Below are 72,089 nucleotides of genomic sequence, written 5' to 3'. Positions count from 1 at the left end.
CTGCCTTTTGCTTGCCACTTTTAGGCAAATGGGTTATTGGTTTATTTCCATGTTAAATGGGCATCAGTCCACCGTCATGTCCCAAGCGGTACCTTTTTGGTCAAAGTTGTAAAGTTGCAGCAGTAGCAATACGCTGATTAGGACACAGGTACGTTTTACTCTGAGGTGGTGTTGTGGTTTCTCATAATAAACACAGCAATTAGGTGAATGCTAGTCTCTCTTAAATATGAAATAATGAGGTTTGAGGAAAAAATGGCTGACTAATTAAACTATATAATCATTATATAGTTTAATTAGTCAGCCATTTTTCTATGGAAGCACTGTCCCAGTGGGCAAGACAGTAACATAATAGTGAAAGCAGGGTTCATCAGGATTAATGCGAGCTGGTGCATTTTTCCTTTGACATTACTCAGTTCTCAATTCTAATTTTAACGTCTCTTGGCTGTGCTGGTACAGTATCTTGTCAACAACTCTTGCATTATAGCCTTTTAAAAGTATAAAAATATATATTTTCACACTCACTAATCACAATCCTGAATTTTGTATTGCCACTGTTTTGCTTCCTCTGTGGTAGCAGAAAGTAATTTCAAGAAGTTCATGCAAAGAGCACAGGCACACAACAGCACCAGTGGTCAAAACCTCTAGCGATTTGAGTTGAGTAGAAACAAAACTTGGGAAGTTAAGTTTTAACAATGAACAATAGAAGCCAGTATCCTGGAAAACATTGGCATTTTCTCCTAATCACAACAAATATGGCTCTGGTTTGGCTGTTTGACAAAAGGAAATATAAGGTTACAAATTGAAGTCTCATTTAACTGCTTAACAGAAACTGTACAGTTTCCTGTAATAAATATGTACAACTCCTCTATTCACTACAGGCCAAACCTGTATTTTGTTTTCAGTGTGCAGCACACACAACACCAGAAGTCGACCAAAACTAACAGATTTATGTTTTGTTTCCAGATTCAAGGAGGGGATCCCACTGGCACTGGCACAGGTAAGATGAGGATTGCACTTATACCACATTTTGATTGCATAACAGCTCTCTGTTGAATAGTTCCTTTTTTGGGAGCTTTGCGTAAATACTGCTTGCAACTTAATATATGTAACTCAAGAGTGTTGCTAAATATACTCTTTCAAGGAGTACCGGAGACACACACACAAGAATATGTGGAAGGAAGAGGTCTGGGTGTGGGTGAATAACCAGCATTTGGTGTTTTATTCCTGTTTTTAAAAGGCAGCTAAGTGTAATTGACTGCTTAGACACATACAGTTAATTTCCTGCCTTCATACAGCTGGTGCTGCCGTGAGAGTTTGCTGCACAAGGTGTCCTTTGTGTCTGTGGGCGTCTCCGAGCACTACACAAAATGCACCCATCACCTCGACAGATTTATGAAGGTGCAGAATTCCTGGCCTGTGGTTAAAATCCTCCTCATCACCTGCACTGAACAATGTTTGCACACAACTCTGTTTCAGACCTTTTAAATGTTTTTGTTTTTTTTATATAGATGACTTCTCCTTTATACCGAACAGCCTGCGATTATACACCTGTGTGTTTTGGCCTGCTGTTTGTTTTAAGATTAAGAGCGTTGAATGAACTTGCTATTCTAGGAAGCTGTAAGGAACGTTTGTCACTCATTTTGTTGTTTCGCTCCACTTTATTTGAAATGCATACAGGGGAAACCATGTGTATTTAAAAAAATAAAAATCCTACACAAACTGCCTGCACATAAATTGGCAAGAGACACATCCTGCAAACTGCTCACTGGAGCATTACCCCAAGTGCAGAAGAGCCTCATTTATCTAGAGATGATGTAAATTAAGGGCTTTTTTAAATCAACATGAGTGAGAAATGCAATATAGTTTATTGTTTTACAGTTTGTTGAGAATTGCAATCCTTTGCCTATTTTTCCTCTCTTGCTCTCCCTTAGTTTATCATTTATTCGTGCAGAGGTAAAATGTCAGCACCTTGATAAATTATGCAAAAATGTCACCAGTGGATGTTGACGGCACAACACCTCTTATAATCTGATTTGTTGTATGTGTGCTACCAATCACGCATACAACAAACACTATTCTGTATATGCAGCTGGCACTGTGCAGGACAGTGAAATACCTCAGGCCAACAGAACCTCTCCTCCTGTCGTGAGCCAATAAGCTCCTGCAGTGCATATTCCTGTATACTCCTCGTGATGATTCTTAATGATGAAGTCAGGCCAAATAATGATTCACAGCTGAAGCCTCTCAACATGGCTCCCCATTCAAGGGCAAACCCGTCTTTTGCTTATGAGAACATAGTGCCTGTCTCTGTTATGGTGCAGTAATATGAATGAATGTTAGAGCTAGTCATGTCCGTTGTTGACATTGCCATTAAGACTGTCAAACACTGCATTGTAGAGCAGAAAACTACTCACGAGATGATCTCCCTTCAGAGTCTTCTTTTGCTTACATACATTAAATACATACATACATTAAATAAACACCGAGCTGTCAGTCAACTGCTGCCTGGGAAAAAAAAGTTTAAACTGTTTTATTTTATAATGTATCAGTCTCATAAAATAAATATATATTATGATACTATGTTTAGGACTGTCCAGGGTATCACCCTATTACAGCTGAGATGGGCACAGCACCCCTGCATATTATCTGTGCCTCGGTAGATAATGGATGGATGGATACTATGTTTATAAAGGTGGACAAAAACTTCACAGGGTGTCTTTTAATGAAGGCATTTAGATGTATCCAGATAATCTACCAGGTCTGTTACATGGAACTGAGAAATTGTTTCATTTGAGGAAAGGAAACGGCATATTTATGGATGTATTATACTATATATTATAATGAAATGTGGGGTGAGTCACCGGGCTTCTGTCTTCTCTTCATTTTGCTTCAAGTGAAACCCACAGATAGTAAAGTTTGTACCCAAGTGTGTTTGGACTCTAGCAGTATGATGCTCAAAATGTCTATATTTCAATCTTTACTTTTCAGAAAGTTTGAAATCAGAGATTTGCAACAAAACTCTGGTAAAAATAGGGAAGTCATTGAACATGTTTGGGAAATCCCATTAAGGTGGACTGTTTTTTTTTCTTTAGTTGATGCAATGTATTTGCAAATGTTTTGTGGCTTGACCCCTGTCTTATACTTTCTTACTTACCTTAACCTCTCCCACTTATCTGTGTCCACTTTTTGCCTGAGAAATTTTAATTTTACTCACGTTTCTCACTTACACTCTCCATTTACAGGAGGGGAATCATGCTGGGGAAAACCTTTCAAGGATGAGTTTCGGCCAAATCTGTCCCACACTGGCCGGGGTGTTCTCAGTATGGCCAACTCTGGTCCAAACACCAACAAGTCCCAGTTGTAAGAATTGCCTTTTAAACATGTTTCTGACAACTTCTGACAACGACTGCTGAACATCTCGGCATCGTTGGCTGACAGCTTACCAGAAATGGTCTGGCTGGCTCACTGAAAACCAGGAAACGTTTGTGTTTTTTTTTTATTGAGTTTCAATCCTTGGATGTCTTTGCACCCATGGATGAATAATACATAAAAAGTTAATGCTGTTTGAATCCATTTATACATGTACGGTTTATTCGTATTTATTTATTTATTTATTTAGTTATTTTATAGAATATAAGTCAATTCCAATTTCCTCTGACTTAGACATAAATACTAAAACTGTCATCAGAGAGTTATTTTTATTATATTTTGTAATAGAATTATCTGTGGTTATTCTAATAGAAAACAACTTTAATAAACAGCAATATATAAAAACAAATGAACGATTAAAAAGTTGACTTTTAGTACTTTTTAAATGTGTTTATGTGTCTAGCAAAACTATTATTTATTCTACTTCTTAACCTACCATATTTTGTTTTACCTAATATTTAAATTTCTTATTCTAATTATGTTTTTTTTCCATTCATTTCTCTTTTTCCCTCTTAGCTTCATCACATTCCGGTCATGTACATACCTTGACAGAAAGCACACAGTATTCGGAAGGTAAACATCTTCACTTTGTTTTAAGTTAACTGTACTTTGTCTTTGTGTCGGTGTTTTATGTTCTTTAGCAGCTGGAGCAGACCACTTTTCTTGTCCTCATGTTATTCTTTAATAAATGTTTTCCGCTTGAGCTGCAGACAGTGCAGTGCAGACACTCATTTATGCGCTTACGCAATTAGTTCCAAGCATGTCATTTGATTAGACATGATGTCAAAGAGCAATAAATCGTTTTCAAATCATAGCGGTTTGAAACAATGCAAGTAGCAAATCATGAAGGCTACAGTTTGGAAAATATGATACGCAACGGTTTATACTTGTTTAAAAAAAACATGCATACTCAAATCAAAACAGAAGTCTTGAGAAATGTCTTTTACTGCCGACCAAGACCAGTGAAAAATGTATAGGCGATTCAAATCTAAACTGTACTCCATGTCTCGGTTTAGAAATATTTGAGAATGCTTTGAATGATTTTCATGTGATTCTTCTCATAGTTATCATTTCTAAAGCATTGCTATAACCTTTTAAATACATCCAGCTCCTTTCCTGACTAGCTGCTGGACATTACTCAACATACAGATGTAGATGTAGAATTCACTATGAAGGATTTTTTATCCTCATCCCTGACCCATGTTGTCCAGTTCAACACCTGAGACATTGTAGCTGTAAGTCATTTCATGTCCGTGAATTGATATGTTGTTGGGGGGGGGGAAAAAGGTGTGACTTGGGAATTATTCAGACAAGTTGTGTGAGTGTATCCTCTCACTTAGCACATGGTAACTGCCCCAACAGGAGCAGCTGCACAAAGAGTTTGCAGTTTTAAAGAGCCAAGTTGTTACAGTTCTCGGCACCAGGGAGACTCCATAACAGATCACCTCAATGCACTTTGTGTTTTGACAGTCTATATGTTTTCTGCAATTGTTTTCCCTCCTGTGTTCACACCAGGAAGCCAGTGTGCTGAAAACACACTGTAACACTTTGCTTCTAGCTAAATCTCATTGTCCTATCTGCCTGAGGTAAATAGTCAAGTTTGCACAGATCCCTCTTAATGTAAAAGGTAAAGGTTGGTCTGGGGTCATAGCTAATATTGATCAATGAAAGTCAAATAAAAAATCTTAACATAACTTCCCCCTTTTCATTGGAAATGTTTGAAAGGTCTGAGTCATAAACCAACAAAGCTGCATCTGCAGCACTTCTCGGTTCCATCTCATTGTTTTGTTCTCCAACCCACAATTGTACTATTTTGGTTGACACTCACTGCTTTCATAATGCCTTTTTTTTCTTAGTAACAGGTGGCTATTTTCAATAAAGAGCTCTTAAATAAGCTCAGCGTACTTCCTGTTCAGAAGCAAACATGAGCCAAGCAGAGACTGGGGGAACATAGAGGAGCATCCAGTAGCTAAAAATGTTTACTTGGGCTTGTAAAGACTAAAACTGAACTAAAAAGTGTGTGGATATTGGACTTGATGTTTTCACTGGTCTATTTGGAGTCAGCAGCATCACGGCAGTTTTGTGGTGGCAGCACACATGTTCTGACCTGACGTTCACGGTCTCCTCAACATTAGGATAGGAATCACTTATTTTGTTGTTTCCCTGGCTACAGTTGCCTATTCACACAAAGCTGCACATTTTAAAGTTGATGTGAGATCATTAACTCTCACTTTAGCAGCACCGAACCATCTGTATGCAAAAGCCGTCAGAGAACACGGTTACTATCGTGTCAACCAAAACACGACACATTGCATGAAACGATATCAGTTCCTTGAATCCAGAAGAGTCCAGACCTGAGCTCATTAAGCCCATAGTTGTGCGAATCACAGGCTCAGTTACATGGATCAAGCAGTGTGTGACAAATCTGTCAATGTTGTCAAGTTCCAGCTGTTATTTCAGTGCATCTCTATGTTTTAAAATTATGGGTATTTCAATTTGATAGCATCTGTTACTCTGATCATTTTTCAAGTCATAGCCACTGATTGAGAAAACCAATTAAACTAATTAAGCGTTTGTGTTGTAGTCATTTTAAATTGAGTTTACTTGGAAAAGATTAAAGATACTTCATTAGGTTCTGTGAGGGATTTGAAGAGGTTCAGATTTGGTATTTTTTGTATTATGTAAAGTGCTGTAAAACCTCATGCTGCCCTTGTTTTTATAATGTCAAAGTAATGTGGAACCATTGGAGGGAATCAATGTCTCCCTTTTTTAAAAACAGAGATATATACATACAGACTTGTCTTATTACAAAATAATAGATGTTTGTTTGTTTTTTCTAGGGTTGTTGGTGGATTTGAGGCCCTCACAGCCATGGAGAATGTGGAGAGTGATCCCAAATCAGACAAACCAAAGGTAGGAAATAATATTGATAATATTATTATTACTTTTACTTTGTAGTGAAATGTATAACTACTCACTTGGATCAGATAAATACTCAGGATTTTTCCATGAGCCTAGTTGTTTCATTTTACACTGTTGAAATCCAGCAGAAGAAACTAGACTACAACTGTGATATTGGTTTCATGCTGAGGAGAACAAGACTCAGCCACAGTCACACGATGGCATTCTGACACATACTTAGTATTTTGTGTAACCAGTGGGCAGTGTGCTTTTTGTAAACTACCTTTATCTGTTTGACTCTATTTTACAGTCAGAGATAAAGATCCTAAGTACGACGGTGTTTGTGGACCCGTATGAAGAGGCTGATGCTCAGGTTTGTACCTTTGTCTGATCTACTGATTTCATGACATTTGACAGTTTTTCATACAGAAATCCATCCAAAATCTTCTATAGTTAATTAGTGTTTAAATAATCTGTCCCCAGAATCCGTCTTCAGATTTATCCAAGTGATAGTGCAAGTCAGCACGGTGAATGGTAACTGTAAAGTACCGCATTGGCTTTTGCTGTAGCCTGACAGAAATCAAATCAATTTCAGCTATTAAATCCTTTACCCTGGAAGTTAATGTTGGCTTAAATCAAATCAGTTATACCCACTCCAGCTAAAAGTATTTTTTGTTATTGTCTCATATGCATATGTGCTTTATTTATTTGACTTTTTGCATCGTCATTTATTTTTCAGTTTTTATGTTTGTACATATAAAAGCTGAACTACGGACTAGAGTTGCAAATTGCCAACAGCTTTAAACCTTTTGGAGCCATGTTAAACTGCATTGTCCCTGTCAAATAAATGAAATCCAGACTGGAAGTCCCATCTGCTGAATATGTGTGCACATAACAATGGAGAGTGTAGTGATTTGAATATTGACACCTTATTCACTGCTGTGGATTTCCACTCAAGCTCATTATAACTAGAATATTTACTGAGGTGAACCAAAAAGCTTTAAGTCCAGGAGTATTTGTACGTTAGCAGTAGAAGGTGAGCTGTAGGGATGAGTAAATCATGTCAACGGCATGGAGCTGCAACAATTCAGTTCATTATTGAGTCATTTGCCGTTGAGTCTTAACATTATTTTGTTTAATTGTTTTGAATACTTAATTTGAATATTCTAATGATCAAATTAAGAAGTCTGTGTAATGGCTTTTTTCAGGATTTTTGTGTGAACTTAAAATTTTAATTTAACTGTTAAGCCATTTTCACACATAGGAAAATATTCTATGTCTGCACGGTGAGCGTGCTCTCAATATCCTTTAATCTGACACATGCTTTTTGAGGAAGTAGATTTGCAATTGGCTATATTTGCTCACACGCAATAATTAGTGATAATAAATTTGACCTCATCATTATTACACACCAGTAGTGAACACATACAAACTGGGCACAGAAGCCTGGGGGAGCAATGGGGCTTGGGGACATTAGATACTCTAAGAGATGTCCTCAGCCCTTGACCTGTCCCTGGATTCTAACCAGCCACCCCCTTGATTACAAGCCTATATCAACTTCGTCACAGGCTGCCCAGATTTACCGGGTTTTGTGTCTTTCAGATCACAGCAGAACGAGAAAAAGAGGCGCAGAGGCAAGAGGAGGAGAGGCAGCAGGCCAGCGTCACCCTGAAGAAAACCAAGGAGGAGCAGGCACCAAAAACCTTCAAACAGGGTGTAGGGAAATATATCAACCCAGCCACAATGTAAGAACACACACACACACACACACAAAGAAACTGATAACTGCACTCACTTCATCTGTTTTTGAAGTAACTGTGACATTGCTGTGACACATAGTTGGGTCAGACCACAAATTAATAAATGCTTCATATGCTCAAACCTGAAGTTAGAGGTTAGCCCGGTCGCCATCTGCACTTGATTCACACACTCTGATGTAAGAGAGTTTGATAAACAGGGTAGTAATAGATGCTCCATAAAACATAATAGCAATACAGAATGAGTGGGGACATGATGTGCAAAATTGCCAATTATAGAGCAGATTAGCCTTTTCCCACGTGGGGATAATTCAGGTTTATTACCCAGAGCATATTTTTTGCTGAGTGGAGATGCATTTTTATTTTAGTTTGAGTTATTACTGTATAGTTCATTTTAGTTTCCGGTGTATGCGCGTTTCCAACAACATGCATATTGATATTGAAGTAGCAAGCTCACAATGACAAACGCAACCCGAACATCTGGTTTTTGTCATTTTACTCTGTTAAGCTGAGCCTTGCAAAATATTTATTGTTTTGCGTTCAACCAAGTCGAGATAGTTCTGTAAAGTGAAATTAAGTAATTCTGTGACAATCTCACCCATGGCGCAATTATGTACTTAAAATGTGTATTAAGCAATATCTCCTCTAAAGGAGAGCGTTATTAATAAGAAATAAGAAACATTCTAAGGTTAAAATGCATGCATTTTTTTTAATGAATTGAAAGGGCATAATAACTAAGACATATCAAGACTGCTCCTCGGACCTCAGAAAACAGCATTTTATTGGTTAATTATTTTGCAAAATATGTGAGATGAATAGATTTATTACTGACATTGTTTCAGCAATAATTCAAAATAAACTACTAAAGGTTATGCATTCATCCAAAGATGTGAGGATTCTTGTGTTGATTAAAAAAGAGAAAATGTTGAGAGGTTTCGTCAAAAACCTTTTTTCCAAATTCACTTCAAGTAAGAAAAGAAATAAACCTGAGCAGCTGAGACACTCGATGTAATCAAAGGCACAAAAGACACACTTTTCAAAGAAGAAAGTTCAGGCAAAAGACTTAACAAAAAAAATCAGAGAAAAAGATTCTCTACAAAATAAAAGACCCACAGAGCTGAAAGTTTCTGGTTCTCCTTTTGCAGAAAACGTCCTGCTGCTGAAGATGGCAGTGGTCCGTCCACCAGCGGAGCCGTGGCAACCAAGAAGTCCAAGGGCAAAGGCAGCTTCGGAGACTTCAGCTCCTGGTAGCAACAACACTTTCAGCAGTTCTGTGATTGTTTTACTGAGAAACCCCCGTGTGTAAAAATGTATGTCATTAATACATAGGTTATTGTATTGTTTATCATTTCTCAACAGTTTTTGTATCCTGTGAAAATCTTAATTAAAGGTTCTTTTTTTTCCATTGATGGTGTGTTAATTGCATTTCGTCAGTTTGACACGTTGTTTTGTCAATTCGTTATTTGATGAAGCAGTCATTAAGAGCAAGCGCTACACGTTGTACATAGGAATTAATTTTATCTCCATCATTCAAGATATTTTGATCAATATTTGTGATAAAATAGTCTTAAATCTTTATTCCTGGGTAGTTTAATCAATGTTTGTCAGAGGTTGATGATGTAATCACTTTGCGAACATGATAAACACCTGTCATCAGACTAAGGAGAGGGGAGGTGTCAGGATTTGCTTAGGATTTATTTAGTGGTTGAGAATGAGGCCATCGTATCTCTGAGCTGGTTACTTTGGCTCGAGTCCCAGCGCTGAACATTTTTAATGGACGTGCCTCACAGAGCTAGAGTTATAGATTGTTATAAAGTCGAGGTGGCTCGCTCATAAAATATTGATTGCAAGCTAGGTCACTTTTATGTCCACACTGCTAGTCTGGTTATTTTAGGACATAAGCGCAGAATCTCCTCACCCAAGATAAACCCTTCAACAGCTATATTTTTGTTGTTTCTCCCTGTAAATGGTATGTGTGTGTGTGTATGTATATATGCACACACGTATACCATTTACAGGGAGAAACAACAAAAATACATACCCAAGGAGGACTTTACAGAATGCTTTGCTATTACAAAATGCATTTTGTCACATTAATGTTCCAAAATTGTCATTCACAATTGCTGAGGGATTGTTTGCTTTCGGTACGATGGTGTCGTCGACTCTGAAGGAGAGTGTGTATTGTTGTGTGGACCATTGCTCAGTTTTCAACAGCCATTTACCAAGCTGCCGTGATGCTTTAAAAACAAAATGCACTCGCGTCCCTTGTGGCAGTTATTGTTCCCATCAGTTAAGATTTTTTATATGTTATAAAGTTTCCAAAGAAAGTTGAAGGTCTGTGTCTCTGAAAAAAGACCTAAGGTAGACGTGCATCACCTGAACGGCAACACAACCAGAATTTTTTATAACTGGATAACAAAACTGACCTTTACATCCAAACACCTAGGAAGAACAGACAGTGTAGTTACTTAACTGAATCTCAGCTGATTAACACTTGAGGGAAGCGGGGCTGCCGTGGTACAAGGCAGGGTACACCCTCAACAGTTCGCAGTCCATCACAGGGACAACACATGGAGAGACACAACCATTCACTCACAAATTTACACCAACAGTCAATTTAGAGTGTTCATTTTAACTCTATGGGTTTTTGGACTGTGGTAGGAAACTGTAGTGCAGAGAGCAAACCCACATGCACACGGGGAGAACAACTCCAATCAGAAAGTCCCCGAGGTCAGACTGGGTCACAAACCCAACACTGTTTGCTGTGAAGCAACAGTGCACGCCCCTACACTCCCGTGTGGCTCCTGAGCTGATTAAACCTCTCCTAAATTTCCTTCCTGTTTTTGTGGTCATCATTGTTCCACTTTCAACAAAGTCCTAACTGAATAAATAGCTTTTTAATGTTAAGGAAATTAAATCACATACCTCTAAGTTCAGAGCGAAAGTCTCAATTTCACAGACACACAATAAAAAGATGAGAAAATAGAACATTTCTGTGTCCTCAAAGTAGTTGCTAGATCCTACTCGTGTAAAACATTTGATCCACTGTTTCTCACTGTTTTGTTTTTTTCATTTTATGAAAGTCATACACCAAAAACTGTCCAGAGATGGAGTTCATCTCTACAACATCTGTTTACTGTCCCTAACTTTGCACTCTCTTTGAACTAGTGACTCTTGTCTCAAGAAAGTAGTGGAGTCCCAAAGTCGCTGCATTTGTTGCTGGGTGCTGAAGTCATGAAAGGATCCTGAAAAGTGCTGCACCAGTGTCATTGCTGAAGGCTGCTGGGGGGATGTAAGATACATTTTGTGCAAAGTACTTTACAAATGGCAGTGTATAATGGGTAAACTCACACCCACCCAGCTGACTAACTGTGAAACTCACTGAACAGCATGTGCTGCTGTAACTCCTGAGGATCAGACAGATCTAAAATGGCCACAATAAACGTGACGCACATTTGTAAAATCTGTCATTGAGTTACGAGTTAAATCAACAATTCTGCAATTAATGGTTACAAAATTGGAATGTAGTTGTTTGAAGCCATGTTGGATCATTCCTGTTAAGGCCCTAGTTGCTAAGGTGGAATGGTGGGATTGTTAATAGCACCCTTGTGTCACATAACCCATACAACTCATCCACTCAAACCTCATTATTTAACTTTGCTCTTGGCAGCAGTTGCAAAGCTTTAGGTTTTTACTTCAATGGATACACCACCTGTGTGCTCTCAGCGTCTCTGGTGCCTGAGCAAAGTGAAACTGTGTAAATACTAGAGGTCGAAAAATGAAGCCAGTGCTCAAGATATTGACCTGCAGCTTTTCACACATCTAGAGCTAAAAGTTGGATGGGAAAACAATTTGTTTCTCAACTGTCTGGTCAGAGCAGCAGAGGGAAGTTGCTAATCCAATGAATAATTGAGGTCTGTGGTTCTGACAAGAATTGGACGGGTGATTTGAAATTGGAAACCCATTGGTAACTTCAGACAGTAAGTTGCTCACATAACATTCTCAAGTCAAGTCATGGAGTATACCTTCACTGTGTAGTGCAATCCAATACAATATATACTTTCTGTGTGCAACTTTATGCTTTGACTGGTTTTGTGTGTGTGTGTGTGTGTGTCTTAGGTAATTTATATGTTAATTTAATTAATGTGGTGAACTGAGTGGGATTTTTGTCAGTAGACTGTCGAGGCCAATCTTTCCTCACCCGCCATTCTGCAGAGGACAGTGGAACAACGAGGACACCTATATGTGAACACCTGTGTGCAGCCCACACCTTGTGACAGTGTGTACTGTGTTTTCTTAAGGCACTTTTACATCATCAGGTTGACATCTAATATTCACTGGGCATCAGTTTTATCTCATAAAAGGTGACATGCTTCTCATGAAGTCATCACTTCAGTGCCATAAAAAGAAGACTGACCTCAAATCTCTGTGCGTATGTCCATGAATTTGTAATGTAAGTCTTTGCACATGATCATCTATCAACTCAAGTTCTCTTTTTCTATTTCCATGGCCCCTTTTGAAGTCAGCCATTGGGAATATACATCAGTAGAGATGTACTGTATGGCAACACAGAGGGTGAAAGTTGTATTAAGTTACCCAGAGGTCAGTGTCTTCACTTATATATATATACACTTGCGTTTCACTGCCACTGATGCAGGATTATTAAAACAATTTTTCTTATTTTTAGAGCCAGCTGCTTTTAGTCAGTGTCTCAATTGGTCCACTACAATATCTCACAGTCAAGGTTGTTAGACATTTTCAACAGTAAGAGTTTTAACTTTAGTCAAACCCTAGTTTTCATCTCATCTTGTGCTATCATCAGGTAAGGTTACATGATAATAATAATAATCTTTATTTATGTAGCACTTAGAAACATGCTGTCTCTTCTGTCACTTATTATTATTGAGAGAAAAATAGCAGCCAAAGGGAAATGGAAGGTCTACAAGACAATAGTGAGACCTTCTATGATGACTTGGAGACAGTAGCACTGTCTAAAAGACAGGAGGTGTTGGAGCTGAAGATGCTGAGATTTCCATTGTGAGTGACCAGAATGGACGGGTTTAGAAATTAACATATACAAGGGACAGTTCAGGTTGAACGGTTTGGAAATAAACGAAGCGAGTCAAGGTAGAGATGGTTTGGTCAAATGTTGAGGAGGGATAGTGATTAGATTGGACAAAGGATGATGAAGATGGAGCTGGAGGAAAAGAGGAAGACCAACGAGAAGGTTCATGGATGTTGTGAAGGAGGACAGTTGGTGTAACAGAAGAGGAAAGAAGGTAGAGGACACGAAGGAGGCTGACGATGTGCTCTAAAGGGAGAAGCCAAAGATGATGATGATGATGATTATTATTATTGTTGTAATAATAATAATAATAATAATAGTAATTATAATAATTGCGTAATTTTACAAACAAAGTAATTTGTTGCATTGTATTGATGAGACGTTCTAACAACCTTTTGAAAAGACACCAAATTAGTATGAGTGCACTGTGGCTTTGACTTTTAGTAAATAACATCATTTCTCTTCGCAACGTGTTTGGCAGTAAGTGCTCGGCTGTAGTAGAGCTGTTTTCAAGCTGAAACAAACACCCAGCCTTCAGTCTGGCCCTTAAGGGACCTGCAGACAACACCAGTCTCTCTGCTTTCATTTTGTAGGGCCGTCATCTACTTTCTGAGCCGCACCAAGGGCAAAGGATTTATTTGTACATCTGAGCTGTAGCTTTTTAATCTAAAACATTGATGATGCTACACAGGCCAGAGTGAGTTGCTGAAGTGAGCCACAAAAACTCTTCCCTTTTACAAAAGCACATGTACAGTCACTTTTGTGAATTATGTGCTATTGGAAAATATGTCCCAAGTCGTTTGCTGAAGCTTTTAACTAAGTAATCTGATGACAACTCCATTAATTTTGCTCGTATTAAGTCAGGCTACTTGACATAAAAGGATTTGAGCAAATTGAAAAATGCAGATTAGAAATGCAGAAATTACTTGATTTTCTAATGTGTGTATGGCGGAATATCCCACATAATTATGTTTATTTACACATTTTAAAAATTGATCCACTGATGTTCCATTCTTGACAAGGACACATTACCTCTTTTTATTTAGTTACATAACAAAGAACAGAGGATAAAATATACAAATATGGGTGTGTGTTTTTTCTTTTATTTTTTAGAGAAATTAAAAAAATATATATATATCATTATTAAAATTGTTATTATTATTATTAGTGTTCTTATCAAGCCAAGCTTTATCTGCATTTATCTTACGACATCATGTCATCAAGTCATACTATAGCATGTCGTCCAAAATTTGACCAAAAAGTCATACTATAGCATGTCGTCCAGAATTTGACCAAAAAGTCATACTATAGCATGTCGTCCAGAATTTGACAGAAAAGTCATACTAAAGCATGTCGTCCAGAATTTGACCAAAAAGTCATACTATAGCATGTCGTCCAGAATTTGACCAAAAAGTCATACTATAGCATGTCGTCCAGAATTTGACCAAAAAGTCATACTATAGCATGTCGTCCAGAATTTGACCAAAAAGTCATACTATAGCATGTTGTCGAAAATTTGACAGAAAAGTCATACTATAGCATGTCGTCCAAAATTTGACCAAAAGGTCATACTATAGACTGTCGTCCAAAATTTGACAGAAAAGTCATACTATAGCATGTCGTCCAAAATTTGACCAAGAAGTCATGCTATAGCATGTCGTCCAAACTTAGACCAAAAAGTCATACTATAGCATGTCGTCCAAAATTTGACCAAAAAGTCATACTATAGCATGTCGTCCAGAATTTGACCAAAAAGTCATACGATAGCATGTCGTCCAGAATTTGACCAAAAAGTCATACTATAGCATGTCGTCCAAAATTTGACAGAAAAGTCATACTATAGCATGTCGTCCAAAATTTGACCAAAAAGACATACTATAGCTTGTCGTCCAAAATATAACAGAAAAGTCATACTATAGCATGTCGTCCAAAATTTGACAGAAAAGTCATACTATAGCATGTCGTCCAGAATTTGACCAAAAAGTCATACTATAGCATGTCGTCCAGAATTTGACAGAAAAGTCATACTATAGCATGTCATCCAGAATTTGACCAAAAAGACATACTATAGCATGTCGTCCAAAATATGACAGAAAAGTCATACTATAGCATGTCGTCCAAAATTTGACAGAAAAGTCATACTATAGCATGTCGTCCAGAATTTGACCAAAAAGTCATACTATAGCATGTCGTCCAGAATTTGACCAAAAAGTCATACTATAGCATGTCGTCCAGAATTTGACCAAAAAAGTCATACTATAGCATGTCGTCCAGAATTTGACCAAAAAGTCATACTATAGCATGTCGTCCAGAATTTGACCAAAAAGTCATACTATAGCATGTCGTCCAGTATTTGACCAAAAAGTCATACTATAGCATGTCGTCCAAAATGTGACCAAAAAGACATACTATAGCATGTCGTCCAAAATTTGACAGAAAAGTCATACTATAGCATGTCGTCCAGAATTTGACCAAAAAGTCATACTATAGCATGTCGTCCAGAATTTGACCAAAAAGACATACTATAGCATGTCGTCCAAAATATGACAGAAAAGTCATACTATAGCATGTCGTCCAAAATTTGACAAAAAAGTCATACTATAGCATGTCGTCCAGAATTTGACCAAAAAGTCATACTATAGCATGTCGTCCAGAATTTGACCAAAAAGTCATACAATAGCATGTCGTCCAGAATTTGACCAAAAAGACATACTATAGCATGTCGTCCAAAATATGACAGAAAAGTCATACTATAGCATGTCGTCCAAAATATGACAGAAAAGTCATACTATAGCATGTCGTCCAAAATTTGACAGAAAAGTCATACTATAGCATGTCGTCCAAAATTTTACCAAAAAGTCATACTATAGCATGTCGTCCAGAATTTGACCAAAAAGTCATACTATAGCATGTCGTCCAGAATTTTACAGAAAAGTCATACTATAGCATGTCGTCCAGAAATTGGACAAAAAGTCATACTATAGCATGTCGTCTAAAATTTGACCAAAAAGTCATACAATAGCATGTCGTCCAAAATTTGACCAAAAAGTCATACTATAGCATGTCGTCCAGAATTTGACCAAAAAGTCATACTATAGCATGTCGTCCAAAATTTGACAGAAAAGTCATACTATAGCATGTCGTCCAGAATTTGACAGAAAAGTCATACTATAGCATGTCATCCAGAATTTGACCAAAAAGACATACTATAGCATGTCGTCCAAAATATGACAGAAAAGTCATACTATAGCATGTCGTCCAAAATTTGACAGAAAAGTCATACTATAGCATGTCGTCCAGAATTTGACCAAAAAGTCATACTATAGCATGTCGTCCAGAATTTGACCAAAAAGTCATACTATAGCATGTCGTCCAGAATTTGACCAAAAAAGTCATACTATAGCATGTCGTCCAGAATTTGACCAAAAAGTCATACTATAGCATGTCGTCCAGAATTTGACCAAAAAGTCATACTATAGCATGTTGTCGAAAATTTGACAGAAAAGTCATACTATAGCATGTCGTCCAAAATGTGACCAAAAAGACATACTATAGCATGTCGTCCAAAATTTGACAGAAAAGTCATACTATAGCATGTCGTCCAGAATTTGACCAAAAAGTCATACTATAGCATGTCGTCCAGAATTTGACCAAAAAGACATACTATAGCATGTCGTCCAAAATATGACAGAAAAGTCATACTATAGCATGTCGTCCAAAATTTGACAAAAAAGTCATACTATAGCATGTCGTCCAGAATTTGACCAAAAAAGTCATACTATAGCATGTCGTCCAGAATTTGACCAAAAAGTCATACTATAGCATGTCGTCCAGAATTTGACCAAAAAGTCATACTATAGCATGTCGTCCAGTATTTGACCAAAAAGTCATACTATAGCATGTCGTCCAAAATGTGACCAAAAAGACATACTATAGCATGTCGTCCAAAATTTGACAGAAAAGTCATACTATAGCATGTCGTCCAGAATTTGACAGAAAAGTCATACTATAGCATGTCGTCCAGAATTTGACCAAAAAGTCATACTATAGCATGTCGTCCAGAATTTGACCAAAAAGACATACTATAGCATGTCGTCCAAAATATGACAGAAAAGTCATACTATAGCATGTCGTCCAGAATTTGACCAAAAAGTCATACTATAGCATGTCGTCCAGAATTTGACCAAAAAAGTCATACTATAGCATGTCGTCCAGAATTTGACCAAAAAGTCATACTATAGCATGTCGTCCAGAATTTGACCAAAAAGTCATACTATAGCATGTCGTCCAGTATTTGACCAAAAAGTCATACTATAGCATGTCGTCCAAAATGTGACCAAAAAGACATACTATAGCATGTCGTCCAAAATTTGACAGAAAAGTCATACTATAGCATGTCGTCCAGAATTTGACCAAAAAGTCATACTATAGCATGTCGTCCAGAATTTGACCAAAAAGACATACTATAGCATGTCGTCCAAAATATGACAGAAAAGTCATACTATAGCATGTCGTCCAAAATTTGACAAAAAAGTCATACTATAGCATGTCGTCCAGAATTTGACCAAAAAGTCATACTATAGCATGTCGTCCAGAATTTGACCAAAAAGTCATACAATAGCATGTCGTCCAGAATTTGACCAAAAAGACATACTATAGCATGTCGTCCAAAATATGACAGAAAAGTCATACTATAGCATGTCGTCCAAAATATGACAGAAAAGTCATACTATAGCATGTCGTCCAAAATTTGACAGAAAAGTCATACTATAGCATGTCGTCCAAAATTTTACCAAAAAGTCATACTATAGCATGTCGTCCAGAATTTGACCAAAAAGTCATACTATAGCATGTCGTCCAGAATTTTACAGAAAAGTCATACTATAGCATGTCGTCCAGAAATTGGACAAAAAGTCATACTATAGCATGTCGTCTAAAATTTGACCAAAAAGTCATACAATAGCATGTCGTCCAAAATTTGACCAAAAAGTCATACTATAGCATGTCGTCCAGAATTTGACCAAAAAGTCATACTATAGCATGTCGTCCAAAATTTGACAGAAAAGTCATACTATAGCATGTCGTCCAGAATTTGACAGAAAAGTCATACTATAGCATGTCATCCAGAATTTGACCAAAAAGACATACTATAGCATGTCGTCCAAAATATGACAGAAAAGTCATACTATAGCATGTCGTCCAAAATTTGACAGAAAAGTCATACTATAGCATGTCGTCCAGAATTTGACCAAAAAGTCATACTATAGCATGTCGTCCAGAATTTGACCAAAAAGTCATACTATAGCATGTCGTCCAGAATTTGACCAAAAAAGTCATACTATAGCATGTCGTCCAGAATTTGACCAAAAAGTCATACTATAGCATGTCGTCCAGAATTTGACCAAAAAGTCATACTATAGCATGTTGTCGAAAATTTGACAGAAAAGTCATACTATAGCATGTCGTCCAAAATGTGACCAAAAAGACATACTATAGCATGTCGTCCAAAATTTGACAGAAAAGTCATACTATAGCATGTCGTCCAGAATTTGACCAAAAAGTCATACTATAGCATGTCGTCCAGAATTTGACCAAAAAGACATACTATAGCATGTCGTCCAAAATATGACAGAAAAGTCATACTATAGCATGTCGTCCAAAATTTGACAAAAAAGTCATACTATAGCATGTCGTCCAGAATTTGACCAAAAAGTCATACTATAGCATGTCGTCCAGAATTTGACCAAAAAAGTCATACTATAGCATGTCGTCCAGAATTTGACCAAAAAGACATACTATAGCATGTCGTCCAAAATATGACAGAAAAGTCATACTATAGCATGTCGTCCAAAATTTGACAAAAAAGTCATACTATAGCATGTCGTCCAGAATTTGACCAAAAAGTCATACTATAGCATGTCGTCCAGAATTTGACCAAAAAAGTCATACTATAGCATGTCGTCCAGAATTTGACCAAAAAGTCATACTATAGCATGTCGTCCAGAATTTGACCAAAAAGTCATACGATAGCATGTCGTCCAGAATTTGACCAAAAAGTCATACGATAGCATGTCGTCCAGAATTTGACCAAAAAGACATACTATAGCATGTCGTCCAAAATTTGACAAAAAAGTCATACTATAGCATGTCGTCCAGAATTTGACCAAAAAGTCATACTATAGCATGTCGTCCAGAATTTGACCAAAAAAGTCATACTATAGCATGTCGTCCAGAATTTGACCAAAAAGTCATACTATAGCATGTCGTCCAGAATTTGACCAAAAAGTCATACGATAGCATGTCGTCCAGAATTTGACCAAAAAGACATACTATAGCATGTCGTCCAAAATATGACAGAAAAGTCATACTATAGCATGTCGTCCAAAATATGACAGAAAAGTCATACTATAGCATGTCGTCCAAAATTTGACAGAAAAGTCATACTATAGCATGTCGTCCAAAATTTTACCAAAAAGTCATACTATAGCATGTCGTCCAGAATTTGACCAAAAAGTCATACTATAGCATGTCGTCCAGAATTTTACAGAAAAGTCATACTATAGCATGTCGTCCAGAAATTGACCAAAAAGTCATACTATAGCATGTCGTCTAAAATTTGACCAAAAAGTCATACAATAGCATGTCGTCCAAAATTTGACCAAAAAGTCATACTATAGCATGTCGTCCAGAATTTGACCAAAAAGTCATACTATAGCATGTCGTCCAAAATTTGACAGAAAAGTCATACTATAGCATGTCGTCCAGAATTTGACCAAAAAGTCATACTATAGACTGTCTGCGGGCAACTGGTAGCCCGCAGGCAGCCAATACGGTGCCCGCGGGCTACCAGGTGCCCGCGGGCACCACGTTGGTGAACCCTGCTATAGACTGTCATCCAAAATTTGACAGAAAAGTCATACGATAGCATGTCGTCCAAAATTTGACCAAGAAGTCATACTATAGCATGTCGTCCAAACTTAGACCAAAAAGTCATACTATAGCATGTCGTCCAGAATTTGACCAAAAAGTCATACTATAGCATGTCGTCCAAAATTTGACAGAAAAGTCATACTATAGCATGTCGTCCAAAATGTGACCAAAAAGACATACTATAGCTTGTCGTCTAAAATATGACAGAAAAGTCATACTATAGCATGTCGTCCAAAATTTGACAGAAAAGTCATACTATAGCATGTCGTCCAGAATTTGACCAAAAAGACATACTATAGCATGTCGTCCAAAATATGACAGAAAAGTCATACTATAGCATGTCGTCCAAAATTTGACAGAAAAGTCATACTATAGCATGTCGTCCAGAATTTGACCAAAAAGTCATACTATAGCATGTCGTCAAGAATTTGACCAAAAAGTCATACTATAGCATGTCGTCCAGAATTTGACAGAAAAGTCATACTATAGCATGTCGTCCAGAATTTGACCAAAAAGTCATACTATAGTATGTCGTCCAGAATTTGACCAAAAAGTCATACTATAGCATGTCGTCCAGAATATGACAGAAAAGTCATACTATAGCATGTCGTCCAAAATTTGACAGAAATGTCATACTATAGCATGTCCTCCAGAATTTGACCAAAAAGTCATACTATAGACTGTCGTCTAGAATTTGACAGAAAAGTCATACTATAGCATGTCGTCCAGAATTTGACCAAAAAGTCATACTATAGCATGTCGTCCAGAATTTGATCAAAAAGACATACTATAGCATGTCGTCCAAAATATGACAGAAAAGTCATACTATAGCATGTCGTCCAGAATTTGACCAAAAAGTCCTACTATAGCATGTCGTCCAGAATTTGACCAAAAAGTCATACTATAGCATGTCGTCCAGAATTTGACAGAAAAGTCATACTATAGCATGTCGTCCAGTATTTGACCAAAAAGTCATACTATAGCATGTCGTCCAGAATTTGACCAAAAAGTCATACTATAGCATGTCGTTCAAAATATGACAGAAAAGTCATACTATAGCATGTCATCCAATATTTGACCAAAAAGTCATACTGAAGCATGTCGTCCAAAATTTGACCAAAAAGACATACTATAGCATGTCGTCCAAAATTTGACCAAAAGGTCATACTATAGCATGTCATCCAAAATTTGACCAAAAAGTCATACTATAGCATGTCGTCCAGAATTTGACAGAAAAGTCATACTATAGCATGTCGTCCAAAATTTGACCAAAAAGTCATACTATAGCATGTCGTCCAAAACTTGACCAAAAAGTCATACTATAGCATGTCGTCCAAAACTTGACCAAAAAGTCATACTATAGCATGTCGTCCAAAATTTAACGGATAAGTCATACTATAGCATGTCGTCCAAAATTTGACAGAAAAGTCATACTATAGCATGTCGTCCAAAATTTGACCAAAAAGACATATTATAGCATGTCGTCCAAAATTTGACCAAAAGATCATACTATAGCATGTCGTCCAAAATTTGACCAAAAGGTCATACTATAGCATGTCGTCCAAAATTTGACCAAAAAGACATACTATAGCATGTCGTCCAAAATTTGACCAAAAAGTCATACTATAGCATGTCGTCCAAAATTTGACCAAAAAGTCATACTATAGCATGTCGTCCAAAATTTGACCAAAAAGTCATACTATAGCATGTCGTCCAAAATTTGACAAAAAAAGTCATACTATAGCATGTCGTCCAAAATTTCACCAAAAAGTCATACTATATCATGTCGTCCAAAATTTGACCAAAAAGTCATACTATAGCATGACGTCCAGAATTTGACCAAAAAGACATACTATAGCATGTCATCCAAAATTTCACCAAAAAGTCATACTATAGCATGTCGTCCAGAATTTGACCAAAAAGTCATACTATAGCATGTCGTCCAGAATTTGACCAAAAAGTCATACTATAGCATGTTGTCCAAAATTTCACCAAAAAGTCATACTATAGCATGTTGTCCAGAATTTGACCAAAAAGTCATACTATAGCATGTCGTCCAAAATTTGACCAAAAAGTCATACTATAGCATGTCGTCCAAAATTTGACAGAAAAGTCATACTATAGCATGTTGTCCAAAATTTGACAGAAAAGTCATAATAAAGCATGTCGTCCAGAATTTGACCAAAAAGTCATACTATAGTATGTCGTCCAGAATTTGACCAAAAAGACATACTATAGCATGTCGTCCAAAATATGACAGAAAAGTCATACTATAGCATGTCGTCCAAAATTTGACCAAAAAGTCATACTATAGCATGTAGTCCAGTATTTGACCAAAAAGTCATACTATAGCATGTCGTCCAGAATTTGACCAAAAAGTCATACTATAGCATGTCGTCCAAAATATGACAGAAAAGTCATACTATAGCATGTCATCCAATATTTGACCAAAAAGTCATACTATAGCATGTCGTCCAAAATTTGACCAAAAAGACATACTATAGCATGTCGTCCAAAATTTGACCAAAAGGTCATACTATAGCATGTCATCCAAAATTTGACCAAAAAGTCATACTATAGCATGTCGTCCAGAATTTGACAGAAAAGTCATACTATAGCATGTCGTCCAAAATTTGACCAAAAAGTCATACTATAGCATGTCGTCCAAAACTTGACCAAAAAGTCATACTATAGCATGTCGTCCAAAACTTGACCAAAAAGTCATACTATAGCATGTCGTCCAAAATTTAACGGATAAGTCATACTATAGCATGTCGTCCAAAATTTGACCAAAAAGACATATTATAGCATGTCGTCCAAAATTTGACCAAAAGATCATACTATAGCAAGTCGTCCAAAATTTGACCAAAAGGTCATACTAAAGCATGTCGTCCAATATTTGACCAAAAAGTCATACTATAGCATGTCGTCCAAAATTTGACCAAAAAGTCATACTATAGCATGTCGTCCAAAACTTTACCAAAAAGTCATACTATAGCATGTCGTCCAAAATTTGATGGATAAGTCACACTATAGCATGTCGTCCAAAATTTGACAGAAAAGTCATACTATAGCATGTCGTCCAAAATTTGGCCAAAGAGACATACTATAGCATGTCCTCCAAACTTTGACCAAAAAGTCATACTATAGCATGTCGTCCAGAATTTGACAAAAAAGTCAAACTGTAGCATGTCGTCCAAAATTTGACCAAAAAGACATACTATAGCATGTCGTCCAAAATTTGACCAAAAAGTCATACTATAGCATGTCGTCCAAAATTTGACAAAAAAAGTCATACTATAGCATGTCGTCCAAAATTTGACAAAAAAGTCATACTATATCATGTCGTCCAAAATTTGACAAAAAAGTCATACTATAGCATGTCGTCCAACATTTGACAAAAAAGTCATACTATAGCACAGGGGTCACCAACGTGGTGCCCGCGGGCACCTGGTAGCCCGCAGGCAGCCAATACGGTGCCCGCGGGCTCACTTCACTTCACCTCACTTGCCTGTATCCGTATGATCGCTCAGTAAAATATCTTTGATATTGTTTATAAAAACTGGTAATCGTTAGGAGTAAGCACTGGAATGAATGACCAAAAAGTCATACTATAGCAGAATTTCACCAAAAAGTCATACTATAGCATGTCGTCCAGAATTTGACAGAAAAGTCATACTATAGCATGTCGTCCAAAATTTGACCAAAAAGACATACTATAGCATGTCGTCCAAAATTTGACCAAAAAGACATACTATAGCATGTCGTCCAAAATTTGACCAAAAAGTCATACTATAGCATGTCGTCCAAAATTTAACGGATAAGTCATACTATAGCATGTCGTCCAAAATTTGACAGAAAAGTCATACTATAGCATGTCGTCCAAAATTTGACCAAAAAGACATACTATAGCATGTCGTCCAAAATTTGACCAAAAGATCATACTATAGCATGTCGTCCAAAATTTGACCAAAAGGTCATACTATAGCATGTCGTCCAAAATTTGACCAAAAAGTCATACTATAGCATGTCGTCCAAAATTTGACCAAAAAGTCATACTATAGCATGTCGTCCAAAATTTGACCAAAAAGTCATACTATAGCATGTCGTCCAAAATTTGACCAAAAAGTCATACTATAGCATGTCGTCCAAAACTTTACCAAAAAGTCATACTATAGCATGTCGTCCAAAATTTGATGGATAAGTCACACTATAGCATGTCGTCCAAAATTTGACAGAAAAGTCATACTATAGCATGTCGTCCAAAATTTGGCCAAAGAGACATACTATAGCCTGTCCTCCAAACTTTGACCAAAAAGTCATACTATAGCATGTCGTCCAGAATTTGACAAAAAAGTCAAACTGTAGCATGTCGTCCAAAATTTGACCAAAAAGACATACTATAGCATGTCGTCCAAAATTTGACCAAAAAGTCATACTATAGCATGTCGTCCAAAATTTGACAAAAAAGTCATACTATAGCATGTCGTCCAAAATTTGACCAAAAAGTCATACTATATCATGTCGTCCAAAATTTGACCAAAAAGTCATACTATAGCATGTCGTCCAAAATTTCACCAAAAAGTCATACTATAGCATGTCGTCCAGAATTTGACCAAAAAGTCATACTATAGCATGTCGTCCAGAATTTGACCAAAAAGTCATACTATAGCATGTTGTCCAAAATTTCACCAAAAAGTCATACTATAGCATGTTGTCCAGAATTTGACCAAAAAGTCATACTATAGCATGTCGTCCAAAATTTGACCAAAAAGTCATACTATAGCATGTCGTCCAAAATTTGACAGAAAAGTCATACTATAGCATGTTGTCCAAAATTTGACAGAAAAGTCATAATAAAGCATGTCGTCCAGAATTTGACCAAAAAGTCATACTATAGTATGTCGTCCAGAATTTGACCAAAAAGACATACTATAGCATGTCGTCCAAAATATGACAGAAAAGTCATACTATAGCATGTCGTCCAAAATTTGACCAAAAAGTCATACTATAGCATGTAGTCCAGTATTTGACCAAAAAGTCATACTATAGCATGTCGTCCAGAATTTGACCAAAAAGTCATACTATAGCATGTCGTCCAAAATATGACAGAAAAGTCATACTATAGCATGTCATCCAATATTTGACCAAAAAGTCATACTATAGCATGTCGTCCAAAATTTGACCAAAAAGACATACTATAGCATGTCGTCCAAAATTTGACCAAAAGGTCATACTATAGCATGTCATCCAAAATTTGACCAAAAAGTCATACTATAGCATGTCGTCCAGAATTTGACAGAAAAGTCATACTATAGCATGTCGTCCAAAATTTGACCAAAAAGTCATACTATAGCATGTCGTCCAAAACTTGACCAAAAAGTCATACTATAGCATGTCGTCCAAAACTTGACCAAAAAGTCATACTATAGCATGTCGTCCAAAATTTAACGGATAAGTCATACTATAGCATGTCGTCCAAAATTTGACAGAAAAGTCATACTATAGCATGTCGTCCAAAATTTGACCAAAAAGACATATTATAGCATGTCGTCCAAAATTTGACCAAAAGATCATACTATAGCATGTCGTCCAAAATTTGACCAAAAGGTCATACTAAAGCATGTCGTCCAAAATTTGACCAAAAAGTCATACTATAGCATGTCGTCCAAAATTTGACCAAAAAGTCATACTATAGCATGTCGTCCAAAATTTGACCAAAAAGTCATACTATAGCATGTCGTCCAAAACTTTACCAAAAAGTCATACTATAGCATGTCGTCCAAAATTTGATGGATAAGTCACACTATAGCATGTCGTCCAAAATTTGACAGAAAAGTCATACTATAGCATGTCGTCCAAAATTTGGCCAAAGAGACATACTATAGCATGTCCTCCAAACTTTGACCAAAAAGTCATACTATAGCATGTCGTCCAGAATTTGACAAAAAAGTCAAACTGTAGCATGTCGTCCAAAATTTGACCAAAAAGACATACTATAGCATGTCGTCCAAAATTTGACCAAAAAGTCATACTATAGCATGTCGTCCAGAATTTGACAAAAAAGTCAAACTGTAGCATGTCGTCCAAAATTTGACCAAAAAGACATACTATAGCATGTCGTCCAAAATTTGACCAAAAAGTCATACTATAGCATGTCGTCCAAAATTTGACAAAAAAGTCATACTATAGCATGTCGTCCAAAATTTGACCAAAAAGTCATACTATATCATGTCGTCCAAAATTTGACCAAAAAGTCATACTATAGCATGTCGTCCAAAATTTCACCAAAAAGTCATACTATAGCATGTCGTCCAGAATTTGACCAAAAAGTCATACTATAGCATGTCGTCCAGAATTTGACCAAAAAGTCATACTATAGCATGTTGTCCAAAATTTCACCAAAAAGTCATACTATAGCATGTTGTCCAGAATTTGACCAAAAAGTCATACTATAGCATGTCGTCCAAAATTTGACCAAAAAGTCATACTATAGCATGTCGTCCAAAATTTGACAGAAAAGTCATACTATAGCATGTTGTCCAAAATTTGACAGAAAAGTCATAATAAAGCATGTCGTCCAGAATTTGACCAAAAAGTCATACTATAGTATGTCGTCCAGAATTTGACCAAAAAGACATACTATAGCATGTCGTCCAAAATATGACAGAAAAGTCATACTATAGCATGTCGTCCAAAATTTGACCAAAAAGTCATACTATAGCATGTAGTACAGTATTTGACCAAAAAGTCATACTATAGCATGTCGTCCAGAATTTGACCAAAAAGTCATACTATAGCATGTCGTCCAAAATATGACAGAAAAGTCATACTATAGCATGTCATCCAATATTTGACCAAAAAGTCATACTATAGCATGTCGTCCAAAATTTGACCAAAAAGACATACTATAGCATGTCGTCCAAAATTTGACCAAAAGGTCATACTATAGCATGTCATCCAAAATTTGACCAAAAAGTCATACTATAGCATGTCGTCCAGAATTTGACAGAAAAGTCATACTATAGCATGTCGTCCAAAATTTGACCAAAAAGTCATACTATAGCATGTCGTCCAAAACTTGACCAAAAAGTCATACTATAGCATGTCGTCCAAAACTTGACCAAAAAGTCATACTATAGCATGTCGTCCAAAATTTAACGGATAAGTCATACTATAGCATGTCGTCCAAAATTTGACAGAAAAGTCATACTATAGCATGTCGTCCAAAATTTGACCAAAAAGACATATTATAGCATGTCGTCCAAAATTTGACCAAAAGATCATACTATAGCATGTCGTCCAAAATTTGACCAAAAGGTCATACTAAAGCATGTCGTCCAAAATTTGACCAAAAAGTCATACTATAGCATGTCGTCCAAAATTTGACCAAAAAGTCATACTATAGCATGTCGTCCAAAATTTGACCAAAAAGTCATACTATAGCATGTCGTCCAAAACTTTACCAAAAAGTCATACTATAGCATGTCGTCCAAAATTTGATGGATAAGTCACACTATAGCATGTCGTCCAAAATTTGACAGAAAAGTCATACTATAGCATGTCGTCCAAAATTTGGCCAAAGAGACATACTATAGCATGTCCTCCAAACTTTGACCAAAAAGTCATACTATAGCATGTCGTCCAGAATTTGACAAAAAAGTCAAACTGTAGCATGTCGTCCGAAATTTGACCAAAAAGACATACTATAGCATGTCGTCCAAAATTTGACCAAAAAGTCATACTATAGCATGTCGTCCAAAATTTGACAAAAAAAGTCATACTATAGCATGTCGTCCAAAATTTGACAAAAAAGTCATACTATATCATGTCGTCCAAAATTTGACCAAAAAGTCATACTATAGCATGTCGTCCAAAATTTGACAAAAAAAGTCATACTATAGCATGTCGTCCAAAATTTGACAAAAAAGTCATACTATATCATGTCGTCCAAAATTTGACAAAAAAGTCATACTATAGCATGTCGTCCAACATTTGACAAAAAAGTCATACTATAGCACAGGGGTCACCAACGTGGTGCCCGCGGGCACCTGGTAGCCCGCAGGCAGCCAATACGGTGCCCGCGGGCTCACTTCACTTCACCTCACTTGCCTGTATCCGTATGATCGCTCAGTAAAATATCTTTGATATTGTTTATAAAAACTGGTAATCGTTAGGAGTAAGCACTGGAATGAATGACCAAAAAGTCATACTATAGCAGAATTTCACCAAAAAGTCATACTATAGCATGTCGTCCAGAATTTGACAGAAAAGTCATACTATAGCATGTCGTCCAAAATTTGACCAAAAAGACATACTATAGCATGTCGTCCAAAATTTGACCAAAAAGACATACTATAGCATGACGTCCAGAATTTGACCAAAAAGTCATACTATAGCATGTCGGCCAAAATTTGACCAAAAAGTCATACTATAGCATGTCGTCCAGAATTTGACCAAAAAGTCATACTATAGCACGTCGTCCAAAATTTGACAGAAAAGTCATACTATAGCATGTCGTCCAAAATTTGACCAAAAAGACATACTATAGCATGTCGTCCAAAATTTAACCAAAAAGTCATACTATAGCATGACGTCCAGAATTTGACCAAAAAGACATACTATAGCATGTCGTCCAAAATTTCACCAAAAAGTCATACTATAGCATGTCGTCCAGAATTTGACCAAAAAGTCATACTATAGCATGTCGTCCAAAATTTCACCAAAAAGTCATACTATAGCATGTCGTCCAGAATTTGACCAAAAAGTCATACTATAGCACGTCGTCCAAAATTTGACAGAAAAGTCATACTATAGCATGTTGTCCAAAATTTTACCAAAAAATACTATAGCATGTTGTTGATGCATACTGCTTTTAGATTAAAATTTTTATAGTAAAAGGCTGATGGAACTGCCTTCTTATTACAAACTATTGTATTTTTAGCACTTATCTTATTTTTCTAAACTGGGATTTGGAGTTGAGAGGATTGTCACCTCCAGAGAAAGACAAACATGAGAATGTCAGCAAGGAAACTCAAGGATAAAACCTGGATCCTCCAGGACCAAAGACATTGTTGAGGCAATTTGCTTCCATTCAGTGATGCTGCGTTGTGAAAGGAACTGCAGGGAATTACAAAATTGCATTTGGATGCTTCTAACATAATTTGACAAACCTCACAACACAGACACACAAGATATCAAATGAAAAGATTGTGATTACTGTATGAAAATTGGGAAGCTGTTGCTTTAGTGAATGGAAATCAAACCAGGGAAAGATGAGGAGAAAATAAATGCGCCCACACACCCTGGTTATCAACCACATTCCTTTTTTTCAGTGAATCAAACAGGTCATATGTTGTCCTCTCGTTTGTGTCAAAAATACAGTTTTGACTGGATGTCCCCAGGCACCTCAGCTGCCACTCAGCCACCACCCAAACAAATTAGTGATTGTCATTATTTATTTAGGTACAGTGGTGTGCAAAAGTGTAAATGTTCACGATTTTCCTTTATAAATCATTGGTTATTTGAATAAGAAGTTTCAGTTAAATATAGGAGACAAACACAGTGATATTTGAAAAGTGAAATAAAGTTAATAAGATTTACAGAAAGTGTGCAAGAATTGTTTAAACAAAATAAGACGTGCATAAGTTTAGGAACCACAAAAGAAACATTTTGTGCAACCTCCTTTTGCAGAAATAACAGCCTCTCAACCATTGGTTCTCAAAGTGCGGCCCGCGAGCCAATGGCAGAACATTTCTGGTGGACCGCAATGAATTACAGTTGATAGTTTTAATCCAGGAGCTACTAAGCTTGTTAAATGTTTATTGGACATTACTGGATACAGACCAATAAGTGTAAACTGTAGAACTGCAATCTGGTCATTAAAATTATTACAAATGGGATTTCTTTCTGTTTTTTTTCCTTTTTTTTTTTCCCTCAGTCCAATGTTGGGTTCCTAAATTGGCCCTCAGGTATCAAAACTTTGAGAACCCCTGCTCTAAACACTCCCTATAGCTTCCAATTAGAGTCTGGATTCTGGCAGAAGGTCTTTTGGACCATTCTTCTTTACAAAACATCTCCTTTACTGTACTGATAAGTGTTTTTCTTGGAATGCTGTGTTCTTTTTCCACCATGCATAACGCCCCTTGTTTTGCCCAAATAACTCTATTTTAGTTTCATCAGTCCACAGCACCTTATTCCAAAATGAAGCTGGCTTGTCCAAACGTGCTTTAGCATACCTCAAGCGACACGTTTGTGGCGGGTGCAGAGAAAAGTATTTTTCTGCATTACTCTTCCATACAGCATCTACTTGTGTAAAGTGCGCTGAATAGTTGCACACGGAAACCATCTGCAGCATGATTCTGTTGTAGGTCTTTGGAGCTGGTCTGTGGGTTGACTGTGACTGTTCTCACCATCCTTCGCCTCTGCTCATCACTGTGCCTGTGGTCTTCCAATTTCTCACAATGTTCCTCACAGTTGAAATGGAGAGCTTAAATCTCTGAGATAGCTTTCTGTATCCTTCCCCCTAAACCATGATGTTGCCACTCTTCAGAAAAGATGCAAAGAGGAGAAACACTAACAAATGGCCTCCTTAAATACCCTTTCTCATGATTGGTTTCACCTGTGTATGGAGGTCAAGGGTCACTGAGGTTACCAAACCAATTTTGAGTTCCAATAATTAGTGCTAAAGATATTGAAATCAATAAAATGACAAGGGTGCCTAAATGTATACACATGCCTGATTTTGTTTAAATAATCCTTGCACACTTTCTGTAAATCATATAAACTTCACTTCTCAAATATCACTGTGTTTGTCTCCTATATGATATATTTAACTGAAATTTCTTATCCAAACAACCAATGATTTACATTTACACAGGGATGTTTACAGGGATGCCCAAACTTTTGCATACTACTGTATACTTAAAATATCCCAAATGCTTGAGAAGTCTGAATGTTTTGAACGTTCACCTGACACCATTGGTTTTTGTGCAAAAATGAGCAGGTCGTCGTTTTTCAACCCTCTTTAGTGAACAAATTCTGTGCCACCACAGCTATTGCAGTGATATGTGTTGGAGAGACAGAATCAGGAGACTTTAAAATGATGTATAATTCATCAACACTGAGTTGAGTACACACTAAAAATAAAAATAGCATTTTAGGGCCAAAGCACGTACAGAGGGAAGAGGTGTTTTAAAAGGATGATATATTTAAGGTTTATATCGTGGGCTGGGAAATCGTTTTCCATGTTTATATTGTTCCTCTGCATGCATTGCTTTCACTCTCTGGCCAGTGGGACAGTGTTTTCGGTCAAAAAGGATGACTCGATCTCCGACATAAAGGAGCTCTTCCACATCCAGAACAATGAAAAGAACAACCTGGTAAGTGTTTCTCATGGCAGGAGTGCCCATTATGACACAAAACAACACCAGCTCTGAGGAAAATGACCTGTGTCCTGGAGTAGTCCTTGTCATTGCTGCAGCTTCCTGACAGTAACCAAGCAGGACACTCGGAACACTGTGGCCCCAACAGGAAACAAAAGTTATTTGTTGTGCCTCTTTCAAACAACAAAAGAAAATCAAGAAATCCATCCTTCTCAGGCAGTAAGGTACAGTATTTGATTTTTCACTAAAAACAGCTGCAGGGCCTTGCAATGGCAATGTTGAGAATGGATGGATAGACGAAAAAATACAACCCAGATGTCGGCCATTAAAAAAAAAAAGAGGACATTTAAGACACTAAAATGGACAATAGACCTCAGGGAAACTCCAGAGTGGAGAGTGACACGTCTTACAACCACTTAAATTTGTACTGTTAATTAGCATATACTCAAATAATGAAAGCTGTGATTAAACTGTATGCTTCATAATAACACTATCATAAAAAACGATATGCTTCACATATCATATTATCAATATTGTGGCAACACCCACTAAGATCCTGGTTAATTGGTGATGTCAGCACCAAAATGAAGCAGCAGCCTCAAGCTGCTGTAACGTTTCAGACACTGACGTCCACCCCCAGTGATAATAATGTGACAGTCTGCCCTGTTATGTTGGTGCGTCAGCGGATCTCGGACACTCTTCGTTTGGATACACATCCCTGTTTCACTCGGCTCCCATGCAGTGACATCACTCAGATCCTCTTCTATTGGACAAAGTGCCCGTCACTATCATGCCACTGACCACTGTCCTGCCTGCTCAGAGGCGAGTGTGTGCCAGATGCAGCGCTGTAGCTATGGCGACAGTGGATGCTGAGCGCTGCCACGACTTTGTGTAGGCAGAGTCTGAATGGGGATGACATCACTCAGGGAGACAGGAGAAAAACATCTCCTTCAGTTCCTGTGTCTGTTTTTCTGGCCGTGACAGTAACACAAAATGTTATATGGAGGCTGATGCCAGAACAAGACGTTTGTTTTGTTCGAAAGAAGTCAATTAAATAGAGTGGACAAAAACTTTTGTCTCTGAGGATAAGGTTTATGTAAATAAGTACTTAATTTTTTTGTATAGCCCCCAGAATATTCATGGCAAAAGAGGAACAGTGAATCAGTATGATTAAAATGTTAAAAAGAAGTACGTTGTGTAAGACATATTGTATATACTATGTACAAAAATACAGCGGGGAAAAAAACGACAAATAAATCAATTAAAACCACATCTTAAACAATGTTTAAATTAACATCTTTCACACTGCTGTTTTTATGTGGAGCGTGACAGACTTGTGCATATTTCACGAGCACAGTTGCACCAGTCTGTTGTTACTGTCATCACTCTGGTTGCTGTGTTTATTAACTGCGTGTTCACTTTTGCCTTTTCCCAGGTGACTACATGGGAAGAAACAGAGAACCACTGTTGTTGTTTCAAATCTGTGTGCCTCTTCCTCCCCTCTCTCCCTCTCTGGCTCTGACTCACCGCTCCATGGTATGATGGCCAGCCCCTCCTGCAGATGACATCAGAGGGCTTGAAATAGCAGCAGCATTAAAGCTTCCAGTCATGAAAAGCCATGGGCAGCCACTTCCAGCTGAGCGGGGAGTGAGCATGAGAGGGAAGGAAACATCCTAAAATCACACAGAGAGGTGAAGGGTGCAGGAGCAACAGTCATGTCCCTGAGTATGAATAGTGTTTCGCTGCATCTCCTCGGTCTCATCACATTTGATGCTGGTTTCCTGCAGCTTCTTTTAACCTCAAGACTGAACTTTGTGACAGTGACTTTGGAAGACATTTTAATTTTAATTTGTGAAATGGCTGAATCTTGACATCTTTTGTCTCTCTGACAGGTTTTTAGTGCTTTGACCAAGTGGTGGTGAATTACTAAGATCATAAGATCATCTTAGTAAGATCATACTAAGATCATAAGTAAAAGTTCTGTCACAATGCAAGCATGCATTTTTATGAGTACTGTTTTCCTTAATAAATAACTAAATAACAACAAAGGACAGTTATGTAGTGGGTCACAACATATCAAGGTGGTCTTCAAAGAACAAAGCGATAGTCTGTTAAAAATTCACATAAAAGACTGTTTAGATCTGTCTCACTGTGATAATCATCTTACAAAAAATGGATATACAGCTTTTTTTAAGCCTCAATGTTACTCAAAGCTACTTAACATTACAGTTCTGCAATTCACCCATTCACCTGCAGCATCAGGAGCAACTCGGCCTTGAGGTAGAAACATGTAGAATACAGGAGCTGGGAATCAAACCCTTAAGCTCCTGCTAGAAAGAAAACTTTCTCTACCACTGAGCCACGAGACTTCTTCATATCTGCTCTTAATTATATCAGCCTGGTTCAAGGCATCCATTCAGTTAGTTATTTTATGTAACTTAAATGGTTAATGCTCATAAGAACAATTTTTTACAACTTAAATGTAAATTGATTTTGGTTCTGTAATTTGTCAAAAATCTGTCACTACAGACATTTTTATCAATGGATTTGTTTAAAGATTAAGGTTATAGGCGTATATGCCACCATTCTTCTTGCTTCTCTCACACCCAAACACTTCATCCTTATCCGTTGCCTTCCTGTCGAATGCAGGACCTGTTCTGATGAAGTGTGAACAAAAGAAAAAAAGAAACACACTATGGTTCATTCACCCACTGGATGCTTAAATCACCAGCACCCGCCCACTCCAGTATGAAACACACAGACACACACATACAAACACACACAGACCCCCGTGTGAGCATCGCCCAGAAGTAGGTCAGGAGATATGAATGAGGACTGTGACCATGAGAATAACACGTGTTAACATAAACAGCCAACAACACTACATCCTGTGTATCTGTCGCCATCACAGCACCAATAAAAACCCATGCCCCCCCCCTCTAAGTAAAGGACATGGTCCTTGCAAAGTAAAGGTTAGATGTGACTCACACTGAGTCTGCCAAACTGAAATATGTATGCAGTGAGAGTAGCATGAGTGATGTGGATAAAAGAGCCCACCAAGAGGAAGATGATCTCTTTCTCATGTCTGGACTCTGCCGTCTCTAATCTGTACACACATCAACAGTGAAGAAGGAAAACTGTACCTGCACACTAAATTATTTATATATACTGTTTGTGTGTGTGTGCGTGCGTGTGTGTGAGAGGTGTGATTCTTTCCTCAAGTTTATTTGTAGTTGCATATCTGGGGCAGCCCATAGCCAAGCAGAAAAGGAGCTCGGCTTGTGCCTGAAAGGTTGCTTTTTTCCGCTTACTCGCCAGGTCAAGGGGCTGGGCTGCCTCTGAGCAAGTTACCCAATCCCCCATTGCTCACTGTTACTTGGACACTCTAAATTGACCCTCCTTGTGCCTGTCCCAAGGTTGTGTCAGGAAGGACGTCTGGCGTAAAAAGTCTGCCAAATCGAATATGCGGATCATCCAGAGAGAGGATTTAAAAAAAAGTGTAGTTGTGTATCTTTTTACAGTTATTATCTCTTTGTCACATATTGTCTCTTAACTCAGGTCAATTGAACAACTTCATAAAATGCCTGTAAAACTGCTTGATTCATGTTGATCCCAGAATGAAATTAATTATAGGGCTATCTCGTTTTATCCCCCACATGAGGGTCACAGGGGCCAGTCCAAGCTGACATGGCACTGGACAGGTCACCAGTCCTTCACAGGGCCACATCAAGACAAACAACCATTCACTCTCACACTCACACCTACGGTCAATCTGCAAGTTTTTAGGGACTGTGTGGGGCTAGTGAACCAAACCCACGATACTTGTCCTTGATACGAGAAATGGCTATTTTCCCATGCCATTAAATATTAACAAATTATTCTTCTGCTCTAAAGGATGCAAGCATGTGAGCTGGTCAACTTGAGCTGCATTTCAATGTCCATAAGACACACTTCACATATGTATGTGAGGTAACCCCCCATTTAAACGGGCTATTTAAACCGCGAACTCTGTTCCATCTCTTCCTCTGCTCATCAGTGCTACTGCTGCTCTGTGCTGATGTAGCTGCTCATGTTCTGTTTTAAATGAAGCACCTAAAAAATCTTCTTCAGACGTGTTTGCATCTGTGGATGCGGCCGTGCTGATCGCCATCAGTTCAAAGAGAATTAACTCAAGACTGGAAAGTGCTTAAATGTTAAAGAACACGAAAATAAAAAATCCTGGATCCTCCCTGTTAATCCGTTCATCAATTTTTCTTGAATGTCAAACTGCACTAAATGCTCAAGTTTTACTCTAAACTTCTTTCTTTTCCAAATGTTTGTTTGTTTTGTTTAAGGAATAGGTTTGAATAATTGGCTGGTGTGTCAAGATTTGAAGCACAGAACTAATACTGAGTACAGAGAAGAAAATCAGCTAAACTAAATTAAATAAATACATCAAATAAAAAGCCTACAGGATATTATTTAATTTTTTTTTACCTGTTTTGCAAAAGCTAATATTAGCTCTTAATTTATCAGGGCTGATGTGAGAACTTGATAACCACACAGCTTCTTCAAATTACACATACACACACGAACATAAACACAAACACACACACCCAGGCGCACGCACACACATAAACCTCACATTCAACAGTCAAACATTCCATTCACTGTATAATATTCAGCTTCATGTACAGCAGCTGCAGGATAAGCAGAGTAAGAAGCTCACTCAGAGGTGAAATTCAGTCACCAGCTCAGATCTTCACACTTCCCTGATTCTCAGTAGAAACAATGTATACAAACATTTTCACAGGATGGATGGAGAAAGTGTTGTTTCTGTCCTTTGTCACTTTATAAAGACTAAAAAATCAAAGTACGAGACTGTAACTAAAAAGGTACAAATGCTTTGTCGCTCCAGTTTTGCCCTATCAGAGTACAAGCACTGTACCTTTAAAATTTGTACCTGCTTGTTTGTACCTCTAAAGAAACATTTCTGCACCCCTAGTGTAGTACCTGTACCTTATCGCAGAGGACAAGGACAAGGACAAGGACACATATGCACAAGCGCACTTTGCATTATGGCAATTATGCGACGGTTTGTTCTACCGAAAAAAAGCTGAGAAGTTGCACGTCAAAGCCAACATGTGGTTATTACGGTAATTTCACTCGCATTGTTGCAGGAAGACGGCGAATCAGTGTCTTCACCAGAGCAGAGAGAGTTGGAAAAACACCTGTACATAATTTTCCACTTTTTCGCTTGAATTTGTACAGTGAGACAAAAAAATTCATTAACTACAGTGTTTTTTTTTGTTGTTGTTTTTTTGTAAATAAAACCTTTTGTTTTTCTTCATTTTAAATTGTTAATACACAATTTCAACATGCAGTATATTGTAAACTAGAAAAGCACTCGGAGAGCGCAGACCTCCCCCAAAGCAGCTCAGCACCCCACAAAAACAGCGATACAAATAGTGATAGCGTTTACAGATCACGCCCAAAATATAATCACGTTCCTGGTCCCGTTGCGGACATTTCCTGAAAATGTCATCCAAGTCCGACTTTTAGAGTTATGTTGCTAACAGGCAGACAGAAAAACAGGGTTAGGGTTCAAAAAATCTGTCCCAATATAGACTAGACATTGAATATATGTATGAATGATAGTGGTGGTCGGAGGGGCCGTTTGGCGCACATTGGCAGCCACGCTTCCGTCAGTCTGCTCCAGAGCAGTGGCTACACGTAGCTTACCACCACCAGTGAGAATGTGTTAATTAATAATGGCCAATTTGTAAAGCGCTTTGGGTGTCTAGAAAAGAAGAAAAGAAATGTAATAGAAGAAAAAAAAAAAGACTACATACTACACTATAGACAATACTGATGCAGGAACAACAGATATGTTATTACGTGGTTGTCAGTGTTCAAGTATGTATTTATGTATAATAAATACCTGAGATATTGCTTTGGCAGTGTATTCATTTAAATCTGAAATATAAAAGCACAGGCACTGAATATTAACATGAACATTTGTGGCATTCATCCAAAATAACCATCAGAGGAAAACCTCGGCAGGTCTCTGTTTTAAACTCATTACCAGTCTGCTGGCTTTGCACCGTCGACACACTTTTTTTTGTTTGAGACTCTCACATCAGCTGCATTTCATGCTTCAGTAACTGTTCTACATTTGAAGGGCATTCTCTGACACATTCGCTGCCAGGCCTCTGATAATATTAATTCACAAGTCGAGCCTCAGTCGTACACTGTCAAGTTCATTTCATCACCTTTTTGTAAGTTCCCTTTTGTTGTTTGTGAACCTCTAGGAGGTATTTTGCAGTTTGGAAGTTGGTGTCTACGGAGCCCCGGACATGACATGGTCAAAAGAAATTTTTAATTGTTAATTAAATAAAAAAAATTTGTTTGACCATACCATGTCCGGGGCTCCGTAGGTGTCAAATACTGCAGCCTTTACATGAATTTCTGCTCATTTATCAATCAAATAAAGGTTTTTCCTGTGTGTTTTGTGAAGAGATTAATTAAATGTAAAACATAGGGAAAACATTGGAGTTCTTGTTGTTTATAGGTTATTATGCTATTATTTTACTTGTCCGGCCCACTTGGGATCAGACTGCTCTGTATGTGGCCCCTGATTTTCAATGAGTTTGACACCCCTGTAACTACACACACAATGGTACAGTCCAAGTATTATGTCATTTTCAGAAGAATCTGGTTTTAAAATGCACACATAATATTGTACTGTCACTTTCTCATTGGGTGTATTTGATTGATAAATGAGCAGATATTGAGTAAAGGCTACAGTATTTGACACCTACGGAGCCCCGGACATGACATGGTCAAAGTTCTAGAAATTTATTTACCGCACATCTATGTATTCCTGAAACTAAAGAGGGAGTTAAACATGTGATCCCAGGTGACAAATGAGGAATTACTGTATGTCTAACTACATATTTGTAGTTGATTATCTTCAATGTAGTGTTAACTTTCCTGCTCTAGATTGGACCTTCTGGTGTAGTATATCAAAGCTGAATAAGAACTTCACCCAATCTACAACAATGCCATTGAAAATTTATTGTGGTATCTGATAGTTTACATTAGAGTGAAAACAGACATGTGACATGGCTTTACTAATACACAATGCAAAGCAATGTAGTCAAATAAAAAAAAAAAGCATTGAATATTTTTGTTTTTATATTTAGGAAATAAAATAATAACAATAATAATAATAATAATAATAATAAAACAGGCACAACATATAGCCATTACAATTACAACATGCTTTAGACCTTTAACTTTTACAGTCCTAAGAAAAGAACGTACAGTTCAATCTTTTCCCCTTTATACCCAATACTGTCTTTGATCCTTTCGCGTAAGTTGTAAAAAGTAACAGTAACAAAAGTAGGTAGCCAGTGTCACAATAAAACAAACAAACTATAAAAGGTAAACAGTATTCAGCAGCAAATATCTACATCTTTTTTTCATCCAGGCTGCTTTGACACCGTTAAAGTTCAGAGAATCAAAACATTCTACAGAAAGACAATGTCATAACTGACAGGATTTCTCTTCTTTGATTTTGGTTTAACTCCTACCTGCCGTCTTGACAAATGACACTGACGCATTCGATAGAACCTGGTTCTTATTTGGTACTCACCGGCGTGACACTGGCAACTGCTTTTTGTCGGTTCAACCCAGGCTGACTGATCAAAGGGAGAGTAGAGAGAGGCCCTGCAGTTGGGTCACAAATGCCATGTTGGAGATCCTTTGGAGAAACTGGCTGTGTGTGAGGGAAAAAGTCGGACCAGTGTGGGTCCTATTCAATAAACTTTAAATATGAGAGAAAAAATTAATTGTCTGATAACTTGGCTGGATAAAAGGTTAGTTTTTGGACCCCGTTGGCAACAAGTTTTATCAGTGATTAGTTTGAACTTTACACAATGAATCACTGATTTGATAACCAGTAGTTTCTGATTTTGGGCAAACTTGTGCTGAATCATCCTATTTAGGCCCAGATAATATGGAGTGAACCTAGAGATTTTGGGGTTCCTCCCAGAGTTCTGCATTGGGAACCCAGTTTGTTCTGGCTATGCAAGAGAATGAATCTACATCAACCAGGATTTGACGTCATTATCGTTTATCCAAAAAAGCTTCATCCCAGTTCAGAGGTTCTGAACTTTGAAGGATACAGCCCTTGAAAGTGTGTTTAGTGGACAACCTGAAGTCAAACGCTAAGCCTCCCATGATGGTGCATTCAGGTGCTTCTCAACAGCTTTTGAAGTCAGAAACATTTTTGTTTGCCGAGTTGTTTCAGAGTTATAAATGCATATTCCTCTTTAAAAATGGTCAACAAATGGACCTTGGGGGTTACAATATTTTGTCAACTGCTGTTTCCAGTGCCATGGATGAACATTCAGTCTCAATGGTTTGAAAGTGTATCATGAAATGCAACAGTTTACCAGCACTGGTGACAAACAGCAACACAGAAATCAATGAGGCCATGTTATATTTCCAGACTTGATCACTTGAATGCACCACAAAAGAGTTTTAAATATCTATTAATGCAAACTTTATCGGGTGCACAACTGGCACGTAGCAATTTACGTAGGTAATAAGCTAACATAATGAAAACAATCAAATCAAATTGATCAGAAAGGTAACGGTAACAGTTATTTTTATGTGAGCAAATTGTCAACAAATACAATCGGATTTTCACAGCCAGCGCTGCCAATGCTAAGGACCTCCAATGTGGCAGCCAGAGGGAGCGTTTCATCAATCTGAAAGCCCTCCTCGATACAGGAGACAAAGATTGTGGTGGTGAAAGGGTTTTGTAAAGGCTCTCCCTGCGACATGGTGGGAGATTCCAGCTCGCCCTCGACGTCTACATGGCTCAGCAGAGACCTAAACACGGGCCTGGTAATGGGCCGTCACCACAGAAATAAAGAAATGACCAAATAGAAACAAACAATCTCTTCCAAACAAACTAACCTGTTTCTTGACCTCGCAGATTACTGGAGAGAACAAATACAAATACAAAAAAAAAACAGATGCAAAAGGGAAAAAAAACAACTTCCAAATTCAAGCGAAAAAAACAAAGAAATAAAACTGTCAGAGGGAAAGAAAACACTCGCTGTGACATGCATGTGGGCCAATACACATGCATGCACACATCCACACACGCATCCACACACACACACACACACAGCCAGAGGTACAGTGAACAAAAGTGCTTCAAGTTGGGGAAGTAAAAGAACTAACCCAGTAGAAATACATATAAAACCTTAAATATGTTACTTTATGTACAAAAACTGTAACACGGGCCAATATCTTAACTGTTTATATATTTTCAAGTAGGTATCACTGCTGACTATTAAGGGTTTTGCATTGTCATTGTTTTCAGGATAAAAGGTCACGTGATACGACTGACCTCGCAGGCAAAGTAATCTATCACTGCTGATTTTTAAATCGTCTCCATCCCACCCTGCCCCACCACGACCTGCTGTCATCTTTTCTTTTCTTTTTTTTTTTACCCTTTATGTAAAAATTCAGGAGACAAGCCCCGGGGCATCCCTCAAAGTCCAAACCTCGCTCTCATCTTTACTCTAAGAAAGAATATATTGACTGTCCGTCTGGTTTTGCACCTCTAAATTTTTAGCATAGAAAATATATATGTGTAAGTATATCAAAAAACAGGGCAGAGCTTCATGAGGATTTTGGTGAAGAACATTATTTTGAACAAGAGTACTGGAGTTATGTGCTGCACAGCAGGGAAAAAAGAGGGGAGGCTGTTCATATTTTTGAAGAGGCACACGATTCATGCGGCTTAGAGGCAAATCACAGATGGCGTCCACATCGAGACGATTCGTAGTCTCAAAGTGAGCGAGGTGATGGATCAGCAATAAAGTGCAAAAGACCGACCAGGGGGGGGTGGGGGAGAAATGGCGTGATTTCCAGGACAGCAGCGAAGAATCGATTATACATTTGTCAAAAACTAAGAGGGGAGGCTAAATTTGTTTACATTATTTAAATAAGGTTAAAATCAAAGTGTGAGAAAGCTGCTAAACAGTCCTGACAGAATTCAATCTGTACGAAGGCCACAAAAAACACACCAACAAAGCAATGACAGAGAAACAAACGTTTTGCCTCTAAACTGACATGAACCAAAGGCCTCTGCAAAGTGCAAACGAAGAAGAAGTGGCGTTCAAGTATGCCATTGTGTAATGCGTGACCACACACAGTACATATATACACAGACATATGCATATATACATCTGTGCAGGACAGCAAATATATCTATATATATATATATTTATAGAATCCATGTTCCAATATCTACAAACTACGAACCTTTTCATAGTTTTTATGTATATGTAATCATAGGATGCGTGTGCTCTGTATGTCCATATGGAGGCGGGGCTCTTTTGTTAATTCATTACTAGACAATGGAATAATACAATCCGCCATTTTCTTTTATGATGAGTGGACACCAATGTCAGTCTAGAAACTATTTCTGCTCCATTTCCTTTCTGTAATGGTTCTGCGGCAAACTGGGACCAGCCACAATCGCATTTAGCCAAACACTACAAATATATGTATGTATATTATATGCCTACACATATACATACACATTTAGGTTAAAATAACAGGAGCTTTGGGGGAGGGTGGGATAACTAAAATTCACAATGAAGAATAAAGATGAAAAAAAAAAAAAAGAATCAGGTATACATTTCCACACTACCGTAATCCCATCCTTCGCCACTTAAAAAAAAAAAGGGGGAAAAAAGCACGATGCTGCTACATATCTTTGACTACAACAAACTCCCCATCGCCTCAACTCCTCACCCGTTCAAATGCTCATTTGGACATTAGCAAAGAAACACATGCTCAGCTAAAGGCAGCGATACAAGAAGCCAAAAGCAAGTAAACACAACAAAACATAAACAAGACATGATAGACTTGACAGGGAAATAAAATGCTAACCAGTAACATCCATCTGCCATCAAACCAAAAAAAAAAACCTTACCAAACCCAAATGTTATAACTATAACAAATAACAATAAAATAACCCATAAAAGCCCATCTGAATGAACGGGCAAAAAGAGGAAAACAAAGAAATGTCCCTTCAGTGAAGTCTATCTCCTCTCGCAGAGTGGTCGCCATATCACCATAATCACTTGTACGCGTGGTTCATGTGTGAAGGAGGGCTGAGGTCAGGAGTATGACATGAGACTAAGTGGGTGGGCGTCAAACCCAAAAGCTCAGGAGCTGCAAAGGAGAAAACACATCTTCAAAGTAAACGACGGGACTCCTGTGACATGATTTTGCTCCGCTGCCTTGTCGCCGTTTTCAAGTCGTTTGTTCTGTTCACTTTCATAGTGAGCAGGTGTGTGTGTGTGTGTGTATGTGAAGGACACAAGTGGGTGGAGGTTATTTGTAGTGGGGCACTGGGGTCGGGGTGGGGGGGGGTCATCGCTCCACACAGTTCAGTAAAGAGCATTCCGAGGTAAAAAAAAAAAAAAAAAAATGTAAGAGCAGCTGCAACGTCACTCCCATCCATTGTCCTTGATCATGTGAGCCAGCTCGATGATAAACTTTCCCTCTTTGTACTTTTGACTGCTCTCAAATGCGTGTTCCTGTGAAGACGAGAAGAGGAGACAACACTTCAGTTCAAGACCAATATGGGCCAGTGTGAGCAGAAATTCTGATTGTGTTTTCATTAACACAAAAGAATAAATAGGTCCTGATGGGTTTGCACAAGTGTTTTGGACATGATTTCCAAATGTGGATCAGTTCTGGTCATGTTGGCTCAGCTCAAAAAAAAAGGAAAACTTCTGTCTACGTTGGATACATCCTGAGAGATGGATACACCTAAGAGCGTGTTATTTTCATGACCAGACATGAACACAACATGCCAAAAATGGGGAACAATCACGATGGGTGAATCGCAAACTAAACCTCAAAATAAAGGCACTTTACTGTCATACAGAAGCACAGAAACAAGAGCCTCCTCACATTTGAATAAAACTGATTATCAAAATGGCTCGAGAATAATTAAGTGGTCAATTATTTATTCATTTATTAATTATTGCAGCCCCATTGTCATGTAATGGCCCATTGCTTAGTTTTATCATGCTTAGTTTCCCCAGACTTCTAGGACATTACATTAAACAAAAAAATCTTTGGTTTAAGTTCATAGTATATCTTCTCCTATATTTAAGAACCTGTTAAAAATAAATGTCTTATCTTTTTACTTTGAGCATGATAATAATATCATCTTGATAATATGCCTCCTACTATAAGTGAAAAGCAGGATTTTATAGCTGCAGAGAAGTTTCCTCCTGTGACCAAATGATGAATTACTGACATTACATGATTTCTGGCTCAGTCGTGCTGAGAACCAGGAAGTCAACGAGCGTCTGCGATGTGGATCACTTTCTCCGCTTGCTTCGTAAACCTGTTCTGCTTTGCTCAAGGGGCTGTTCTGAGAATCTCTAATTGTTTTGGTCACTGAAAGAGAAGCTTTAAGTGAGTCCCTGTCTTATACATTGTTGAATTGTTTTGCACCCTTCTATAGTCATTTCAGACAATTACCAGGACAGGCTTCTACAAAATGGTCTGACATTTAATCACTGTACCTCATCACAGGAAGCAGTCTGGCTGACTGCAGTCAACCTTTCATATCTGTAATAATATTGTGCGCTAGGAGACCAAAAAGTGCTCAACCTCTGAGCCTTAATACAAAACTGTCACTGTGTCTTTAACAAGCAACACTTAAATGGGCCAATTCCAATTCCTATCTTAACCCTCAAGCTCAACCCTTAATCTTAACTGGCCCTCAAAACCAAGTGTTGAGGGTTATTTTGTCACTTAGAAATGGGACACCCCTTAAATGCAGATATACGTCTTCAGACTGTAGGGGGCAGAATAACGTGAAAGCTGCGTCCAGTCTGTCAACTCCAAAAAAGAAGAAGAAGAATATTTATGTCACGATTATTTATTACGATCCGTTTGTCAGTCAAGTTATTAGGTTGTCAGTTAGTTATAAGATGATACTCATACAAATACCACAACCACGGACATATTCAGCTGACAGTTACCACACACCACGGCTTATTGAAAAGTAAACCATAGCAATCGATCGCTTGTCCGCACCGGCCGGCTATTGACAAAAGATCGTAAAATTAAAATAAATGTTACACAACAATGACGTCAGTAATCCATAATATGCGCCTAAACTAAGATAATACAATGGTTTTCATAATTGTTATATCTCTATTAACAAAGAAAATACTTAATTTGTAGCGAACTCGTTTCGCTGCTTTCGGTGCCATCTGTGTTATGTCAAAACATGCAATGCATTCTTGCTCCCAAGGGTGGTTTCAGAAAATCTCAATATTGAGGGCAATACAGCCCTTAAACTCGCCCCTCAACTTAATTTTTCTGAGAATCGAGACAGCACTTGCACTAGAGGGAGCGCGCATTTTTGAGATTGAGGGTCAAGCAAGGAATTGGAATTCACCGTAAAGCTCCCATAGAACGCCAGAAGTACCAGTTAACGCTGTTTTTTGGTGTTTATCTGGGCCATTCCCTTGTTTATGAAGCCCTGAAGGTATTGGCCAATCACAAGACAGTTGGGAAAGCTCTCGTTGGCTGGCCAATCACAACACAGTTATGTCTTCTGGGGGTGAGATTTGAGTCTGAAACAGCGCAACTGATGAGAGCTTCAGTGGGGAGAGATTTCTATCGGCTCATTTACAGCGACTAGGAGGTTTTTGACCATAAAAACAAATTAATGTTTGCAAGTAGACCTCCATAACTAATGTGCGATAGGACCACTCACTCTATGGGAGCTTTAAAACAATCCCGTGCTTTTGGCCTGTGACTCAGTAACACAACGGCAGGTATAAGTGATGCATTGCAAAACATTTAAATGGCAAAGCAAAAGGGCCCGACTTGAAGACTTACATATTTCCAGCCCAGGGTGGTTTTACAGTTTTCACAGTAGATATCAGCCACAGCATGTAAACCTGTGAGGAGTACCCGCTCCTCTGCTGGCCCGCAGCCGACATTCACCCTGTGAGGTAGACAGGAAGCAGAGAAAACGTTGCACTGGTCAAAAAGAGCAGTGGTCATGAAGGTCTTTTGCTTAAACGTAAAAAAAAGAAGAATCAGAAGTAAAAGAAGTCAAAAGCAGTCAAAAGCAGTTCCCGTCAATGACCTTACAAAACACAACTGGGGATTTAACATTCAATCTTTTCGCACTGACATTTTATAAGAAATTCCCAAAGGTGACATTTGCCGATCTTATGTTAAATTCCCCCAATAAAGTATTTCAAAGTGATGGAGGAAAACAGTCTCCCAGAATAGAAATAAAACATGGTGTACGAAAGCACATTCTAATAAATACTTATGTGGTCAGAGACATCTATTGGTTTTTCTTACCACTCCCTCCCAGTAAACTGCTGCTGCTGCTGCTGTTGATTCACTTTTAAATGGCATGTTGGTTAAAGTTTAAAAGACAAATAAAGTCACTCCAGTGTGGATGAAACAATCATATCCACCAAGGCTACATGGAGACGCCTGCAAAACTTTATTTCTCCTCCAAATGTCACAGTTTTAAGGCTAAATGTACTTTTACCCTCAGAACACTGGCTTCTGTCTTTCAATTTATTATGGCAGGTGAGAACAAAGTGATGTAGACTCAGGTGTCACGGAGCAGTTGCTCTGTGACACCAGAAAAATGTCTCAAACCTCTAGAGGTGGAGAGACGTCTGTGTGGTTCATTAAGACCGAGAGACTCCCAAAAAAAAACAACAACCAGCCACGAAATAAATCACTAACAGTTCAAGGATTTAAAGTGATGAATCCTAGACTGCAGTTTCTGCAGTGTGGACTGAAACTCACCACAAAGTGCAAAACAACTCCATCAGTCTGATTCGCCAAAAAGCAATTATTTGGTCATTAGGTTTAAGCTTCTTTGTAGACACGTTGATTAAACATAACCTGCCTCAAAAGAATCCAAAGTCTAATGAAGTCTTGATTTTCACTACGTTTGTGTAATCTATTATCCAAAACCAACCTATTATACCAACATCTAAAAAATAAAAATAAAAAAAAACACTCAGTGGTTACAGGGTTTTATTGGATTTGACTCCAACTGATTCCCAAAATGTTGAGTCTGTGTAGTTTTCTCGCTTTCAAATTCACCAATTACAACTTTCCATTTGTAATGTGAATGTTTGATGGCCTTTATAGTGCAAACCATTATTCCATAACGTGAAACACTTTTACAAAGCTTCGAAAAAAACAAATTTATCCCAAATCCCAAATCAAATTTCACAGATACTGTTCTACAATAAACAAAAGAAACGTGAACCAGTTACCAGCTGTCCGGACTTATTTTGCTTCAAAATAAGAGCCACCAACTTTGACTTTTGGCTGCTTCTAATATCAAACGTTTGACATAACTGTATTAGTTAATTCTATAAAATAAATTAAACCTTTTAATGTCATTTCACAAGCCTCGTCTTGCCAGTTTGTATGTTAAATATTATGTTAAGAAAAAAAGGTCTAGCATTTGGTACATTCCCTGGCCTCGCATTTTGTAAATTTGTTTCAACCTTTGTATAATGATAGTTTGCACTTCCAGGCCACCGTAGATATGACTGTTAGCAGCAATACATTGATAATATGTTTCCCACATGTATGGATGAAGCTGAAACAAGAGAGTTGTTTTTAAGCTTTAGCTTGGTTTATATTTGCCACAGCGCATCCAGCACATGCTAAAAAAAAAACACTTGATTTCCAACAAAAAACTGGGCACGGGGGCTCCAAACGTCGTCGCGCCCCTGAATTTGTACACAATTTGACACATCCAAGGGAAAACAGATGCGTCTTCATAAGCAGCTAAAAGACCAGAGAGACGATCACATGATTAAGAGGTCACATTTACAAAAGAATTGGAGGATTAACAGTGTCTATTCTAATGTAACCACTGTATGTTATCTCGCTGACATCCCGTTAATCCAGACAATGTCCTTGTACGACACCAAGCGAGCATTTTCTACAGAGGATTTGGCGCAAGCTTTGCCTTGTGCTGGGACAAACAAGGCATCATTTCCCCATTTTCTCAATGAACTGATTATGTGACAAAAAGAAAATATTCTCATAATCAAATAAATCAATCCAAGAGGCTGATGCTAAAGATTTCAGGCATGTGAATGTCGCCGGGCTCACGTGGCTCTGCTGCTGCACACATGCATATCATTTTTTACATTTCAGGTAAGTGCATGTATTTCAGTCATACTTGCGTCAACATCCTTTTTCTGGCAGCAATGGTTAACAGCTGCAGTGTGTTGGAGAGAAAACACAAGTGCACAAGAGTAAAGAACAACACTAAAATAAACACACACACACAGAGCAGCAGCATCAGGATGACTGGTGAGAACGACAGCAACACCGTTTATCACCCTGTCCAACAAATTAGCTACATGTGAGTCAAGTGTCTCTTTTGTTTACAAAGCCCAGATCAGACTGTAAATGACTCTGACAGAATCAGAAGAAGAAAGTCCAGAAAAGAATCCAAACATAAAAAGTGTTTCCACTCGGAAAGCAAACACAGTGAAGTGTAGGTGCGAGGCTCATACTTACACTGAATTAAACAGATAGGCTCTTCCTTGACTTCCTTGAAATGACTGAAATGAGAAAGAAGAGAGAGAAAAAAAAAAAATAAGACATGTTGACTGTGAAAAAACACTGCACAGTACAGGAATGTCAGCCAGGGACGCCCTCAGGTGCTTTTTCATCCCAATAAGTTCTGTGTACACTGGTGTTTCCACCGTGTCACGATTCCCACACTCAAGTTGGCTGGAGGTGAGAAATAAAACGAGGCTCAGGGAAGATAAATTCTTTCATCACCGTGTCATATTTAAAGGAATATTTCACTGATTTGCATTTAGCTTTGTATTACAAGATTAGGGTTAGTATTTTTGAAAAATTGTACTTGGTCCGAGGTTGCAATGCTAATTCCGCACTTTTTAGAATACCCAGAATGTAAACAGTGTCCGCCATCTTTGCTAACAGTTACGCTAACAGGACCAAGTGTCACTGGTTGGCACGTAACAAAAAAAAAAGAATGACGATATTTCTAAACTCAGGGGAAACTGAGGTTGGGAAGAACAATTTTTCCAAAAATTATACCCCGATTCTAGTGATACAAAGCTAAATGTAAATCTGTGAAATATTCCTTTAATGACAGAGGAAACAGTTTAGGGATGACAGATGCCGGGTTCTCTCATTTCCTTGTTGACCAGGAAAACACACCAAAAACACTTGAGGTTTTACACTGCAAATTACTAAACTCTATGCACATTTCTTTAATCTTTAAAGCTCTTGGCACATCCGGAATCTGCCATACAAATAAAATCTAAAAAAAAAAAATCAATAACAAGTATGATTATAACAGTCATATTTCCATGTATCAGTGATGTGTGACTGATATTCAGTCCATCTGCAGAGCAAACCAGAGCAGCCTTAATAGCAACCAGTAAATAAAAGAAGAAACACCTTAATATGACAGCAATGGTAAAGACGAATCAGAGCTTTCTGAATGAAATATCAGCGAAAGTGCAGCCATGACAAATTTCAGTGGACACACAAACTTAGTGAAGACGCATCATAGACAGTGCATTTCCCTAGCCCCTTAGCCTAAGCTTAACCATCACAACTAAGTATTTAACCCTAACCTAAACCCAATTCCAAAGCCTGAAAAAGCCCTTTAAATCTGTGAGGACAAAATGTCCTTTAATAGGTTTATAGGTTTGTTGGTCAATAACATGCCTTTTAATTCCTAACCTGAATTAAATGCTGTTTTCTTATAAACAAATACTATATATCATTCATTCATTTATTTATTTATTACCTGTGTTTTATGTCATTGATGATGTTATTGTACAACATTTGGGCAACTGTGTTGTGTTTTAATGTGCTCTATAAATAAAGTGGATTGGATTGAACTGGATATACAAGGATTAAGATTAGATGTAAATGTGTTGGACGATCTGCATAGAAAGGGTTAGTTATGATTAAGCACAGCAGGTTATCGTGCTAAAGGCTCAACCATTCGCTCTCTGTGTGTTATATGTTTGTATCATGCATCTATATCTTAATATCTTGGGTCTTCAAATTTTTGGCTCCAGAGATTTTGGTCCAAACATTATCCAGAGTTTGGGACCAGGACACTCATGCCTGTGTTCTCACATGAACACAGACATTACCTTAGAGATTAGATAAGATGGGGGAGCTGGCAGGAGGAACTTCTCTAGAAACATCTGGATTTACACAAACTCCATTATTTAGTGCATGTCTGAAAACAGCTAATACAGTCCTAGTGATTTATTTCCAAGTGCCACAAGCGGGAGGAGTTTGTATCGACATGTGTTTTTATTACACTTGAGACGTTTGTTCAAATATACAGTAGATACCCTATCTGTGATATGTGTTTTTATGATTAAACTATGAGGTTAAGTGACTTCAGTAAATAATAGAACCATTTTAAGAGTTTAAAGCAGATTGTGAATCACAATTGCTTTGGTCAGAAAAATGGCTGACATGACATTTTTATTTCATTTAATTTTAATTTGAAAAAAATAAAATAAAATAAATATCTGTAGAATTATGGTTTGATTTGGTTTTATTAATAATGATTTTATTGCATGTTTTTTAATGTGTTACGGAAAACCATACATCTTGTATGAGTTCTATTTTTCTTTAGTTTAATGCGTGTTTAATACAGTTTATTTTGTTTAATTAATTTAATTAATTATTTAGCTCTTCTTGTTGTTACTTGTCCAAATCATGTATTTATACTGGATTGCATTTTTTTAATAAATTGGTGAATAAAAGGGTTTAAAAAAACAAGAAATTTAAAGGTGCCATATGTAAGAATGTGGCCATTAACGGTTACTACATTCAAATTAAAAATACAGAGGTCTTTTAGGTTTCGTGTTCTGACGTAACTGGCAACCCGTGGTCGCTCGGCAGCTGAGACTCTGACTGCAATGATTGGTAGACGGCAGTAGGTGGCGCCACATGCCAAAACATAATTTGCAGTCTGCAAAATATTGTTTTTGATGCAAATATTTTGCCTGAACTGTTGTTGTTGGTAAATTCAGTAAGTTATGAACATTATTCTTGAGTCTCTGTGACATATTCGGTGGATTTTAGGTGAAGTTGCTTTAGATTTATTACATAATGCACCTTTAAGATAAATCTCATATAATCTTATACAAAAGCAACAAGCTGACCAAAGTGTTTTTAAGGTGATATGAGAAGTAAGATTGCCTCTATAGTTGTGCTGAATATAGACTGTAAACTAAAGCCTGCCTTCATTAATCTCCTGCCTCTAAATGGCCACATGACGTGACTGTACATTAATGTAAACAGAGAGCAGTAAAGCTGCCACAGTGGGTGACGACAGAGTCTGCCAGGCTTCTCTCCACCGGCCCCGTCATCCTTGGCCGGCAGACCGGCCTCAATCGGCTTTGTGTTTTCCATTGCAAATGAATGCAGCAGATAAGTTTGTGGCTGCGGTTGAGCACCAATCTAATACTACCTCATAGGAGCACCAGCTGCCTCCTCTGCTGACCACAGCGACCACCACCACCACCACAGAGGCTCCAGGGACAACGTTCAACTGGCCATGTTGTTGTTAACGTTTGTCTCAACAGCAAACGTCTTATTTCAGACCAGAGCAGTTTGGCTTGAAACTAAAAAGATTATTATTCCTGTCTCTGCCCCCATTCCCCTCGTCACCGCAGGTGTTGCTGTCTTACTGTTGCACCGTCAACTCCATTGTTTGTGTTTCCAGTTTGCAATGTGAACACATACAGTATATATACAGTCAAGAGCCAAGAGACATGTGACCTTTAGCTGCAAGGGGGAACTGGGTCAATCCCTGTGGACTTGACAACAAGTTCTCTCCACAGTGTTTAGGCCAGAGAGAGTGGGGGTGAGGTGGGGAGTGGGGGTGGGTCATATCTGTACTTCCCTGTGGCTCAGCCATCAACTTAACCACTGGCAAAAAAAAGGGACGTCTACAGGGACGTCTGCTGCCCTTATCCGTTTTCCACAGTCTATTTTTACTTTGGCAGTGTTTGTCTTTGTAGCCAAGCTGCTGTGAGATTCACTGTAGATAACTTTAAACACATCAGGAGCAGGGAGATGCTGACTCGGAACATTTAACAGCAAAGTGTCCTTAATTTGAGTTGAACAAATGAAGTTTAAACTTTTTTTGTGTGTTTTGTTTTGTTTAATGCAAACACAGCACAACTTAGGACCAATCATATTCGATGATCAAACAGCACCCAGCAGGGTTTGTCCAAAATGTAATGTAAGAATGCAGTGAGAATCAGATAAATGCTGGAAATACTCCTGAAGGTGGGTTTTTCTTTTTTCTGCTGCTTTATAAAACATGAGCAAAAACATGAGTAACAAGATGGTTTTCTTAAGCTGCTGCAATGGCACTTGTTTTAAAACCTGCTTGTTCCCAGGCAATGGATTCTACAAAGCAAATCTCAAAATCCCAGAACCCACTTGATGACACGGACCGAGGAGAACAACACCTCACACAGAGAAATCTGCTCCTTCAGCTGAAGTGCAAATCCATGTTGAGAGTTCTCTAAACAAAATCTCATTTTTTATTCATAAATATCCTTGAAATGTGTAACACAATACATTTAGATTAGCAGGATTAAATTCATTTTAACGAGAAGTTATTAAGAGACCTGCTGCAATGGACTAGTATCAACTGTCTTAACAGATGTTGACTGTTTATAGGTGACGGTTCAAATCCTCATTAATACATACATTCTTTAAATTAAATTTTAAAGCTCCCATAGAGTGGTCCTATCGCACAAATGTGTGAGTTATGGAGGTCTACTTACATACATTAACTTGTTTTTATGGTCAAAAACCTCCTAGTTGCTGTGAACGAGCCGACCAGTTGCTCTGTTTAAGGCTGAAATCTCACACCCAGAAGACAGAACTGCGTTCTGATTGGCCAGCCAACGTAGAGCCTTCCCAACTGTCTTGTGATTGGCCAATAACTGGAAGCGACGTAAATAGCACACCAGCTCTCAGAAGCACAGCTCCCCTTCTGGAACGGTGGATGCACTGCTCCTCATTATGAAAACATTGTTTTAACAATGTTTAAAACTAGCTTCTTCACGACTCCCCGCCGCAGTCCCTTTTATGATTTTGACCCGGAGTCAGACCCAGAGTCAGAAGACACTGTTGCTCGTGAAACACCTCCACAACAGACGTTCTTCTTCTTCTTCTGCTGTTCAATGTACGCAACCGGATTTGCCCGAACGAGTGCCCGGAGCAGGAGGATCTGCTGTTCAGGAGAACCGCTGTTTGCGTAACCAGAACGGGTTTTGTCAGAGATCTCGCTGAACCCGAGATTACAATAAAACACAGTGTTCTCAGCAGTGGCTGAACTGTTTGTTTAGAACCTTCAGGGCTTCTTAAACGAGGTAATGACGCAGATACACACTAAAAAACAGCGTTAATTGGAACTTCCATTCTATGGGAGCTGTGAGACTTATAGAACCACTTTTAAACACTTATGTTACAGTATATTCTCCATACTGCTTGTACTGCTGTTGATCATAAGACTGTTAATGTATTGAACATCAAGAGCCATGAGCGCAAGCCACTGAGATATTAGAAATACGATCTAAAAAAAACACTGAACATCACAGAAATGGTCCATTTTGACTGTAAACAGATGTGGGCCACCAGTGTCATGTGACCAGATTGTGAGTGAGAGATGGACACAGACTTATTTTAAGATTTAAAAAAAAAAGGGGGGGGGGGGCAAAACAGCAAGTTTACTTTGGTAAAAAGGCTGTATTGGACTGATATCAGTATTGGTAGATGCTACGCTGTGATACTGGTTTCAGAATCTGAGACATAAAAGGGGATTATGTCGCCATCCTTAATCGTGTGCCATGAATTTAAGAGAAAGAGCAAGTTCCAGTCCTCTTCAGTAAGACAGCATTAACATATTTCCTCTTACGGTGCCATGTCAGTAGCTACAATGCTCCAGTGATGCCACACCAGATTATTGTGACTTTTTAACTTGCGAACAGCATTTTCATCAACATCATAGTTGTTATTACAAAACAGGAGGAAACAGACTTTTCTTACAGCTCTGACATAATATTTGTCATCTTTCATTTATCCTTTGAGGATTGAAGGAGGACCTGATACAAAACATTAAACATGTAATAAAATTTTTTAAGGGTAACGCCACTACACTGAAAATACTGTGCTGCATTGCTGCTAAATAGTTTCACAAAGCTGTGTTGACCTTGAAAAGTGGGGGAAGTGTGATCAATCCATTAGACTGGCTTCCATCAGCATGGCGATGCCACACAGAACCAACGTGCTGAATTAAACACAGTGTTCATCTTCACGCTCCCTGACCACGTTTGCACGTATACAAGCCTTCGCGCTCAGCTGTCAACTTCTGCTCGCACTGCAATCGGATTTCAGGGCGATGCTGTAAAGGTGTAACCCATAGCTGACAGAAATAGAAATTGACAGCAACGCTAAAAAGATGCAGCGTGGTCAGAGTGACAATAACAACAGTTGTCAGGTCTGATTTTGTGGCTGCGTTTCTTACTTGCAGCATGTTTTGGTTGAAGGTATCGACTTGAGTGAAGTTAGTGATTATGTTGGGGTAGGGCTTATTTTCATAATCGATTAATCCGTGAAGTATTTTCTCGATTAATATAATAATCGTTTGGCTATAAAATTTCAGAAAATGTTGATCAGTTTTCGTCAAACCTAGAAAGGATGATCTTCTCAAATCTCTTGTTTTGTCCAAAAACCAAAAGCTATTCGTTTTTTTAATGATTTCTTTGTTGCATGGAGCAAAGAAACCAGGAAATATTCACATTTAAGAAGCTAAAAATCAGAAAATGTGTTCTAAATTCTTAAAAACACTCGATACAGCTGACAATTCAGCCCTAGTTCAGTGTTTAATAACGGTGATTGTACAAATGTAACTGTGATATAATCAAAGTAAGAAAGTAAAATTTGCTTTTTTCTGTGTTTTACATGACGGTAAATTATATATGTTGGGGTTTCAGACTGTAGGTGGGGAGCAAAGGGACTCTTACAGACGTCAAGATGAATACTGGTAAACTATGAGGGTATTTATCACTGTGTTATGACCAAGTGGCAACTGGTTGTGATGTCACACATTAGAATTCACAACTCGGTCAGTGCCACATTGAGGTTTTGCAACTGGAATTTCACAGATGTCACCCGCAACCAGACGGTGTCCACTGATATGTGGGAACATAATTTACAACACTGACACCGTGTTTAACTACTCAGGAAAATGACACATCCATCCATCCATTTTCTAGCACTTTAATCCTCTACAGGAGGGTCACTGTGCCAATCTCAGCTGACATAGGGCAATAGGCGGGGGGTACACCCTGGACAGATCACCAGTCCATTACAGGGACACATATAGATACAAACAACCATTCACTCTCACACCTACGGTCAATTTAGAGTGTCCAATTTACCCAATTCCCATGTTGTATGTTTTTGGACTGTGGGAGGAAACTGGAGAACCTGGAGAAAACCCACGCACACACGGGGAGAACATGCAAACTCCATACAGAAAGGCCATTGTTCCGACCTGGTCTCGGAAAATGACCCTGGAGGCTATTGAATATATTTTTACGCCTAGCAAACCAGAAGACTACACTCATTTTTATATCATGGACTTGACACAAAAACAATGAATTGAATCAAGATGACTCGATGACGTAAGCTGCAGTGCAGTACGTGCAACACTGCTGGCAGAAAAGTTACAGGTCTGCACAGCCTGAACGTCATCCAACACTGACCTTCTGTCAGGAAAGTTTACAGTTACCATCTTCTCTCGGCGTGATTTTGTTTCGGATGCTTTCCGTGTTTACTTTAGTGGTTGAGGTCAGGAGATGAGACGATGGAGGGGGAAGGGAACTGTGCCTGTCTCACTTCCTTCTGGCTCATGTGCTCAGGTTAATCCTCTCTCTTTCAGGCTCCATCTGCATCCTCGCTCGCCGGCTGGCATGCCTCGAAGACTCTACGCAGACACTCTGGAAGGGAAATGTTTTTTTTTGTTTTTTTTTTAACCTGGCTCAGGAGATTTCCCGCACTCAGTCTGCAACTGTGGGAAGTAATTTGAATTGAGGAGTCCCTCAGAAACCTCTACTTCCTACTCTGTGCACAGAAGAAAAACACTCTGGAGTAATGCTGCACTAAAAATGCATATGGCAAATGAAACATGGATGCTGAGAGTGGCCTTTGGCTGCACGTCATGAAAAACACCAGACTATGGTGTCATCTTTTCCTGAGTAACCTAATAGGCTTAGAAAGGTTGATGCTGAGACTGGTGATGCTGCCATGGACGCACAAATGCCAATGAGGCTTGGCAGAGAATAAAGAGCTTATTAATAGACCGGTGTACAGTATGGTCATAATCCATCAAACTCAAAGCTCGTTCCATAAATATTTATGAGCCATTAAAAAATGTTTATCAGGCAAACATATCAAAAATCCTGTGGTTATACCGAGTGCTGTTGTGGAGAGAGGATGACATGCCACTATATTCAGAGCAGTTCAGACAGAAACAATGACTCCACCAGTGACCGAACAGGTGCTGCAGCCATTTAAGAGCAGCACAAGCTGACTTGCTCCAACAATAACCCTAATCCCAAAAAAAAACACAACAAAAAACACATCATTTATTGGCCAACAGCTTCCATGACCTCTAAAGTTCAGCATGACCTCTACTAATGAATGTGCTTTCTATTACAGAAAGTGATTACAAGCAGCAAATGTTTACGTTTGAGAAGATGCAACTAGTAACGTTACCATTTAAAGACTTTTAAAAACAATATCCAAAGTCACATGAGAAGTTTTGACTTTTCACTCTCACTAAAGTAACCCAAGAAAGTGACAACATGGCCTGTGGTATTCTACCTGTTGAAGTAAAAATGACATTTTTCAACAATAAAGAGGTCAGCTGTGCATAACATGGCTACTGCGCACTGGTTCTCTACTAGTTTTGCAGCATTTCTACCCCGGCATCACCTCTGAAACTTCTCTACAAACAATGTGGCGTGACTCGAATAAAAACAAACACACAAACATCCTTTAAACGTTTTTAGCCTCTCCCACACCAACCTCAGGAGCTCATAAAGATTTGTCGCTCTCGTCTTCTTTGTCACATACAGTATAACCATTTTGTCAATGATAAAATAAAAACCTGTTTATACCAGGTTTAACAGGTTTTTGACCAGTGGGACCAGTGGGACGAGTTATTATTTTCTTTGTCTTCTAAATTTTTGGCCACAATGGAGTTTCTGGCCTCCGTTCTGACGCAATGCTACCAACCTTAATCAATCAGATCAGTTGATACATTGATTAGAGGGGCCACAATACAACATACAAAGAAGTGACCATCATGACAGAACAACCACATCATGACAGAACAACCACATCATGACAGAACAACCACAGGCAAAGGGAAAGATGTTTATCACCTTTTTTTAGCAGGTTCACGTAGGTTTTCGAAAAAACACATGTATACCCACTAATTTCAGAGGCCAACAGTCAGTGCATGTCATGTCAAATACAATCAATAGCTTACATTTACATTACCACAAATCCAATGTTCATTTTATTCTGAAGGCATTTCTATGCAAAACCAGGAAGAACATACAGTTTATGGGTTAATCAGACAGCACAGGGGTCACTCAACAGCACTGTGCAGTGTTATGTTTCCAGAAACTTCAGCCCTAAGCCCCCAGCTGCCTCTAAACCCTTGCAGAAAAACCTCATTTACAAGCCGACACACTTCAACAACTGACCTCTGTTCGGCTTGGCTCGGACTAAACTGTGGAGGTTCAGCCGACTCTACCATGCTACAGCCAACGTTCCTCCTGCACTACACACTCCTGTGGTCAATCAAGGCCACGTGGAGTCACAATGAAGTGAAAATGGTTGCGCTGACCTGCAGAGATAGAGCTCTGGGCTCAAGGTAGGAACCAAAGCTACACTGCTCTGACTTGGCTTCTCTTCCAGTCATTTAAGAAACTCTACCATGACAAATGAGTTCATTAAAATAAATAATTTTTTTTAAGATCGCTAATATATCACCACATATAAATGATTTATGAGCGATTCTGTTTATACACAAGAATGAACGGTCGGCGCTTGTGTGTCAAGAAACACACAGAAGTGCCAAAAACATGGGGGAGAAGAAGAATGCTGGAAAATGAACATGAATGTATTATAATAATAATAATAATAATAAAAAATATATCTTAATAAAAATTCTCCTCAATAACAATATAAAAGTGGCTCAATATTAATGCTTAGTGCAAGCATGTAACATGTAAAAATGTATCTGTTTCAATTCAAAATTTGAAAAAAAAAAATACAATTGGAAAATCACAAGCTGCAAACTCATCAATTAATTTTAGAATGTTTTATGCCCATTTTTTAAATTTTTAAATGCTTATATACACAAATAAACAAATTCATATCTTTACATCATCACCCATGGTTCTAATGTAGTAATGCTCCATCTTATTTCACATCTATAACAGTAGCTATTGAAATGGAGCTTGCCTTGCAAAGCTACATCAAATCATTGTGCACTTCAGCAGCATCAGACTTTGCACAGCTCATGTCCACATGTTGTTACATGACCTCCGTGCATTTTTAAGCTCTTACTGCATCTTTTAAAGATGATATTTGCCTTAAAATGCAATATTTTTTAGGCGAGAGATAAAAATCCTTAATTTATGCTGTGTTTCATGTACATTTACTCTGACACAGTGGCATCTACAGTGAAACTTCCACCTCTGGTGGAATCTCACAAGTGTTATCTTTATTTTGATACCAAGATAATCCACATAGAGCTTGTAACTGCAGAGATTTAATCTACTTAGTTTGGGCATGTCATTTTCGAGCAGGGACTCCAAAAAGAGGGTCAGGGAAGAAGAGGTTTGGAATTTGAAGCCACAACTAACTGGTTTTATTAAGTTTCATTCTGGAGCAAAAATCAATCTGATATTTTTGTAAATAATTGTAGATATAATCTAATTAGAACAGTTTTTTTTATAGTGACAGTGTTTTTAGGCCATGTTGTCCAGCCCAACATGAACGGAAACAACAAAACAATCTCTTTTTTTTCAATAAAACCCATAGAATATTCATTTTGGTGAGACAGATAAGATACTTCCCTTACACAGAAAACCTTGACGCATCCAAAAATGTCATCATCAAACTATTAACTCCGCCTCGTCTCAGTTGTTCCGAAGTGCCCATGAATCCACATCTGTGACACGGCTCACTGCAGATTAAGTGAGGTACAGACGAATGAGGAGCACTGCTGTCTTTGACTGAAGGTGTACCAACGTGATTTACGACTTAAACAAACAAAGCCCCGTGAAATCCTTGTGCAGACTTCACCAATCCAAATTTACCACCTTGAGGCCTCTGATCCTGTTGAAAGGAACAACAATAGTCTGGTGACAGTTGTTTACCGAGGAAAAAAGTGTGAACATGAAAGTGTGAGAAATGATAATCTTTCATTTGAATAATCAAGTTAGTGTGCTGTGAGAGTGCAACACACAGGGAGAAGCACACTGTCACCATCTTATTATAACACCTCAAAGGTCACAGCTGTAGTCGCTGCAGCTTTGATTTCCTGATATTGTAAAAACTTTCCGATCACATCTGTTGAATTTACAGTTGGTATTACAGCAGCTCCTCGGCAGCTTTTCATGCTTTTAAGTGTGAATTTCAATATTAAACAAACTGTTATTTATTCATAGAAGAAGGTTTGAGAGAGTTGTTTGCGCTTCACTCAGGTTTATGTTGACAGATTAGTGTCCAGACCTGGCATGACAATTTCATTTTCAACACAATCTTTAGCATCCAACTGTATAATGCGACTGTAAAAAAAAAATGTTGTTTGTTTTTTTTATCCCTGCTAGAATTGACCAAAATTGAGTACGGGATGTGAAATGATTTATGAGCTGGCAGCCACAACCTTATCATCAATGATTTAGGGTTTTTCAAGATTTAAGTTTTTACATTTGAAAAGACTGCAATACTGTTAGAAACACAGGCAATCATTTTGCAACGTTCCCTTAGATAACCAACCTGACCAGTTCAGGTACTGTTCAGTTTGATACAGTACGGTATGGTTTGGAAGGGTAAAGACCCCGGATTTCCACTGGCCGCATTACAGCAGCTGAACGTCAACACTGCGGTCTTGCACAAAATCCGAAGCACACAGTGGTGTGCGTGGCATGTGCTCAGAAGTATACCACAGGGTTTAGGGCACTGTGCGAAATACAGGGGGGTCTGGGGGGGTTAGACCCCCCTGATTAACACTCAAGACCCTTGAAAGCCTCAAATGCAAAATTTGAGGGTGGTCTAAACATGTTAGAGTGTAATTGGAAAGCATGTTTTTTTCCTAAAGATTTTTGTAATTTCAGTTTTACATATATGATCTACATACATAATACACTGTGCATTCTTATCCTTTTTAACCAGACAAAATGTCAATTATTTTATTTCTAATTGTGTATTTTTAATGGTTTAATGATTGCTTTCCAAATGGCGCTGTGGAAAAGGCCCACACAAGCCCACATCTGACAGGTAAGATAGCCAATACTGCAGGGTGGCACCTGGGGTGGTGAAACAGTATTGCGTAACAAATGGGAGATGGGACCCCCCGATTATTAATGGGTATTTCGCACACTGGTTTAGGGTATTAAGTGTTTTCTTTCAGGTGATCCAGACATGATAAATTCAGCTTCAATAAACAGTCGCTCTCTCCTCCACACAGCTACTAGACGTTTTCAGACAGTACAGACAGAAGAGAGAAGGATGTAACGTATGGGTTGCATTTTTTCAAACTGCTAGTTTTTGACCCTGATACTTTCTCAAAGATCCGACATGGAGCCTTTGAAAAGTCTTCTCCTAATCTGTTCATCTTTCAAGACATTTTCCCTGAATTATTAAGGCCACATTATACTTCTCCGACTGCGTAATGCGTTATCCCTCTGCGTCACCACGGAGACGCCTCGAGCCTTTATACTTCTGCGTCGTGGTGACGGACACGCGCTGCAATTTCCCGCCCGATCAGTAGGGGTCGCTGCGCAAGGTTGTTCTGCTTCAGGCTACAGTGAGCAATGGCGTCCGAGAAAGAAAGAGAGAGAAAGACTGTTGTTGTTGAAACAGCGGCCGTTTCTCACTTTTCTGTGTCACGGAACGCAGTTTTAAGATAATTTGAGGCGAGAAATTGGCCATTTAGAGTCTAAACATGGGCCGTGTGTGTTAAGATATGACGTATTTATAGTTTGGCAGCGACGTTCTTGGCGGGGATCAGCTCCGCCTCTGTGGACGCTGGGTGCGCACAGTAAGCCGGCACAGAGCAGCGTTATCTCGGCCTGTCCTGAGGACCAATCGCAGCTCTTGCCGTCTCCGTTGTCCCTTGACGGAGTGACGGACACTTAAAAAATATTTTGTGCAGTCGGAGACGACGCAGAGGCTCTTCGACAGGCTCTGCGTAACCTACCGAGAGCACTTTACGCAGAAGAATAAATTGGGCTTTACTTTGAGAAGAAGCTGCCACGAATCTTATAATACACTGTCCTCTGGAGTCACGTCGGGTCACAGTCTGACAGATGAATGTTTCTGGAAACACTGTCAAACAAACACTGCATCAACTGACTGACATATTTGATCTCATTTTTATGAAACCAGAGGAACAGGAAGTTAATAATATTCATGTTATGTTTTGGGGGGCTGAACAATTGGTGCAGATGATGATTAGAATTTTGCTAAAAGTTAAGTCCAGGGGGGAAAAAGTGTATCTGCAACAGGCATTTATCCTTGGTAAATATCCACCCTTAAAACATTACTCACCCTAAAAAGATCACCAAATAAAACAAAAACATTTTTGTGTAGTCACAGAAAACATGTGGGCAGTGAGGCAAACCGTAAGCCAGATTGTAATGATTTTCAATCTCATATTTTAAAGTTAGTGTGAGGTCACCAGAGATGCTCAGAGAGACAAAACAAAGGCAGGGACATTTTTTGTAAGAAGGACCAGCTCTTTTGTGCAAGTGCAGAGACACTTCAGTGAAAAAGATCAGCAAGACGTCATACCACACTCGGAGATTTTATCTGTCAGAAATGGAACACAGATTTTTTTACAGGCCTAACTGTATTTCTGCTCCTGCATCAGTCTAGACATGAACTTTACAGATGCAATAGATGCAGGTGAGCATAAAAATAAAAGGACACTCGCTGCAGTCACACTCAAGTGCCATTTGCCACAACTAATAACAGAGGACAACACTCAATCAACGTTGAGTCCCAACAGAGTGAGAATTCACAGTTTAGCTGCGCCGATTTATTGGTTTATAAATACAACAAGGACACCATCAAATTATATCACCATGACCCACAGCGCGAGTCAAAAGTTGAGACAAGGAGAGCCATTTTGATAACCAGACGAGTCTGCATATTAATCTGTGTCTCACTCGCTTAATGAAAAAACGCATAAATTCCCATGAAATATCTCGACTTTGCTCTAACCTGACAAACTGAAGCATAAACGCTGCTCCTTTGTCACGCCATAGACGAATGTCCCCTCCTGTGGAGCTGACTTGATAAATGTTTTTCCAATAACATTTCATGAACAATCGACGTATAAAAATATAAAGTCATCAAAACAAATAACTAGTATAGATAAGGTGCTAAATTATCGGCCACTATGGCAAAAGAGATCAGGTCACATTTTTCAGTTAGGACACAAACCTGACAGGTATTTGTATTTTTTTTTTGAGCCTGATGTAGTTATTGTATGCAACTGTTACCATGATTACCATGTTTACAGTCTCATGCATTGTATATGACTAAGGGCGCTTTCACACCACTAGTTCGATTATTTGATCCGCACCATGCAATACAATTGTTATTATGTAACATATGACTCCAGTGTGGTCCGCTTTCACACCAGCAAACGAACCAAAATTGGCCCGATTGACGTTTCATCAATGTGTATATATCTTCCGGTAGAAAATCGTCAATTTTGACTCACTATGGAGCAACACGTTCGCACATTGCTACTTGCTCTGATCTTCGTTTATTACATTCTCTGTATTGGCCATTTTTGGCAAAATATCCAATTTGAGAATGAGTCGCGGCTGCGTCTGGAGAACAATCAGCTGATGCAATGGAGTCGGCGAAGACGTATATCGCGTCATTTCAGGCAGAGTGCTATTTTCATGAATGTGGTCGCGCTAACTATGAGACGAAGATTGCTCCAAAGACCTACATGGTAGGCTATGTCCATGGCATTTACTGCAGAATATGGCTTGGACCCGAGTTTGCCTTCTCACCAGAGGGAGTCTGACATTTGGTGCGGAGTCAAGCGGACCGAGACCACCTCTTTTTGGCGGTCTCGGTCCGCTTGATTTGGTGCGGACCCGAGTGCGATTGATGCTTTCACACTAACGAAAACGAAACGAACTAGAGTGTTTTGTTCGAATGGATCGTTTGGTGCGCACCAGCTGCTGTTGGTGTGAAAGCGCCCCAAGGCTAAGGCAACTCTTCGTTTATAAATGACAACAGCAATTTGAAATTAAGCAAATTGCAATGTTTTCCCACATGGGACAAACTATTTTTTTTAATGTTATATTAGAGATGGGATGATACCACTTTTTTTGTGGCCGATACCGGTAGCGATATCACAAACCCGGGTATTGTTACTATGTAACAATATGTATTGTTGTCATAAACAGCCCAAACATGACTCAGCTAAAATGTTTTTTGCTGATTTTTATTTAAATTATTTCCAGTGTGTCATATATGATTTTTGGAACGCATCGGATTAAACATTTGTATCTGTCCGATATCCGATCCAGTGATTTTGACCAATATTGGAACGATACCGATTCCCATCCCTTTGTTACTCTTACTATGTTTGTTATTTGGGGCATATTCAGAAAAAACATTTAATCCATACATGTTGGAAACAAAGTAAAGCAGTTCATATTTTGATCATGTAATTAGGTTCTATCTATCCATCTATTGAAGAGTAAATATTCAACTCTACTCTGGCTCCTATAACCAGACCCACTTGCCTCACTTAACGTTGCTCAACCACAAAGTCGCAGTGATTGGCTGCTCCAGCTGACAGTATGCTGCAACAACCACAACCACATTTAACATCAAAGGAAGCCGAGGTGAAACTTGAGCATGAGAAAAGGTGTGTGTGTGTGTGTGTGTGTGTGTGTGTGTGTAAGAGATCTGTGACAAGTACATCAAGTCAATCCTGAATTCAACGTGTGGTCTACTGCTACATGTTTTGAAACAGACATAACGACTAAAAAGAGCTCACTATGACACAGTGACCCACATTTACTTTACTGCTACACAAACTAGCCACTATAACTCGGGCATACAGTGAAAGTAGATGAATGGTTTAGTTCAGTTAAAACTGCACGCAGCAGCCGAGTGTCGTGTGAAATGTTGCTGGATGTCTTGAGCGAAATGACAGGGTGAGTTTTGAGCGCATGTGGTGCCGCTGTACCTTTGAGATGAGCTCGTCGTGATTGGCCAGGTGTGCCCGGCAGTGGATGCAGCTGTAGGTGCGGTGGCAGGATGGCAGGTAAGCCTGGAAGGTCTTGGACTTGGTCATCTTCACCATGTCAGTTGGGCAGGGCTCTTCGCTGGTGTCAGGGCTGGCACTGGAAGAGTTGCAGCTCTGCTGGACTTGCTGGCAGAAGAAACACTGGAAGATGCAAGCAAAAGCCGTCGTTGTTGTGGAGTGGGTGTGTGGCACGCTCCACACAGACACCACAGGAGAAAATCAAACCTGCGGGGGAGGGGGGGGGAGGTCAAAAGAATTGTGGTGAGAGACAGGTTTCATACGTCTTATTTTTAGAGCTCATGATCCTGATTGCATTTCCAATATAAACACCGCTCATTTGCCGGAGCAATCATTTGATTATAATCATCTATTATGTGATTACTGTGCCATGTTGTCAACTGCGAACACAGACACACAGTGATGTAAGTTAACATTATGAAATACATGTTTCAAAGCACTTTTCTTATTCATCGTCAACGACAGAATCAAGTCCTTGTTTGTTCTGTTCTAATGTGCCATAGATGGAGGATGAAAATACTGCAGCTTTGAGATAAAGATTAGGTGCTTTTGTTAGTTTGTTTGTTTACCAGTTAAGAACATCATAATTATTCACAACATCCCACACAGGACAATCTTTTAAGTTCTGTAATCAATCATACTGACTTTGTTTATGCCACAGGAACATTTAGCGCTTAAATTAAATTGTGCTCTGGGATATTGATCGATAATTCCTCAATAACAATTAAGCATCATCATGAAAAACATCGGCAATGACTGCGTATGCAGCAAAACCATCTAAACAAAACAAAAAACTCTTATTATCTGCCAAACCATCAAACGCATTTTACATTTTATTCATTTTATAGTATTTTTCAGAAAAAAATACTATAAAACAGTAGGTCAATGTTTTAAAAAAGATAAGTATGAGTACGTGGTAGTAGTAGTAGTATAGTCCTTTACTCGTCAGTATGATGAGTTTGTATGCATCATTGCATTTATCAAAATAAATAATAAGTTATATCGACAACTATTTTTACATCATTATTCTCATTTTCACTCGAAAAAATGTCCCCTAGTTGAAGAAAAATTGTTCTTAACTGCGGAACCTCTGTGACAACTGTGTCTGTCTGAGGTCTCAAGACCCTGTGGTGTATTCCCTAGTTTTCTCACCCCCACTCCAGCAGTGGAGTCCTCTGATGTGCGTGTCTCTACAGAACATTGGTTATTATCATATGTCGTTAATGTAGTGTAACTCGTCCAGCCTGCGTCCAGAAAACACAGTTGGAGCTGCGTAATGATGGAAACAGCAGAAGTTGCGAGTCTTTGATCATACTGAATTTCCTTTTAAGTTTATATTATTATATATATTGTATTTCGAAAACAAGGATGTCCAGCTTCAGAATCAGGAAAGAATAGTAAAATTAGCTAGATAATTATTCAGAATTATTCAAAGTAAATTGGGTAAATCGGCACGCTCATGATCTATGCAGTTACATGTCTCTAAAATATTTAAAAGTCAAAAATAAGTTGATAGACATGTCTTTCCATATCCTTGTAGGGTCAGGTGAGCATTCTTCCAGCTGTTACTGCATTTACGTGCAAACTTTTGCAGAAAACACAACCAACAGCTATTAATAGACCGCCTCCACGTCTGTTTACATTCGGAAGTCACGTTAAATGTCGCAAGTTTCGGAAATCTCCTCCCTAAAATCACTTGATTGAAAGACAACTGTGTGGTCCTGTGTCTTGACTGGATCGTCTCGTCTGTGATTTCTGTGTTTTGCATTTTGAAGACTTACTAGGCTGGCTGAAGGGGAAATGGCAGAAAGTGTGGTAAAGGTTGGTAAAGTGGGGAAAGTTGTGAAAGAGTGTTTGCATCTTTTCTGTGTGAAGGCACAGTAGTTCCTCTGCAGTCTCGCCACTAGATGGCACTAATTCTTACACAGTGGACAATTAAAGATTCCACGACCTAGGGTCCGTTTCACAAAGCATGTCCAACAAATTCTGAGTCTAACCCTGAACTCTGAGTCGATCTAGCGCGTGCACCACAAGTATAAAAAGACAGCATCAATGGAGCCCCGATTCGACGAGTCACCATGGCAACGGGGAAGCGGAGGGTAATGTTCTTCACCCCACTGGAGTTGGAAATATTCATGTTTGAGAATGTTTTTCGAAGGAAGTGTAACACCGCTGCAGCAGCACAAGAGAGGGAGACGGCGTGGGAGAACATTGCTGTTTGGGTCAATTTAAATGTAGTCCTTTGCAATCACGATAATATTACAGCGGGAAACTGCTAGAGTGGAAGCCTATTAATTTGTTTCATTTAGGTGCAATCCCACGGGTGAGACGCGCTTTTGTGTTTTTCGATTTGCGTTTTTGGTTTTGTGTTTTTTCAGTTGTGTTTTGTAATTTGCATTGTGTTTTTTGATTTGCGTTTTGCACCTCAGGGCCACCGTACAGTAGTGTCAAAACTCTCTGTTTACACTATTAAAAAAGGCTTAAAATGCACACCAGCCCTCCTTTTTATAAAGATATCACCAAATACATAATTTGAAAACATTGCTTGTTTACAACAAGTGTCTTGGGTGACAATGTTTGATTTTAATCCCATGTGTCGTGATCTGTTGAAATTCTGACTAAATGCTTCTTGTGCTTCACCTATATTGTGCACAGTAGCACACATGCTCTGCAGTAACTGTCACCAACAACACAGCTCACCATTACAAAGAACAACAACAGAAAAAGCACAATGACAATTAGCTTCAACAGCTCTAGAAGTTTCCTGTTGAGCTCAATGTGCCGCAACAGGAAAAGCAGCGCTGACACACAGGCCAGACACGAAAACAAAGACACTTCCGCAACTCAACAGGAAGCAGCCGTGACGCGATGTAAAAGTGTGTCTGCTCTCTGCAAACACAAACACACACACGCATACCTGGCAGACAAGGTGAAAACTTGCAACCAGACGAGCCGTATTTACATACACACTGTATAATCTGCACAGGTGCCTGAGGCGTAATCCCTGCGCGAAAAGGACTCAATCCCCTTTCTGAATTAGCCCAGTTTAACCCCGCCAGCACGTGCATGTGGAAAGGTAATCACACACACACACACACACAAAGACAGAGCTTCTTCAGTGTGTCGCACTGCATCATCACAATCCTCGATTAAATCAGCTGTGTGCTGCACATTACCATTTAGGTTTCAAGGACTCAAGAATGGGGTTCTGCCTCATTAGGACCAGGTTTTGGTCTCCTTGAAGACTACTGGTCCTAACAAGGGCAGTGTTTACACCAGAAAATGGCCTTAAAAGGTAACAAAGTACACACACAAGAGTGAGAGAGAGACCTTACTTTTGTCTTTGCAAATGCCAAAATATCAAAGAAACAGAAATAAATAAACAGCCAAACTCTGGGAAAGGTTTTTTTTCTGCTTCTTTGTACCATGGCACATGGTATTTGTTGTGTTTACTCTTACGGATGTTTATTTATCATTTCAAACTTTTAATAAATAAAATAAAAAATCACAACACTGATAAAGTACTTGAACATGTTGAATCCAGAGTGCAACAGAAACAGTGACCTGTCACCACAGCACTCTGTATCCTTTGTTCCACAGCCTTCCTCCTCATCTGTGACTGGTCACATTCACGTTATAATACTGTCCCTTTCTTTTCTTTTCTTTTTTAAAAAAGACACATAAAAAAAGAGGAAAAACGACATGTGTGCACGTGAGTGCTGGATGGACAGGTAAAACAGCAGGAACAGCTGATGATCAGAATGAGCTCAGTGAAAACAAAGAGCAGCAGCAGCAGCAGCAGCACACTGTGAACTAACAACAGGAAGAACAGTGTCCAGACAAAAGACTCGCTCAATCTGACCCCCAAAAACTACACTTTCACAACACAACACGCGAGTTAATGTGAACATTACAGGCGTTCGCAACTTCTCTCATTCCTCTATTTCCTCCACATCTTCTCCTAAACGTGTTTACCCACAACAAAGAGCACACGACGCCAGCTCCAGAGCAACAGTGTCGCTGAGCTGCTTTCACAGTTTCCCCCCCGACGCACGACACCACACACACACACACACACAACACATCTGCTGCTTTATGAATTCTTTTATTATTTAGTTTTTTTTATTCTTACAGCTAAACATTGCCCTGCTGTACTCACCACCTGGATCAGATCTGAGCAAAAAAACGCAGCTTGGTGGAAAAACTGCTTGCTGAAGACAGACATGGATGTTGTTTTTGTTTTGTTTTTTTTTTTAAAGTAAAATAAATGATTGTCGTCGTCCCAGGCTCTGCTCCATGAGTGGTGCTGCCAGGTGGGAACTTATTGTTGTGTCCTTTAGGTGCTGACGGATCTCATTTTTCCCGACACGGGCTTTTGTTGTGTCTTTTGTGTGCGTGATGGACTGGCCTGGTTACTTTGCTACGGAAACGTCACCACGTGGGAGGGAGATTAACGTGTGAATGACAGCCAGGAGCAGCCAATGAGCGGCCGCGCTCCCTTCAGGCTCCCGTGGGAAATATGGAAACTGATGGAAAGATGGCTTCAATGTAGTTCTTTAAGAATGTGACGGTTTTTTTTCAAATGTCACATGCATTTTTCGCCACTCTCTAAACCACAGGTCTTGCCCCCGAGGGCCACCGAGTGTCGAGTTTGCTCAGCCGGGAACTGGTCAAGTGAAAAAAAGTGAAAAAAATATATATATATTTATAATATTTACGAGGATATTTCATGTAATTTCAATATAAAATTGTTGGTTTTGATAGGGGACGATAAATAGTTCACATATAAATACATACATATAACTCACTTGATTAACGCAAGTGAACTGTTCTAAACTGCATACTTTTTTTTTGCAATACACCCCAATGTTTCCTCTAAAGCTCCTTTCAGTTTTTCCATCCAATGTGATTCACGTCAAGTCTCAGATTGCTGACTTAAGCAACTTAAAACCACACACTGAGGTCAGTATCCTGGATGATTTAATGTGCCTCTTTGTTACTTGTAGTGTTAGTCTGTTGTCAAACATGAACTCCACGTGTCCTTCTGACAAAGCAGAGTATTGTTATTGCAGTGCTGTGCGCTGATGTGAATTTCCCATGCAACGTGAACGCACCACCCAGGGAAGGAGGGAGCACGCGGACACCCGGATGTGTAAATAAATACAAGATGAGAATATGAATGTCATTCTTCTTCCTTCTATGATTGTGAAAAAAAAACTTGCTTTTGCTTCTTTGTGCTTTTCCACCTGAAACTCATTGTATGATCTGACGTCACAATTGATTTATGCACATTTTTAGCACAATTTTCACTCAATTTACCAGTTGCTTTGCACATGTTTACTTGGTTAAATAGTCTATATGGGTCGATTAAAGGGAACTGACGGTTAAGCATGTGTTTTTTTGTCTTTTAATTATCCTGACAAACAAATGGGAGAGAAAACACCAGCAAGGTCACAAGTGAGGATCATAGGCACATTTCATGGATATTCATGTTGTTGTTGTTGTTGTTGTTTTCTGGGGGACAAAGCCTGAAAACAGTTACACTCTTAGAGGTTTTGCGCCACAACGAGCCTTCGCCTAAATTTAGAGGCAGATCAATAGATTCCTCGAGTGCTTGTTTGGGCACAGGGAGACCAAACTGATATTATATACGTATCTATAGCACAGACTGAAAAAACATAATAGTAACCTGATTATCCCCAACAACAACACCTCCTCGTCTATATATATATATATATATATATATATATATATATATATATATATATATATATATATATATATGTGATGCATATCCCACACCAAATAACCCAAAAACCTGTCTTCTTACCCTTGTTGTCCCGAGGTTGAGGGCGCGCGCCTGTCTGAAGAACACAGCAACTATTCATGGACTGCATTCATGTATTACATCCATTTATTTTTATATTTATTTATAAAAAAAAAAAAAAATTTACAACGCACAAGAGCTCACGTAAGTCTGCAACACCCAGATACATTCAGGTGTGTTGTCGTTTCACCATGCGCGATGAGGAGGAGGAGGAGGTGGAAGAGGAAACATGTAAACACTGCAGCTTCATCCCTCAGATGCAGGGGCTGTGTGCGCGTGAGCGTTATAAAACCCATTCGCTCACTGTGTTTTTGTCGCGTGTTCACGTGGTATTTTCGTGCCTCCCGGAGAGAAAAAAAAAAAAAAAAAAAAAGAACTGACCACGAACTGCAGCCCTGCAAGGTTAATGACGACAAACATGATGATGGTGATGGTGCTAGAAATGCAGATGGAACAAAAATCACTATTTGAGAGCGAGACACAGCAGTTTGATTTCGATTGCAACTCAAAGATCAAACTGGAGTAAGGTCATGGATGATTTAAAATAAATAAATAAAAAAAACAGGCGAAGGCAGTAATGCAACATTACGCATGTGATGCCAACAACCGTTAAAGAGCAGCAGCGCCAAAGCAACCGAAGATCAGATTGCACAACATCAAAGCAGGACATGTTGTAACCTTACACCGACTTTAATAAAGCATGTAAGTTTCTATAGATCAGTGCAGCCGATATTTATATACGCTTGTAAAATGTATGACAATAATATGTTAGAAAATATAGAAATAAGTCGTCTGTAAATCAAACAAACAACACAAAAGTGAGAAAATAATACATGTGTTTGGGAGGTTGTGTCGTGACAGTAATATTAAAGGGATTATCATACACACTGACGTGTTGTTGGGGACAATCACATGACGCGTGTCCTCCTGCAGGTCACACTGTGTGGCTCAAACAGCAGCACTCACCACAATAACACTCCTTCTGCTTCCTCCTCCTCCTGCTCCTTCGCCCGATTGTCTCTGCCGCAGCTGCTGCAAGGAGTTTCAACTCCACTCGATCCAAAAGAAAATCCTTCACCACCGTCCCATGAAGGCACCACCACCACCAGCAGCAGCAGCAGCAGGAGCAGCAGCCCGTCTGCCTCCAGCCACTAATAATCCCCCTAAAAACATCAGTGTCCTCCGTGGATCATAACCCAAAAAGTCGTGCGTAAAATCTGCTGGGTTTTTTTTTAGCTCCGTGCGTGTGTGCGGTTAGAGAGGAGATCCCAGCCGGGAGGAGGCTTCAGAGTGTGTGCATGTCGGGGACAGCCTGAGCCTGAGCCTGCAGTCAGTCAGTCAGTCAGTCAGTCAGCAGCAGCAGCTGTGTGTGTTGCTTCAGGACGGGCCTGGCTGCCTGTCCCGACTGCTGCGGCCTTATTTATACTGAAATCCTAATGAGCTGTGGAGATAAATGATGCACACTAAAGAGCCACGACACTAGATCTGCCCCACATCACACTGTCTGCTGTGTTCTCCTACCTCCATCTTCCCTTATGGATGAGCCGTGGAAGTTTGTCTCGAAGTAAAACTATTACATAAAGTGGAAAAAATAGAAAAAAAAGGGTTTTTATTTAATCCACAGATGCTGCGTTCAGGTGCAGCAGTACATAGGGCATTCAGCATTTCGGAAGGTAAAGAAAGAGAGAGAGAGAGAAACACATGGAACATGTCTGGACAAGTTCACTTTAACATGGAGTTTTGATATTTATCCAAACATTAAACACAGGCAGACATTAACTTGTGATAATGAATAGTCTTAACTGTATATTAATTAGAAGTCAAACGGTGCGGCTGTAAAAAAAAAAAAGTCGCAAACTAATCATTTCCAAAGCCTTCAGATGTGGTTTGAAGCTTAGGGTGGAGTTGTTGTTGCCATAAAGATGTCTTTGTTTCTTAAAGGTCCAGACAGTGCAACATTTAGGATAAACTGAATCATAATTATGTTTGTTTAAGCTTAAAAAGCTAACTGTACAAATGGAAAATACCACTGAAGGTCACCACAGTT

General features: G+C 38.7%; 2 protein-coding genes across 2 annotated transcripts in view; one reads left to right on the top strand and one right to left on the bottom strand.

The window, feature by feature from the left end:
• Positions 1-9,446, top strand: part of ppil2 (peptidylprolyl isomerase (cyclophilin)-like 2) — a 20,040-nt gene extending 10,594 nt beyond the window's left edge. The window contains exons 14-20 of the mRNA XM_083905435.1: positions 964-997; positions 3,243-3,360; positions 3,946-4,002; positions 6,270-6,342; positions 6,641-6,703; positions 7,933-8,075; positions 9,233-9,446. Of these exons, the coding sequence (XP_083761561.1) occupies positions 964-997; positions 3,243-3,360; positions 3,946-4,002; positions 6,270-6,342; positions 6,641-6,703; positions 7,933-8,075; positions 9,233-9,338 (594 nt within the window). The 3' untranslated portion in view covers positions 9,339-9,446. The remainder of the gene's footprint in view (positions 1-963; positions 998-3,242; positions 3,361-3,945; positions 4,003-6,269; positions 6,343-6,640; positions 6,704-7,932; positions 8,076-9,232) is intronic.
• A 33,512-nt stretch (positions 9,447-42,958) lies between these two features.
• On the bottom strand, positions 42,959-71,122 carry LOC310939646 (protein yippee-like 1). The gene is made up of 5 exons (XM_083904454.1): positions 71,009-71,122; positions 64,138-64,422; positions 48,096-48,139; positions 45,411-45,519; positions 42,959-43,078 (listed from the first exon to the last, which is right to left on the bottom strand). The coding sequence occupies exons 2-5, from the start codon at positions 64,252-64,254 to the stop codon at positions 42,989-42,991; spliced, it is 360 nt and encodes a 119-aa protein (XP_083760580.1). The 5' UTR covers positions 64,255-64,422; positions 71,009-71,122; the 3' UTR covers positions 42,959-42,988.
• Between the last annotated feature and the right edge of the window lie 967 nt (positions 71,123-72,089).

Source organism: Microchirus variegatus (assembly GCF_963457635.1).
Source record: "Microchirus variegatus genome assembly, chromosome: 18".
NCBI lineage: Eukaryota > Metazoa > Chordata > Actinopteri > Pleuronectiformes > Soleidae > Microchirus > Microchirus variegatus.
This window is presented reverse-complemented; position numbering and strand designations above follow the sequence as displayed.

What these genes read in the sequence shown, in the direction of transcription:
- LOC310939646 (XM_083904454.1), bottom strand. Translation starts at nt 64,254, where the DNA reads ATGGTGAAGATGACCAAGTCCAAGACCTTCCAGGCTTACCTGCCATCC. An exon ending in ACGACGAGCTCATCTCAAAG is followed by an intron (nt 48,140 to 64,137) that starts GTACAGCGGCAC and finishes TTCTCATTTCAG; the next exon opens with TCATTTCAAGGAAGTCAAGG. An exon ending in GCCTATCTGTTTAATTCAGT is followed by an intron (nt 45,520 to 48,095) that starts GTAAGTATGAGC and finishes TCTACCTCACAG; the next exon opens with GGTGAATGTCGGCTGCGGGC.